Source organism: Oncorhynchus gorbuscha, linkage group LG26 (assembly GCF_021184085.1).
Source record: "Oncorhynchus gorbuscha isolate QuinsamMale2020 ecotype Even-year linkage group LG26, OgorEven_v1.0, whole genome shotgun sequence".
Taxonomy (NCBI): Eukaryota; Metazoa; Chordata; class Actinopteri; order Salmoniformes; family Salmonidae; genus Oncorhynchus; species Oncorhynchus gorbuscha.
The window spans coordinates 31,721,656-31,782,603 of record NC_060198.1 but is presented as its reverse complement, the minus strand read 5'-3'; the positions used below and the strand labels follow the sequence as shown (position 1 = coordinate 31,782,603).

The window sequence follows — 60,948 nt, the reverse complement described above, 5'->3', positions numbered from 1 at the left end:
TGACACTGTTTGTGATTTATTTTGAAATTCAAGGCACACTTAACCAGCATGGCTACCACAGCATTCTGCAGCAATACACCATCCCATATGGTTTGGGCTTAGTGGGACTAGTGGGACTATCATTTGTTTTTCAACAGGACAATGACCCAACACACCTCCAGGCTGTGTAAGGGCTATTTTACCAAGGATGAGAGTGATGGAGTGCTGCATCAGATGACCTGGCCTCCACCAAATTGAGATGGATTGGGATGAGTTGGACTGCAGAGTGAAGGAAAAGCATGTATGGGAAGTCCTTCAAGACTGTTAGAAAAGCATTCCAGGTGAAGCTGGTTGAGTGAATGCGGTAGTGGTTAGAGTGGCGAGCCAGTAACCGAAAGGTTGTTGGATCGAATCCCTGATCTGTCGTTCTGCCCCTGAACAAGGCAGTTAACCCACTGTTCCCCGGTAGACCGTTATTGTAAATAATAATTTGTTCTTAACTTACTTTCCTAGTTAAATAAAGGTTACATAAAAAATGCCAAGCCTGTGCAAAGCTGTCAAGGGTGGCTACTTTGAAGAATCTCAAATATCAAATATATAACACTTTTTTGGTTACTACATGATTCAATATGTGTTATTTCATCATTGTGATGTACAAATATAGACAAACCCTTGAATGAGTAGGTGTGTCCAAACTTTTGCCTGATACTGTATATGCAAATTGCACCTACCTGAGGCAGGTACAAGTTAACCTGGGCATCATGATAGACTACCTTCATTTTCCTACAGTAGTGTATTGGAAAACAAGGACTGTTTTGATATAATTACTGTAATAACACAATACTGATCAATATATTGGTTATTCCGTTGATAAGAATTTGTTGCTGCATGTGATATTTTACCAAATCTCTCTCTCATGACCAGAGCGTCAAAGATACGTTTCTCAATCTCACTTAGGCCAAAGGCATAAGAGTTAAAGTAGGCTTGGCTACATTTTGTAATGGTTCCTATTTTACTGCCCCATTAAACAGAATAAAGTGAAGAGCATGGATGTGTGCTTAACAATACATTATATTATCCATACAAAATGTCTTCTACAATAATATATACAGTGGGGCAAAAAAAGTATTTAGTCAAATCAAATCAAATCAAATTGTATTTGTCACACACATGGTTAGCAGATGTTAATGCGAGTGTAGTGAAATGCTTGTGCTTCTAGTTCCGACAATGCAGTGATAACCAACAAGCAATCTAACTAACAATTCCAAAACTACTGTCTTATACACAGTGTAAGGGGATAAAGAATATGTACATAAGGATATATGAATGAGTGATGGTACAGGGCAGCATACAGTAGATGGTATCGAGTACAGTATATACATATGAGATGAGTGTGAAGACAAAGTAAACAAAGTGGCATAGTTAAAGTGGCTAGTGATACATGTATTACATAAGGATGCAGTCGATGATATAGAGTACAGTATATACGTATGCATATGAGATGAATAATGTAGGGTAAGTAACATTATATAAGGTAGCATTGTGCCACCAATTGTGCAAGTTCTCCCACTTAAAAAGATGAGAGAGACCTTTTAATTTTCATCATAGATAGACTTAAACTATGACAGATGAAATGAGAAAAAAATATCTAGAAAATCACATTGTAGGATTTTTTTGCAAGTTATGGTGGAAAATAAGTATTTGGTCACCTACAAACAAGCAAGATTTCTGGCTCTCACAGACCTGTAACTTCTTCTTTAAGAGGCTCCTCTGTCCTCCACTCGTTACCTGTATTAATGGCACCTGTTTGAACTTGTTATCAGTATATAAAAGACACCTGTCCACAACCTCAAACTGTCACACTCCAAACTCCACTATGGCCAAGACCAAAGAGCTGTCAAAGGACACCAGAAACAAAATTGTAGACCTGCACCAGGCTGGGATGACTGAATCTCCAATAGGTAAGCAGCTTGGTTTGAAGAAATCAACTGTGGGAGCAATTATTAGGAAATGGAAGACATACAAGACCACTGATAATCTCCCTCGATCTGGGGCTCAACGCAAGATCTCACACCGTGAGGTCAAAATGATCACATGAACGGTGAGCAAAAATCCCAGAACCACATGGGAGGACCTAGTGAATGACCTGCAGAGAGCTGGGACCAAAGTAACAAAGCCTACCATCAGTAGCACACTACGCCACCAGGGACTCAAATCATGCAGTGCCAGATGTGTCCCCCTGCTTAATTATGCCAGTACAGTCCAGGCCCGTCTGAAGAATGCTAAAGAGCATTTGGATGATCCAGAAGAAGATTGGGAGAATGTCATATGGTCAGATGAAACCAAAATATAACTTTTTGGTAAAAACTCAACTCGTCGTGTTTGGAGGACAAAGAATGCTGAGTTGCATCCAAAGAACACCATACCTACTGTGAAGCATGGGGGTGGAAACATCATGCTTTGGGGCTGTTTTTCTGCAAAGGGACCAGGACGACTGATCCGTGTAAAGGAAAGAATGAATGGGGCCATGTATCGTGAGATTTTGAGTGAGAACCTCCCATCAGAAAGGGCATTGAAGATGAAACGTGTCTGGGTCTTTCAGCAATGATCCCAAGGAGTGGCTTAGTAATAAGCATTTCAAGGTCCTGGAGTGGCCTAGCCAGTCTCCAGATCTCAACCCCATAGAAAATCTTTGGAGGGAGTTGAAAGTCCGTGTTGCCCAGCAACAGCCCCAAAACATCACTGCTCTAGAGGAGATCTGCATGGAGGAATGGGCCAAAATACCAGCAACAGTGTGTGAAAACCTTGTGAAGACTTACAGAAAATGTTTTTTTAAGTGGGAGAACTTGCACAATTGGTGGCTGACTAAATACTTTTTTGCCCCACTGTATATATGTGTGTGTGTGTGTATTTCACTATAGAACATGTCTTTAGTAGTACTCTCTGCCTAGCGCAGAGACGAACACGGTCAGGAACTTCTGCCAGGCTGCTTGGACGTCTGGCATGAAGGCGAGCCCCATCTGGCAGGCCAGAACAATGGTGAGGCAGTTGCCCAGCAGTTGGGAAAAGGAAACAATTGAAACGTTAGTCATTTATTTGCAACAGCAGCATTCTCTTGGATGTAAATCAATGAGGAAAAACGCATTGTTAATTTGTTTTAGGCACCTCCATTAGTACTCATATTTACAGCTTAAATTGTGACACAGGCTTTGACCCTACTGACTATGCGTCCAGCTCTGAATTTTTGTGGTCTGCTGCTTTTCAATGGGAGTTCACCCATTTTCATTCAATCGCCATATCTCCAGGAGCCAGGGGTCTTCAAAATGTTCTTGCCCAGGGACCATGTGCCAGGTTAACCGGCGGCCCAAGAACCCCCACAGTAAGTTAGCGGGGGAAAATCCACATCTTGTCTTATGATCAGGTGAATGATACACTATACTGTATATGCAAAAGTACACTATGTGGACACTCCTTCAAATTAGTGGGTTTGGCTATTTCAGCCACACTCGTTGCTGACAGGTGTTTGAAATCAAGCACACAGCCATGCAATCTCCATATTCAAACATTGGCAGTAGAATGGCCTTACTGAAGAGCTCAGTGACTTTCAAAGTGGCACAGTCATAGGATGCCACCTTTTCAACAGGTCAGTTTCCCAAATTTCTGCTCTGCTAAGCTCATAGAACGGGACCACCGAGTGCTGAAGAGCAGAACGTGTAAAAAATTGTCTGTCCTTGGTTTGCAACACTCAATCTGGAATTCCAAACTGCCTCTGGAAGCAATGTCAGCACAATAACTATTCGTCAGGAGTTTCATGAAATGGGTTTCCATGGCCGAGCAGCCGCATACAAGTCTAAGATCACCATGCACAATGCCAAGCTTCGGCTGGAATGGTGTAAAGCTTGCAGACTCTGGAGCAGCGGAAACACATTCTCTGGAATGATGAATCACGCTTCACCCTCTGGCAGTCCGTCAGACTAATTTGGGTTTGGCAGATGCCAGGAGAACACTACCTTTCCCAATGCATAAACGGTAAAGTTTGGTGAAGGAGGAATAATGGTCTGGGGCTGTTTTTCATGGTTTGGGCTAGGCCCCTTAGTTCCAGTGAAGGGAAATCCTAGCACTACAACATACAATGTCCTTCTGGACAATTATGTGCTTCCAACATTGGGGAAACAGTTTGTGGAAGGCCCTTTCCTGTTTCAGTATGATATTGTCCCCATGCACAAAGTGAGGTCCACACAGAAATGATTTATCGAGATTGGTGTGGAAGAACTTGACTGGCCTGCACAGAGCCTTGACCTCAACCCCATAGTACACCTATGGGATTAATTGAAATGACAACTGCGAGCCAGGCCTTATAGCCCAAATCAGTGCCCGACCTCACTAATGCTCTTGTGTCTGAATGGAAGCAAGTCCCCACAGCAATGTTCCTTCCCAGAAGAGTGGAGGCTGTTGTAGCAGCAAAGGGGGAACCAACTCCATATTAATGCCCATGATTTGGGAATGAGGTGGAAGAAGAAGTGTAAACTCCAAACACATTTTCACTAAAAGCAGCTGTTTAGCTCAATAAACAAAGGTTGGCTAAAATGAATGTCCAAGTCAAGAAAGATTAACAGCAGCCAGCAGCACTTGCAGCACTAGCCTATTAGCGGGTCCTTTTTCAAAGCATAGGTCAGATAGACCAGTGAGTGCTGTTTGGCTTCATATTCGGAGTTGAGAAATAAAGTTGACATCGTTATTAAAAAGAAGATATGCTCATCTTTCCTACTGTCCGTATGTCATTCAAAATTAGTTTATTATGTTTTTTGGGCAGCGGTATTCATAACATTCAAAATAAAGTAAGAAGAAGAAATCTACGAAAAGAAATAAGAAAATAACGGCTGAATAACCCTGCCATGCGCCCATGACTTATTTTATCTATACTTGGCTGTGTGCCATGAGTTGTAAACAACTAAGATGACGCGCTATGATAAGATATAACCAACGGGTCTCTTTTGGAGGTGGTTTCTGTGCAGCAGCGTTGTGCTTGGGCAGATCAGACAATACATAAAAAGAGCCCTGAAACGGTGAACTCTATTGAGTTGGTTGGCAGCAAGTCAAGAAGTTGAGGCAACAATGAGTCTCTCCGCTAAGGACAAGGCAATTGTCAAGGCCTTTTTTGGCAAGGTTGCCGGCAGGGCAGAGGATGTTGGCAACGAGGCACTTTCCAGGTAGTTACAATTATTGAATTATTTACTACAAGTAATTGATCACTACAATTATTTAAGACCTTTGAATAACTTGTGAATGGTTGAAAACTCCTTACCATACACGTGTGAAAAATGGTACTCGCGCGTAAATGGAACTCTCTTTTTCCAATTCATATCAAGTTAAAAGAGTGGGGTCGTATAGTACAACGAGAAACATGCCACGCATAAACGACGTATATTTTAAACCTCCCAGGACGCTGGTGGTGTACCCCCAGACCAAGACATATTTCTCCCACTGGAAGGACCTGAGCCCCGGTTCTGCCCCGGTCAGGAAGCACGGTGGGACCGTCATGGGAGGCGTTCTGGGTGCCATTGAGAAGATTGACGACCTTAGTGCTGGTCTTCTTACCCTCAGCGAGTTGCACGCCTTCATGTTGAGAGTGGATCCTGCCAACTTCAAGGTTAGTAAATAGTTTTAAAAAATGTACTTGTTTTCTTTCTCACTGGTAGCTTTTGTTCCATTAGCACCCGTTGAAGATTGAAATCCATACATTAAGCTATTACAGTATTCAATCTTCAGAAACATATTCGTGAAATATGCTTCTAATAATGTTTCTGCTCTCCCTTCACATCCCCAGATCTTCAACCACAACATGCTGGTGACGCTGGCCATGATGTTCCCTGACGATTTCACCCCTGAGGTGCACGTGGCCACTGACAAGTTTCTGGCCCAGTTGGCCCTGGCTCTGTCTGAGAAGTACCGTTAGGCAATGAGCCAAATTTCCACTTGACAATCTTTGTAGTGTGCTAATTTAAATGAAAAGATGCAATAAATGAATCCTACCGATCGAATCTGAAACGTTGTTGTCCTTGGTGATTAAACGTAGGCTATATGTTTTTTTATGTATAGCTACTTATTTATTTAATTGATAGACCTAGATTATTGTATTGTGAAATAATTACACAAATATATCCACTATCCACAAAGTTGAAACTTCCACTACTCCACTGTGGGTCCACAATGCCATTAATAGTAATGGCAATTATTATAGTGATAGGTAACCACCACCTTCATTATCATTATTATGATCATTATTATCATTATTAGGCTACCATTATTACATCACAATCATTATGACTGTACGTTTGTTTATGTGTAACTCTGTGTTGTTGTTTTTGTCGGACTGCTTTGCTTTTCTTTATCTTGGCCAGGTCCTTGTAAATGGCCTACCTGGTTAAATAAAGGTGAATTAAATTATATGACCTTACATCCTTTTATGATATAAGTCATTACTGTTTGTCTTCTGGGTGCCTACATTACCAGTATTTAGACCAGATTATTATTTCATTAAATAATCAATAAGCCAGAAGCACTGGTCTAATAATAAGCCAGAAGCACTGGTCTAATAATCAATAAGCCAGAAGCACTGGTCTAATAATCAATAAGCCAGAAGCACTGGTCTAATAATCAATAAGCCAGAAGCACTGGTCTAATAATCAATAAGCCAGAAGCACTGGTCTAATAATCAATAAGCCAGAAGCACTGGTCTAAGCCAGAAGCACTGGTCTAATAATCAATAAGCCAGAAGCACTGGTCTAATAATCAATAAGCCAGAAGCACTGGTCTAATAATCAATAAGCCAGAAGCACTGGTCTAATAATCAATAAGCCAGAAGCACTGGTCTAATAATCAATAAGCCAGAAGCACTGGTCTAATAATCAATAAGCCAGAAGCACTGGTCTAATAATCAATAAGCCAGAAGCACTGGTCTTGGATTAGATTTCTCACCCAAACTTTACATGAGAATGGCCCAGCTCGCATAGAGATAACTACAATAGGTCATTTTTAGAAATATATAGGTTAGTTTGCACCATTTAATATTATACAACAATCATTATTTAAATAATTGCTCAAACTTGCACTTGCTTGAAAAAACATAGGCACACACATCTTGATATCGTACTTGTCATATTATTCAATAAAAGACAATAATAAATACATGTATTGTGAATGAAAACATGCTTTATCATCATAAAATGTCGATTAATGGAAGGAAAATAAATTATTACAAAAATAAATGAATAATAATAAATGTTTTATTAGGGCTGAAAGAAATGAAATAAAAGGCAGGCAACATATTTTCTTTATCTGCTTTTGGCAGAACCTTTTCTTAATTTGACTTATTGAAAACAAAAGTATGAATTACTTGTCTATACATCGGCAGTCACAGCACATTAAACTGTTCACATTTCCACCAACGCCACTTAAATCATTTCAAATATGAATTGGTAATAAATAATGATGGTTATTAATGAATGAGCATAAAAAGCATAAGAGAACTATCGTTCCTGTCTTGGTGATTTGTTCCTTTCGGTCGTTGTAATTTACAGTATGCTATGAATGGGCTGACGTGGTACTGCAAGGAATTTCTACAAAACATTGTTAACCCAGCCCACTCAAAACAGCTTAAACCAATAGTTGGCTTTTGGTGTGGAGACAAAACGCGTATATAAGCTGTCTCTTCAGTAGCATGAACAGTACATATCATCTTGAGTGATACCTACGCAAACGTCAATATGGTTCAGTGGACAGACTTCGAGCGCCAGACAATCCAGAGCATCTTCGGGAAGATGGACTACGATGACGTGGGTCCCGCGGCTCTTTCCAGGTCTTTGCTCTTTTTCATACCTCCTTGAAAATAGGCCTACATTTACATTGAACCTCGTGCATATTATATGATTAATGTAGTCACTCATAATTCCATTATTCACTTACAGGTGTCTGATCGTGTACCCCTGGACCCAGAGGTATTTTGGTAACTTCGGAAACCTCTCCAACGCCGCTGCCATCCAGGGAAACCCCAAGGTCGCCGCTCACGGAAAGACGGTCCTGCAAGGAATGGTCTTGGCTGTCAAGAACATGGATAACATCAAGGCCACCTTCACAGAGCTGAGCGTGCTGCACTCCGAGAAACTGCGCGTGGATCCAGACAACTTCCGGGTAAAGTGAAATGTTCTACTTCACACAAGGCACTTTTAGTGTGGTAAGAATGCGTTTTCTTACATGTCCATTTGCTCCTTTCTTTTGCAGCTGCTGGCTGACTGCCTTACTATTGTCGTTGCTGCGAGAATGGGTGCTGCCTTCACCGCTGACGTCCAGGGTGCTTTCCAGAAGTTCCTAGCCGTCGTGGTGAGCTCCCTGTGCAGACAGTACTACTAGAGCGTTCGTTGCCTGCGTCAACATAAACAGAGCCGCATCCGGCGCCCTTCATTGCATGTCTCAAAACAGATGTATCGATTCTGAAGGAAAAATAAAGTGCTAAATCGAAAACATATTTGTCATCGCTTTCATTATGTGTTCGTATGTCAACATGTATGGCCTACATTAACATATATTTTAAACAAATGAAAGGTCCACGTCAATAGGACTAGATCTTTTTTTGTGGTTTACACAAGTCTATAAATTGTGCAGCTTATTTCGACTGGTACGCCTCCAAAGCACCCAATTTTCTGTCCAACCTAAAGCACAAATATTGTCCTAAAACAACATTTCACACATATGAACTGTGACAACACACATGAGGGCTAAATTCCATAAATAGCGTTAGAACCCAATAAATATGTAGGCTACAGTAGCCTAGAGGTAGGTAAATGAATGTTTCTTCCCTGTCCTCTCTCTGGCTAATGATGAAGACCTGTAGGTTACATGTGTGAACTGGGGAGGCCGGTTGAAGGCATGAGAAGTTAAGAGCTTCAGATCGTATATAAAATCAAATCTAAATTAACTGTGTCTGCATTGGTGTTCATAAATCTCCATCCGACCTGCTATTGCGCATTAGAACCCAGAACGGTATGTGATCACTTGGTCACCGCAACGCCGAGGACACCCAAACCAGAGTGGCCACCACAAAGCCCAGGAGCCTGACCCTCCCTGCAAGTTGCCGTAGCCCTGCTTAAGATATTTAGCCTGTATTGGCTATCGGTTTAGACGCAGGGCATAGGGTGGCGCACAATTTGCCCAGCGTCGTCCGCGTTTGGGGAGGGTTTGGCCGGGGTAGGCCGTCATTGTAAAATAATAATTTGTTATTAACTGACTTGCCTAGTTAAAAAAAGGTTAAATGTTCTAGCTTGGTAGGCTATCTCGTATTGGGGAAATTGAAATGTATATTGGGCCAAGTTGGAAGTAATAATGCATTTAGATTATAGTTTATTGAGATGCATAAATACACTACACCAAAAGCATGATTGTATGGCTGTTTTAAAACGAATGTCCTGCAATTCTACATAGTAATTATTTATGATCACTATTTGATCAATTGATTTATTGATTAAATCTTTGCAAATAAATTATATGAATTGATTATTTACCCCTATGTTATATTTTATTCTGTAATGGGGTATATTGTAACCATGTGTTCAAGCTAATCAAATCCAAAGTTTATTTTGCTCTTTCATTTTGGAACCATGAAGGGCACTCCAATCGTGTACAATAACACTCATCAAGACCTGTCGCCTATGACTAATAGTCTTACTCATCACTTATTATTATTATTACTAATAGAAGATCATCACTTCTCACAATGGTGCTCGTTTAGTAAAGTTAGATCAAAGCTAAATCAATGTCTCGTAAGATCACATAACGATTACTTTTTATTTTAGTTTACATAACAGAACCGAATATAATAGCATAGCATAATAGGCCGATAGGCTAATGTTACTGTTCCACCAAAAACACCTCATCATCTGTATAATGAGATTTGAGGATGGTTTGTAAAAAAAATAATATTTTTTTTTGAAGTATCGTGCGCCAAAACTCAACAGGATAGATGCTTAGATTGAAACAAAATACAAAAAAGGCTAATAGTCTGTCAACACCATCTGCTCTGAACAGTCTTTCGACAAGATCGAAATGCATAGACTATTCCCATGAAACTGATAGAGATCTATCAAGTTATTTGAATGCAGATGCAGTTTCGCCGGTAAAACATGAATAACTCTCATTCACGATTGACAGTGATGATGGCCTATTTTGACATTAGGTATGCCTAACTTGGTGTTTGAGGGTATTACAAATATAAAATGTTCTTGAGACAACATGTGTGGGCAAAAGCAAACGTTGCAATTGGAAGACACATGTTATAACAGGGCTCTCCAAACCTGTTCCTTTGTGTCATGTTTAATTGATGCATAATGCCAAGCCTGGCTGTTATCGCCACACAATTAATTACATTGCAAAATCCGCTTTCCCTTTAAATAAAAACGATCAAGATAAAACAGTTGTTGATGACGGTATTTTTATTCCATGATTCATATCATACAACACGTGCACTTTTATGATCAACACAGAAAACCGAGAGGATTTATCTTCTCGCTTTTTAACGATACTTCTCGGAAAGGGCCAGGGCCAACTTGGCGAGGAACTTGTCCACAGACACGTGCACCTCAGGGGTAAAGTCAGCAGGGAACATCATGGCTAGCACCACCAGAATGTTGTGGTTGATGATCTGCAGATGTAGCGGGAATAGAGTTATTATTATCAAGCCTTCAGGCAGAGTCCATATGCGAAAGATAGTGTGGACACGGTCGCCACTCTGATATTTTGAGAAAGGGTGAATCGTTTTATTGATTCAGTAAGTTATTTAGTCACCTTGAAGTTGGCGGGATCCACACGCAGGGTGAAGGCGTGCAGCTCGCTGAGGGTCAGAAGACCACCGGTCAGGTCGTCGATCTTGGTCACGGCATCCAGGACGCCTCCCATGACAGTCAGACCGTGCTTCTTGACGGGAGCAGAGCCGGGGCTCAGGTCCGTCCAGTGGGAGAAGTAGGTCTTGGTCTGGGGGTACACCACCAGGGTCCTGAAAATAATAACATGTGATCATGTATTATGATTTAACGTGCGTAAATGCACCGCATAACTCTGTTACAAAACAATCAGTTCAATATATAATGATGTCATTACCTAGAGAGGGCCTCATTTCCGATATCCTCTGCTTTGCCAGACACCTTTCCAAAAAAGGCTCTCACGATCTGTTTGTCCTTGGCTGTGAGACTCATTCTAGCGGTTTCTATGACGTAAGATACTACTGGTGCCATAAGAGTGGACACTGGGAGTATTTATATGGTCTGTAAAGATCTCTTTGGCTTAGCTCCACCTTCAACTGGAAGTCATTGGATGTAGAGTTTGGTGATAACCATTAGTATATTGATAACCAACAATATGTGTAAGTGTTATGACGATAGTGCTGAAAAACGGAAGAATCATGCTTCAAATTGTTATGAATCTAAAGGCTACATTATGCATGATGCAACAATGTCTTTTATACTTCTTATAATATAATGAATACTGTCAGCTCGACCTTTTATGCACATGGAATTGTCCTTGGAATTTGTCTGATTAATACTTTTGGGCTATTTAGGCGTTCATTTGTTTTATTGACTCATTCATTGATTCATTCGTTGATGTAATAATTAATTAATTAATTAATTAATTAATTTTTGATAATTAATTAATGAATTCAGTAAATATTCCTTCTACAATGACCAAAGTCATGACAGACTGCATTTCTCATGAATCTCACCCTGTTTTGTCAAGGGTGGTACCAAACAAATGATGAGGGACATCTCGTTGGCAACGGTTGAGTGCCAAGATTGTTGTCTTATCTCTGCAACAGTGACACCGCACGCCTTCCGGTGAGGTGTGTTGAAGGTTGATTGATATACATTTTCTCAGTAGGTCCAATAGTTATGGATAGGCCAGGTCTATTGTTCAAGTCACATTGCTGCTGAACCTCTATAATCCTTACCACGTCGTGCGATGTCACTCAGGTTTCCCTAACAATAGGTAAATGCATATGTGTGTCCTTGGCATGAGGGTATATCCGGCATAGGCTTTGTTCACCAATATCTATCCTGATGTCGCAGTAGCAGCTTATAGAGAGGGCATGTCAACGTTTGTCAGGTGCGTGGACAAGATTGGAGTAATATGTTTTGTCAAGAAGAATATTGATTGTTTGGGTAAGCTAATACACCCTGCATGATACATGTATAAGTGAGGTATATCTCACTTGCTTTTCAAAAGGTGGCGCTGGTGAAACTACTGTGAAGGCTCCTCTAACCGTATACTCTAACCGTCTACTCTAACCGTATACTCTAACCGTCTACTCTAACCGTCTACTCTAACCTCGGCACCTCCACTTCTCTCGACCAGAGAGATAGAGGAAAGGTGAGCCAATGATTATTATGTTCATATTATTGTTGTACCCTTTTGGTTTCCTATCCCATAGCATAACGCGATTCGCCTATTTCGTCACCAATTGAAACGAGTAAAATAGCCTATATCTGCATTTTTATTGAAAACATTATAGGCCTACTTACAGGGTTTGCATGGATCCGGCACCATGCCTTATGATTAAACTACACACTTCCTAACTTGTTGCAACGATGTGTTATAATAAGGTTGAAGTCCTCTTGAGTCGTCTTGTTTAAATAGTGCCGTTGCGTAATTCAGGTGTTTTTCCGAACATTAATAAGCACGTTGCTCTTCAAACCCATTTGGAATGCAAACATTCAGCTACAGTACCAGTAAAAAGTTTGGACACACCAACTCATTCCAGGGTTTTTCTTTATTGTTTACGTTGTTATAAGGGCACAAGGCGAGACCCAGATGCAGACACAAGAGGCATATGGTTAGAGTCTTTGTAGTTTATTTATATCCAAAAGGAGTAGGCAAGAGAATGGTCGTGGACAGGCAAAATGTCAAAACCAGATTCTGAGTCCAAGAGGTACAAAGTTGCAGACAGGCTCGGTGTCAGGACAAGCAGAGGGTCAGGCAGGTGGGTACGGAGTCCAGAAAAAACAGGCAACAATGTAATAACCAAAAAAGTGTTAAACAAATCAACAGACATCTCAACTGTTCAGAAGACATTGCGTGAATCAGAGCTTCATGGTTGAATTGCTGCAAAGAAACCACTACTAAAGGAGACCAATAGGAAGAAGAGATGATTGGGCCAAGAAACACGAGCAATAGACATTAGACTGTGGAAACCTGTCCTTTGGCCATGTCTTTGTGAGACGCAGAGTAGGTGAACGCATGATCTCTACATCTGTGGTTCCCACCGTGAAGCATGGAGGAGGAGGTGTGATGGTGTGGGGATGCTTGGCTGATGACACTGTCAGTGATTTATTTAGAATTCAAGGCACGCCTAACCAGCATGGCTACTACAACATTCTGTAGCGATACTCCATCCCATCTGTTTTTTGTTTAGTGGGACTACCATTTGTTTTTCAACCAATATCTCAAATATCAAATATATTTTGATTTGGTTAACACTTTTTTGGTTACTACATGATTCAATATGTGTTATTTCATAGTTGTGATGTCCTAACTATTATTCTACAATGTAGAAAATAGTGAAAATATAGAAAAACCCTTGAATGAGTTGGTGTGTCCAAACCTTTGCCTGATACTGTATATGCAAATTGCACCTACCTGAGGCAGGTAACAGTTAACCTGGGCAACATGATAGACTACCTTAATTTTCCTACAGTAGTGTATTAGAAAACAACGACTGTTTTGACAAATAACATTTGATTTGATTGGATTTGATTTATATTGATTATTCCGTTGATAAGAATTTGTTGCTGCATTTTATATTTTACCAAATCTTTCTCTCGTGACTCCAGCGTCAAAGATAGGTGTATGGGCTATTTGACCAAGAAGGAGAGTGATGGAGTGTTGCATCAGATGACTTGGCATCCACAATCCCCCGACCTCAACCCAATTGAGATGGTTTGGGATGAGTTGGATCGCAGAGTGAAGGAAAAACAGCCAACAAGTGCTCAGCAAATGTGGGAACTCCTTCAAGACTGTTGGAAAAGCATTCCAGGTGAAGCTGGTTGAGAGAATGCCAAGAGTGTTGAAACCTGTCATCAAGGCAAACAGTGGCTCTTTGAATAATCTAAAATCTCAAATATATTTTGATTTGTTTAACACTTTTTTGTTACTACATGATTCCATGTGTGTTAATTCATAGTTTTGATGTAGAAAATAATTTCTAAAAAGTAAAACCCTTGAATGAGTAGGTGTGTCCAAACTTTTGACTGATACTGTATATGCAAATTCCGTGGTTGACAACTGTTTTATTGTCCATGATAGCCACTGCGCTGTTTAAGTCTCCTAAGGTTCCAAAGTACCTCTGAGTCCTTGGATATACAATAAGACACATGGAAAATACAAATGACATTATAACATACATAATATAAACTAATCAATTATAATTCAATGAATCCGTAGAATTGCGCACACATATAAGACAGTATAAGTATATAAGAAAGTAAAATTATAAAGGATCAATATATTTTATTTCCTTGCGATATTATAAGCCGACCATCTCAAAGCAAGGGGTCCGAACACTTTGACCTTGATTTTGCCCCAGGTCTCTATGATGAGCTTCCGCTCTTCAACAGTCCAGTCAACCATGTTGAAGGTGTTGTGTGTGTCCTCTGATCTGTGAGAAGATCCGTCAGTGTCTGGCACTGGGGCTTTTTCATTTATATTGAATCCCTCCGACCCAGTGAGCGAATTAAACTTGGAGGACTCGTGCCAAAAACGACATCAAAGGTCCGCAAAACGTTAATGGTAATCTATCATTCCTTGCCAGCCAGCTGGTCTTATCGACCAACACCATATAATCATAGTTCTGCCGACATTTCCAAACGGCAACTGAGGTCGACTTATGGAAAAGTTTCACACCGGCAATATGTGGCTGTTTTATTAGTACATTATAAAAGCACCATCAAGACGTAAACTGTAGTTAACAGTGGTTTTATATTATTCAGTGCGAGCTTCGTGAATTACTATAACAAGGATTGGAAATTACCACCAGTCACTGCAAAATGTGGTAGACAACAAGAATGTGGTAGAAAGAAAAGGGACCGAGCTAAAGGGCTGTTTATCAGTGAAGTATAAGCTCACGTTTTATCTTGCCGTTCTGAATGAGTTACACCCTCTGCGTAAAAGCTCAAATTGGTTGTCTTGTTCTGATAAGCCATTAGAAACACCCTTTTCTTGGCAACAACCATCTACTTACCTTGAATGTATTGGGCAATATGGTATTAACTGATAAGTAAATCATTTTTTTGATATGAATTAATTGCGGGGTCAGGATTATAAATCAATTTATTCACTTTAGTCAATCTAAATCAGTCTCGCTCATATTAAATAATACAACATTATTCTTCTAATTATAACCCAGTGTTCACGATAATTACGCATCAAATAAATAAGACATATACCAAACGAAACCTCTGTCATACGTTGGCCCCATAAGCCTGTCCCCCAGTATGGCCAAATAAATAACTACACCATCAGTAAAAAAATAAAATTAAAAAAAAGACAAAAAAAATAAGAAATTATTTATTTGACTAATTATACTTAATACGCCGCAAAGTATATTTTAAGTTGAATTAGGTTCTCTCCATTCATGTAATTTTACGCAAAAACCATTCTCTAGATAGTAACTGAAGAAATACGTTTGTTGAGTTTTCTTGATGTAAGTCATTCAAGATCTGCAACGTCATGAGCCTCCTATCCTCATCTCCACAACCTATGTATTACTGCATCTCCACAACCTATGTATTACTGCATCTCCACAACCTATGTATTACTGCATCTCCACAACCTATGTATTACTGCATCTCCACAACCTATGTATTACTGCATCTCCACAACCTATGTATTACTGCATCTCCACAACCTATGTATTACTTTATTTACGACCTAACGACGAGGTCAGAAAAGTCGCTTTCATCATTTTGAAAACACATGAATGGATACTGTACAGTATATTTCCAGATATCGTTTTTAGATACTCCCTTTTATATTGGTTCACTTAGGCTACTACTTTTGAGCAAAAAAAAACTGATGAACTCATATTCGACAAGTATTATGTTATCCAAGTAAATGGGTAAAATGATATCATTTTGTTTTATTTCACCCAATCTGCCAATACCTTAATAAGATATTTGACTAAGCAGGGTCTTGTTTTATAGAGCCTTCTTAGCGTTAAGATAATCGTTTGAACCTTCTTACTGTGTATATTTAATAGCCGAGATCAGTATTCTTGTGGAATAATTCTTATGATAAGGTGGGAGAAAGCTGATCCAAGACCTGTTTTTCTTTGGAATATATCAGTATCAACTCACTTAGCGAACATTCTCTCCGTGTGCTTGTTTGGGAAACAACAAACTCTTAAAGAGTTGGCTCGTAAATAACGAAGTTCCATCGCACCTGGGAAAGTTACATCTCAATGTGTTATGTGTCTTGAACATGTTAAACCTTACGTTTAAAAACGAGTCATTTGTGTTTCAAATTATTTTCTATGAAAATTGGCAGTACTGCAATTTCAACAACAAAATGGATACGTTCAAGTTGGCAAGCATCTTGGAGGTGGGTCTGGGGTCTGCCATGCGGCTTGTTTAATATAAAAACGTTCGTTTGTAACAGCTCATCGCTGAACTTTTACTTCAGCATCCTCTCTAAAGACAACAATGAGTCTCACCGCTAAGGACAAGGCAGTGGTCGGGGCCTTCTCTGCTACGGTGTCCGGCAAGGCTGAGGACGTCGGATGCGATGCTCTTTCTAGGTAATAATTAGCTAGTGTACTTTGCTTTTTAGTCGTGTACTTTGCTTTTTAGTCGTGTTGTAGCGTCTGGACTTGATATGATGAAATACGTAGCTTTTTTTAAAAGGCTGAAATAACTATTTCTCAAAATCTTGACGAAATGCTAAAAAGTATTCATAAAGAAAACGGAGGAAATGTAAAACATTGCCCCATGTCCATGAGCAGTCCTCTAAGAAGTTTGCAGTAAACGTTTCGTAGGTAGTCTAAAAATATTAAAGTGGTAACGAGGAACTCAACGTACAAATACCGGCAGTAGCCGATAGAATAATCAAATAGCCCTCTTCGAACTTGCTATTGAAAAACAAGATGGAACAAACCATTTGACATACAAATAAATCAGTCAAATGTTAATTTGTCACATACACATGTTTTGCAGATGTTATTTCGGGTGTAGCGAAATGCTTGTAAACAACATCGAAAAAGGATTTGATAGACTACCAACATATTATTTGTAAACATTATGAATAGATTATAAGCAGATAGTATCTATAATACTAAAATGTAAAACATAGCCTAATGATTTTGATTGGCTGATCATGCTACATTTGTAACGTAATATTACTTATTTTTTATTAACCAATGTGATTCAGTTTCAATAAAATGTCAACAGTAAAATGCCGAATTTTACACTATTTCAAATGAAATACACAGTATATCTTGTTTAATTTCTTAGCAATATTGGTTGATTAATTAATTGATTCGTCTGTCTATTATTAATGAGAAGTTAGCAGTAAAAGATTAAAAAGATTTTTAAAAACTAAATCAGAGAAGGGGAACAAAGTTTAAATTGTAGCCTATAGATTAATCAAACGGCTCGCTTAGAACTTGCTACTGATAAACAATATTGAACAAACTATTTGACATAGGACCACATAAACAAAAGCTATTTGACATAGGACCACATAAACAAAAGCTATTTGACATAGGACCACATAAACAAAAGCTATTTGACATAGGACCACATAAACAAAAGCTATTTGACATAGGACCACATAAACAAAAGCTATTTGACATAGGACCACATAAACAAAAGCTATTTGACATAGGACCACATAAACAAAAGCTATTTGACATAGGACCACATAAACAAAAGCTATTTGACATACAAAAATAATATATATTAGATAATTAGGTTAATTAGGCTAATCAAGGACTATATATATATATATATATATATATATATATTATGAATGGATTTATATTGTTTCTTAATTACATTTCCTATACACATAACATTTAATAATATAATATAATATATATTAGTATATATAATATATAATATATATTAGATCATTAGGTTAATTAGGCTAATTAAGGACTATATATATATATATATATATATATATATATATATATATATATATATATATATATATATATATATATATATATATTAATTATTAATGGATTTATTTATTTCTTAATTACATTTCCTATACACTTAACATTTAATAATATAATATAATATATTAGTATATATAATATATATTAGATCATTAGGTTAATTAGGCTAATTAAGGACTATATATATATATATATATATATATATATATATATATTATTAATGGATTTATATTATTTCTTAATTACATTTCCTATACACTTAACATTTCCTATACACATAAAAACGTATATAACGTGTAAAACATAACCTAGTGGTTTTGCTGATCATGCTATAATTGTAACATATTGTTAATGCATTTTTATAAACAAACGGGGTTAATTTTCATAAAATTTGAAAACTTACATGTTGCATTTATTTATACATGATGTAACATGAAATACACAGACAGTATATCTTGTTGAATTTCTTAAGATTATTGGTTGATTAATTCATTGATTTAATCATATTTTATGAATGACTTAAATAGATTCCTGTCTGAACACGTTTTTGTAAGATTATGATGGTCCCACAGCTGGCCATGACAGGAGGTGCCTCTGATAAATGTGATTTGTATTGTATAGGGTTCTATTGACCAATTGATGTTTTATTATTCATACATGAAAATGTATGTCATTTTCATCTGGTTAAACTCTCGACCATTCAACAATTCCTTGCCACACTAAGACATCAACCAAACAGTGAATAACAGATCTGTTCTGAAAAGTTATGTTGAATCTTTATAAATGACGATTGCGTGTAATTAAACAGGAATTTATCATTGCAGCTCTGCGCTTATTTGACTCAATGTATCAATGCTGCATCTCTGGACACACGTTTGTCTTCATTATATGGTTCGCTTCGCTCATGCACAGTAATGTAACATGTCAGTTTATTAATTGCCAAACATTGTTTGTCGTTATTTGCTAAATATTTGTATATATTGCACATGATCCATATGTGGTTAACAAGGTTTTTGCGATATTCACTCCCACAGCCAATCATATTACCATATTAGGCCTATTCATCTGCTATATGGATGTTCAGGCATGAAAAAAAAGGCACAGATAAAAATATTAATTCGCTGATTTTATTTGCTTTAGTAGAAGGAACAACATGTGCCTCTAAACAAATGATCAGCGCGTGTTGGTCCTCTGATGGTCGTCCGTCTCTGAGTGGAGGGGTTCTAGTGGTACTGTTTGCTCTAGTGGTACTGTTTGCTCTAGTGGTACTGTTTGCCCAGGGAGCTCACCACCACCGCCATGAACTTCTGGAAAGCACCCTGGACGTCAGCGGTGAAGGCAGCACCCATTCTCGCAGCAACGACAATAGTAAGGCAGTCAGCCAGCAGCTGCAAAAGAAAGGAGCAAATGGACATGTAAGAAAACGCATTCTAGCACACTATTTTAATAGATAGGCAAGTACCTTGTGTGAAGTAGAACATTTCACTTTACCCGGAAGTTGTCGGGATCCACGCGCAGTTTCTCGGAGTGCAGCACGCTCAGCTCTGCGTAGGTGGCCTTGATGTCATCCATGTTCTTGACAGCCCGGTCCAGTCCGTGCAGGACGGTCTTTCCGTGAGCGGCGACCATTGGGTTTCCCTGGATGGCAGCGGCGTTGTACAGGTTTCCGAAGTTACCAAAATACCTCTGGGTCCAGGGGTACACGACCAGACACCTGTAGAAATCATAAACAGTCAAGAATTGCAGAAACGTGATATCTGCATACACACATATCTTATGGAAATCAATGTGTCATTTGGAGAGGTCAATTACGCGTTAATTAATTACATGCATGTCTCAAATACGAATTCGTCTTGAAAATCATAATAACAAGCGCATACTAATATAATAACAATATAATAACTTGACTATTTCCAATAATTTGTAGACCACAGTTTTAAACGCACTACCTGGAAAGAGCCGCGGGGCCTACGTCATCGTAGTCCATCTTCTCGAAGACGCTCTGGATGGTGGCGCGCTCAAAGTCTGTCCACTGAACCATGTTGCTGGCTGTTGAAGTTTCTTTCACAGAGGCTAACGAATCATATACACTTGGTCTTAGTTTGAGCAGCGTTTTTAAAAGGATCGGGACGCTCCTCCCTAGAGACAGCTATGGGTGGGGTCAGGATAGTGGGCTGTATAAGCCAAGAATCACATTTTACTGAGATAATAATATGAAGGTTTACTGTTGGCCATATATGTTTAAAAGCAATTTGACAATAATACACGGTCCTAAAATCCATTATGAAATCATTCATTTAAGTATTAGGTTACATAACAATTGTTACATTAACATGATTAGAAATATTAACAAAATAAGCCCAAAATAGTGGGGAAATATACAATTCTCAACACACGCAAATTCATGTGTAATATGCCTATTGCACATTAATTACACTTGGTGGGGATTTAATGACGTTGTCTGAGAAACATTTTTCAACTCTCTCTGTGTATGTCTATAGTCAGATAATAGTAAGATATAACTACGATATTAATATATTACTAAGATATATTAAATAGCCTACTAAGATATTACATAATTTTTATCCTTATACATTTCTAAACAAATTAATTGATATTTCACCTCTATGTTCATTCTGCGCTAGTAAGGTCGAACCCATTTAATATTTATTTTTATAGTTGCACTATTCCAATCTATTTTGTGGTAATGCACCTCTACTGTCAACTTTTCCATATTTCTGAATACAGGCTTCTATTTCTTACTTATGATACAGGCAATTTAGCTATTGACAATACAACTAGACTTATCTCCGTAATGGGTAAATACCATAAAACCAGAGTGAGAAATAAATAAAGAAACGAATATTGAAATATTATGTATTGAAATAAAATATCGAAATGACTGACCCCCTTGTGAAAACTAGAAGCATTAAAAAAACTCTACACATCTCTAATACTAAATAACTTCGTAGACTTCAATGACTGTGATAATCATTTATTCTTTCATGTTTTTTATCCATCTCTACCCTGTGTGTTTTATGTTTGATATTGTGTGCTGCTCAGAAGGTGCTAACCATGTCTTTGTAAGTCTTGTATGGAGGATTGTACCAACTTGTGTTTTTGTCCAGTAAAATAATCAAATAAATGAAATCACCTGTGAGGGATTGTGCCTATTGAACATTAACAAAAGGCATGTTGTATCTTGTTTATCTTGGAGGTGGGTCTGCATTGGGTGGGGCTCGCGGCTAATATAAAAAGCCTTCGTTTGTAAGTGCTCATCACTGAACCTCTTCTACTCCAGCATCGTCTTTAACTACAACCATGAGTCTCACCGCTAAGGACAAGAAAATGGTCAAGGCCTTCTGGGCCAAGGTGGCCGGCAAGGCTGAGGACATCGGCTGTGATGCTCTGTCTAGGTAATGGCTGTCGTGCTGCTAATCTTGTAGCTGTTTTTGATGTAAAAATGTATACTGTTTTTGGTGTTAGCGTTCCATCTTTCTCGACATGTATTTTTCTTCCGGTGCAGGATGCTGGTTGTGTACCCCCAGACCAAGACCTACTTCTCCCACTGGAAGGACCTGAGCCCCGGCTCTGCCCCAGTCAGGAAGCACGGTGGGACCATCATGGGAGGCATCAGTTTAGCCGTGGCCAGCATCGACGACATCAACGCAGGTCTCCTCTCCCTCAGCGAGCTGCATGCCTTCCAGCTGCGTGTCGATCCTGCCAACTTCAAGGTCAGGACAGCCACAGCATTATTTATAATCATTTGTATACCGTTGACACCAAATCAAAATGTATAGTTAAAATGCATTTAAAATATATCGGGTACTCTTTACAGTAAAATGGACAACATATATTATTAAATAAAATATCCGGTTAAAACATGTAGCGTAATAATTTCCATTCCTTTCGTCCTGTAGATCCTGTCCCACAACATCTTGGTGGTGCTGGCTGTCTTGTTCCCCAATGATTTCAACCCCGAGGCTCATGTGGCCATGGACAAGTTCCTGGCCGCGGTGGGCCGGGCTCTGTCTGAGAAGTACCGATAAGATGTGGACAGAAGGCATCAGACCAGACGGATTGCAGCATTGATCAGCACTGTGCTCAGCTCTGTATTGTTCTAAAATATAATTAAATGTTCAAACGCGCAAAATTACGTTTTTTGGTCTTTACTTTGGTTTTTAATGAGTTGTGTTGTAGAGCACATGACCTGATATGATTAAATATGTTGCTTTTTGCAAGTCTGAAAGACATCGGAACGCAAAAAGGTATTCATAATGAAAATGGAGACGTTATGCAAAACATTTCCACTAAAAGCGGTCCTCAGAGAACTCAGCAGTAAAAGTTTAAAAAGTGAAAAAACTAAATCAGAGAAGGGGAACAAAGTTTAAATTGTATCCTATAGATTAATCAAACGGCTCGCTTAGAACTTGCTATTGATAAACAAGATTGAACAAACTATTTGACATAAGACCACATAAACAATTGAAAAAACGATTTGATATAACAAATAATATATATCACATAATTGGCTAATTAAGGACTATATCGTCGGCGGCAGCGTAGCCTAGTGGTTAGAGCGTTGGACTAGTAACCGGAAGGTTGCTAGTTCAAATCCCCGAGCTGACAAGGTACAAATCTGTCGTTCTGCCCCTGTACAGGCAGTTAACCCACTGTTCCTAGTCCATCATTGAAAATAAGAACGTTTTCTTAACTGACTTGCCTGGTTAAATAAAGGTAAGATAAATAAATAAAATAAAAAATATATATTATGAATGTATTGATAGTATTTATTAATACAATTTCCTAAACTCAAAATTGGCAAGGACAGGAGATTCCTCTGATAAATGTATTTTGTATTTTATAGAGTACCTTTTTTTTGTCTAATCTAATTTATTGTTATTAATTTTAAAAATGATCTCATGTTGATCTGGTTAAAGCTAGAATCCTTGAAACAATAAGAAAGCATTGTCTGTTTTGGTAAAAAGATGAGGGATGGGCCTGGAGAAATGTGACCACTCTCAAAATCCTAGACAGAGCTATGGATGCAAGGACTGACTATCCATTATATCAAAAATCATAGTTTTAATCATGTTTTGAGGCTATACGGTGTCTGTTTACATTTAATTTGTTTGCAAACAGAGTAAAAGAGTAAAACAAACTTAGGCCTATATGTTGGGTTCTGATGAGATACGACAGCTGAACTGAGCTCATGAGGCATTTACAAGTTAAATTCTTTAAGAATCAATGGGTATATATTATTAATTCCCAAAATCGATGTAGCAACTAGGAGTCTAGGTTTAAACTCTCGATCACTCAACAATTTCTTGCAACACTAATACATGAACGTGACATTGAATACCAGATCTGTTATGAAAAGTTATCTTGAACGTTTATGACTTAGATGATTGTGTGTTTAAACAGGGATTAATCATTGCAGTCCTGAAATCATTTTTGTAATTATATTTATTTATTAGGTTGTATTTATTATTTGCATTGGTTAGTTTATGCACAGCTAATGTAAAATGTCAGTGTGGTTAATTGGAAAATATTTGAGTTATTTGCTAAATATTTGTATATATTGCACATGATCAATGTCTGATTATCAAGGTAGCAATATTCACACTTAGTTCATAATGCAGTAGTCTACCATGTAGTCTACCATATAGTAGTCTACCATGTAGTCTACCATATGTGCCACCATATTGATGCAAGAAAAATAAGGCACAGATAAAAAATATTAATTTGCCGAAGATTTTATTTGCTTTAGTAGAAGGAACAACATCTGCCTCTAAACAAATAATCAGTGCTTGTTGGTCCTCTGATGGTCGGCCGTCTCTGAGTGGAGGGGTTCTAGTGGTACTGTTTGCTCTAGTGGTACTGTTTGCCCAGGGAGCTCACCACGACCGGCAGGAACTTCTGGAAAGCACCCTGGACGTCAGCGGTGAAGGCAGTACCCATTCTCGCAGCAACGACAATAGTAAGGCAGTCAACCAGCAGCTGCAAAAGAAAGGAGCAAATGGACATGTAATAAAACGCATTCTACCACACTAAAAGTGCCTTGTGTGAAGTAGAACACTTCACTTTACCCGGAAGTTGTCGGGATCCACGTGCAGTTTCTCGGAGTGCAGGACGCTCAGCTCTGCGTAGGTGGCCTTGATGTCATCCATGTTCTTGACAGCCCGGTCCAGTCCGTGCAGGACTGTCTTTCCGTGAGCGGCGACCATTGGGTTTCCCCGGATGGCAGCGGTGTTGTACAGGTTTCCGAAGTTACCAAAATACCTCTGGGTCCAGGGGTACACGACCAGACACCTGTAGAAATCATAAACGTGATATATGCATACACTGATATATGTATGTGATATATGCATACACTGATATATGTATGTGATATATGCATACATTGATATATGTATGTGATATATGCATACATTGATATATGTATGTGATATATGCATACACTGATATATGTATGTGATATATGCATACACTGATATATGTATGTGATATATGCATACACTGATATATGTATGTGATATATGCATACACTGATATATGTATGTGATATATGCATACATTGATATATGTATGTGATATATGCATACACTGATATATGTATGTGATATATGCATACACTGATATATGTATGTGATATATGCATACACTGATATATGTATGTGATATATGCATACATTGATATATGTATGTGATATATGCATACACTGATATATGTATGTGATATATGCATACATTGATATATGTATGTGATATATGCATACATTGATATATGTATGTGATATATGCATACACTGATATATGTATGTGATATATGCATACATTGATATATGTATGTGATATATGCATACACTGATATATGTATGTGATATATGCATACACTGATATATGTATGTGATATATGCATACACTGATATATGTATGTGATATATGCATACACGCAACGCACAGAAATAAATCATTTTGTCGTTTGGAGATGTCCATAACGCGTAAATTACGCGCATATGTCAAATAATAACCCGTCTTGAAAACCGTTAACAATCATTTGTAGGCAACCGTGTTTAAGACACCATAACGCTGACATCAAATAGGGTATAAAGGGTAGCCTACCTGGAAAGAGCCGCGGGGCCTACGTCATCGTAGTTCATCTTTGAGAAGATGCTTTGGATTGTGGCGCGCTCAAAGTCTGTCCACTCAACCATGTTGCTGGCTATGAGGTTGCTATGACAGTGTTCTTAATGGAGGTTAAGGAATCCTGTGCACTTAGACTTTGTTTGAGCAGCGTTTTTAAAGTACACTCCTCCCTAAAGACAGCGTTGAGTTGGGTCATGTTAGTAGGCTGTAAAGCCAAGCGTCACAGATTTTACTGAGATAATATCATGTGAATGGAAAGGTTTACATTTGACCAAATGATTGGCACACATTTCTCTTACTTACTCTGCATTGTTGGGAAAGGGCTCGTAAGTAAGCATTTCTCGGTAAAGTTAACACTTCTTATAGTCTGCGCATGTGACAAATACAATTTGCACAAAATACTGTAGACAATAAATAATAAAAAATACTGAGCGACATTGTATGCTAAATAAAAATGGGACAATTATATTATTTTATAGGCCTACTAACATTCAAAATTCGCACATCTGAGCTATCTCTAGTTCACGAAGGCTCTGAGGGCGATACGTAAAAGCTTAATACAGAGCAGTGATAGTAGCGAGAGCAGTATACAGGTTTCTTATTTTCTTCCTCATCTTAGAGGCCTACTAATATAATTGCTCGGAGAAAGAGTACACAAGTAATAAAACATATAAAAATATAGGGCTCAAAATGATTGGCATCCCTGTTTTCAGTACCCCAGCACCCTCCCCATCCGAGGATAGCGACAATTAGCCTTTTTCTCAAATGTTTAATGAGATTGAAAAACACTTTGGGATGGATATTAGACCCTTCCTCCATATAGAATATTTCCAGATCATTTGATATCCTTCATCTGCTCTTATGGACTGGACTGCCCTCTTTAATTCAAACCAGATGTTTTCAATGGGGTTCAAGTCCCGAGACTGATATTGATTTGTTTTGTTTTTTTGGTCAATTTACCATTTCTTTGTGGATTTTGATGTGTGCTTGGGGTTATTGTCTTGCTTTAAGATCCACTTGTGGCCAAATGTCAACCTCTTGGCAGAGGCAACCAGGTTTTTGGCTAAAATGTCTTAGTACTTGGTAAAGTTCATTGTACCGATGCCTTTAACAAGGGACCCAAGTACTACACTCACTTGAATACGATTTAACTCATAGCAAGATATCGTTATAGACCGCAAACTGGCAAGGAGGATTTGGAGTCAGACATATTCTCTTCCTTTATTGATTGTGCCTATTGGGCCTGTAGGGTGTAGACCTATGGATATTTAAGAAAACTCTAATTTCAGTAAAAGATGATTACAGGCTACTAAAGTAAGTTCGTGGGCAAGTGCAAACTGACAATAATGATCCTCAAAAGCCAATACGACACGTTTCATGTTTCTCATAGGCCCAATAAATTCTATATTAGTAGAGTTGTAATATGGTCAGAAATGTGTACAATACAGCCACGCATCAAGGCGAAATTAGTTCTTCCTATTACAAATCTAGTAGCGCCTTCTGCTGTTACTATCTGGAACTTTGTGCCGATTTCTTTTTATTGGAAGCGGTTCTTGGATCATTTCCCCCCTCAATCAAATCTCCAGCAGAGGGCACTCTCACACTTTCATATAAAAGATACCTAAGCATATCATGGAGTTATCAAAGAGGTACACACATATATATATAGAAAGAGGAATCTTCTTCATATCTTTGCTATTTTAGCGTCTGTGACAGCAGCGCCATTGAGGCTACAGCCCATAGGAATCCCCACCCAGTTGACGACTTTGACTAGGCCTACTTTAAAATGGCAGAAGCATGGTGGAAGCCCTCAATGGCGCTGCCCATACTTAAACGTCCTGTTGGCAACTAGAGGCCTCTATCATTATCTATGGGCACACCAGAAAACTCAGAGAACGTACAGTATGAGATCTCACGTTCATGTCGTGGAGCTTCCGTAGGCCGGATATGGAACAGAGGATCAAGCCAAACCAGTGTGGTCTATGGAGGTACTGCGGGGTCCGCAGAAATATCACCAAATCAGTATTTCTAACAACAGATTAAACTCATTTTGGCCAAGGGATCCGTGGAAAAGGTTTTAGAGTGTGCAATACAATACAATACAAACAATAGAAAACAATGTAATATTATTAATATACAGTGTTTGTTCTTAAAGGGAAACTACATAATTATGAGTGACGAGAGGGTGTGTCAGACATAATTATGGGCTATAGCTGAATTTATTTCATTTTTGCACCTGGGAGAGTTCAACCAATGATGTCATTGGTTGTTTGAGCCTGCTGCCTGATCTAAAAAATGAATGGAGTCATGTTCTGTAGCAATTATTGTGGACTTGGTGTTTAGCCGATTGCAGATCACGCAATCCCTCTAGCAGATATGGTTGTCCTTGTTCAATAGAGCCTTCGGACTTGTCTCAAAGATGTTCAAATGCACAAGTTGCAATCAAGTGAAGGATCGATTCATCACACAGGCTACCAGCAGCATGGTTACCTAGACTATTGAACAAAAACCGGCACCTCAACATTTAAAAAAGGACATGAAAAGTGTTTTGTAAATACAACTAACTAACCTCAAATTATCATATTGAAATCTATGGGATGTAATTTTCCATTAGGTTGTAGTTATTAGTTATGTGGACTTGGAATGATTAGCTCTAATATTGCTCAGAAGTTTGGACACACCTACTCATTCAAGGATTTTTGTTATGTTTTACTATTTTCTACATTGTAGGATAATAGTGAAAAAAATCTAAACTACAAAATAACACATATGTTATCATGTAGTAACCAAAAAGGTGTTAAACAAATCAAAATATATTTGATATTTGATATTCTTCAAAGTAGCCACCTTTTGCCTTGATGACAGCTTTGCACACTCTTGGCATTCTCTCAACCAGCTTCACCTGGAATGCTTTTGCAACAGTCTTGAAGGAGTTCCCACATATGCTGAGCACTCGTTAACTGCTTTACCTTCACTCTGCGGTTTGACTCATCCCAAACATCTCACTTTAGTTGAGGTCGGGTGATTGTGGAGGCCGATGGTGTGTTTCCGTTTTTTTGTTAAAAATGTGTGGCATTAAACAGGTGGGACTCTACCCCACCTGCCCTGAATGACGGGTCACTACTGCATAGGGTTCTGAGGTAAATAATGTTAAAGTTATAAAAACTAAGAAAGGATATTCAGCGTCTCATTACAACATATTTCGTAATGGGATGAAATTGTGAATCAAAGTGATTGCAAATCAAATCAAATTACATTCGTCACATGCGCCAAATACAACAGGTGTAGACATTATAGTGAAAAGCTTACCACAAGCCCTTAACCAATAATGCAGTTTTAAGAAAATACCTTAAAAAAGTGAGAAATAAAAGTAACAAGATTATTAAAGAGCAGCACTAAAATAACAACAGCGAGGTTATATACAGGGGGTGCCGGTACAGAGTCAATGTTTGGGGGCACCGGTTAGTCGAGGTAATTGAGGTAATATGTACATGTAGGTAGAGATATTAAAGTGAGTCTTATGGCTTGGGGGTAGAAGCTGTTTAGAAGCCTCTTGGAACTAAACTTGGCGCTCCGGTACCGGTTACTGTGCGGTAGCAGAGAGAACAGTCTATGACTAGGGTGTCTGGTGTCTTTGACAATTTTTAGGGCCTTCCTCTGACACTGCTTGGTATAGAGGTCCCGGATGGCATGAAGCTTGGCCCTGGTGATGTACTGGGCCATACGCACTACCCTTTGTAGTCCCTTGTGGTCGAAGGCTGAGCAGTTGCCGTACCAGGCAGTGATGCAACCCGTCAGGATGCTCTCGATGGTGCAGATGTAGAACCTTTTGAGGATCTGAGGACACATGCCAAATCTTTCCAGTCTCCTAAGGCAGAATAGGTTTTGTCATGCCTTCTTCACAACTGTCTTGGTGTGCTTGGACCACGATTGTTTGTTGGTGATGTGGACGCCAAGGAACTTGAAGTTCTCAACCTGCTCCCCTACAGAGAATGGGGGCATGCCCGGTACTCCTTTTCCTGTAGTCCACAATCATCTCCTTTGTCTTGATCATGTTGAGGGAGAGGTTGTTGTCCTTGCACCACAAGGCCAAGTCTCTGACCACCTCCCTATAGGCTGTCTCGTCGTTGTCGGTGATCAGGCCTACCACTGTTGTGTCATCTGCAAACTTAATGATGGTGTTGGAGTAGTGCCTGGCTGTGCAGTCATGAGTGAACAGGGAGTACAGGAGTATCAGTGTGGTGGATGTGTTGTTGCCTACCCTTACCACCTGGGGGCGGCCTGTCAGGAAGTCCAGGATCCAGTTGCAGAGGGAGGTGTTTAGTCCCAGGGTCCTTAGCTTAGTGATGAGCTTTGAGGGCACTATGGTGTTGAAGGATGAGCTGTAGTCAATGAATAGCATTCTCCCATAGGTGTTCCTTTTGTCCAGGTGTGAAAGGACAGTGTGGAGAGCAATAGAGATTGCATAAGCTGTGGATCTGTTGGTGCGGTATGCACCATTATCCCAGGGCTTCTGGGATAATAGTGTTGATGTGAGCCATGACCAGCCTTTCAAAGCACTTCATGGCTACAGACGTGAGGGCTATGCGTCGGTAGTCATTTAGGCTGGTTTACTTTAGTGTTCTTGGGCACAGGGACTATGGTGGTTTGCTTGAAACATGTTGGTATTACAGACTCAGACATAGAGAGGTTGGAATTGTCAGTGAAGACAGTTGCCAGTTGGTCAGTGCATGATCGGAGTACACGTCCTGGTAATCCGTCTGGCCCTGCGGCATTGTGAATGTTGACTTGTTTAAAGGTCTTACTCACATCAGCTGCAGAGAGAGTGATCACACAGTCGTCCTGAACAGCTGATGCTCTCATGCTTGTTTCAGTATTACTTGCCTCGAAGCAAGCATAGAAGTCATTTAGCTTTTCTGGAAGACTTGTGTCACTGGGCAACTTTCAACTGTGCTTCCCTTTGTTGTCTGTAATAGTTTGCAAGCCCTGCCACGTCCAACGAGCATCGGAGCCGGTGGATTACAATTCGATCTTAGTCCTGTATTGAAATTTTGCCTGTTTGATGGTTCGTCGGAGTTCAGAGTGGGATTTCTTATAAGCTTCCGGGTTAGTGTCCCGCTCCTTGAATGTGGCATCTCTACCCTTTAGCTCAGTGCGGATGTTACCTGGAATCCATGGCGTTTGGTTGGGGTATGTATGTACAGTCACTGTGGGGACAACGTCATCGATACACTTATTGATGAAGCCAGTGACTAATGTGGTGTACTTCTCAATGCCAACGGAGGAATCCCAGAACATATTCCAGTATGTGTTAGCAAAACAGTCCTGTAGTTTAGTATCTGCTTCATCTGATCACTTTTTTATTGACCGAGTCACTGGTGTTCCTGCTTCATTTTGGCTTGTAAGCAGGAATCAGGAGGATATAATTATGGTCAGGTTTGCCAAATGGAGGGCGAGGGTGTGTGGTTTTGTTTCTATCCTAACCTTTTTAGGATATTGAAATTTGGTGAGTATTGCAGTATTCCAATCCCCTATATATATATATATATATATATATATATATATATATATATATATATATATATATATATATATATATATATACTGCTCAAAAAAATAAAGGGAACACTTAAACAACACAATGTAACTCCAAGTCAATCACACTTCTGTGAAATCAAACTGTCCACTTAGGAAGCAACACTGATTGACAATAAATGTCACATGCTGTTGTGCAAATGGAATAGACAGGTGGAAATTATAGGCAATTAGCAAGACACCCCCAATAAAGGAGTGGATCTGCAGGTGTTGACCACAGACCTTCTGTAGCTCAGTTGGTAGAGCATGGCGCTTGTAACGCCAGGGTAGTGGGTTCGATCCCCGGGACCACCCATACGTAGAATGTATGCACACATGACTGTAAGTCGCTTTGGATAAAAGCATCTGCTAAATGGCATATATATATATATATATATTATATATATATACTTCTCAGTTCCTATGCTTCCTGGCTGATGTTTTGGTCACTTTTGAATGCCGGCGGTGCTTTCACTCTAGTGGTAGCATGAGACAGAGTCTACAACCCACACAAGTGGCTCAGGTAGTGCAGCTCATCCAGGATGGAACATCAATGCGAGCTGTGGCAAGAAGGTTTGCTGTGTCTGTCAGCGTAGTGTTCAGAGCATGGAGGCGCTACCAGGAGACAGGCCAGTAACTCAGGAGACGTGGAGGAGGCCGTAGGAGGGCAACAACCCAGCAGCAGGACCGCTACCTCCGCCTTTGTGCAAGAAGGGGTAGGAGGAGCACTGCCAGAGCCCTGCAAAATGACCTCCAGCAGGCCACAAATGTGCATGTGTCTGCTCAAACGGTCAGAAACAGACTCCATGAGGATGGTATGAGGGCCCGACGCCCACAGGTGGGGGTTGTGCTTACAGCCCAACACCGTACAGGATGTTTGGCATTTGCCAGAGAACAGCAAGATTGGCAAATTCGCCACTGGTGCCCTGTGCTCTTCACAGATTAAAGCAGGTTCACACTGAACACATGTGACAGACGTGACAGTCTGGAGACGCCGTGGAGAACGTTCTGCTGCCTGCAACATCCTCCAGCATGACTGGTTTGGCGGTGGGTCAGTCATGGTGTGGGGTAACCTGACTGCCATTAGGTACCAAGATGAGATCCTCAGACCCCTTGTGAGACCATATGCTGGTGCGGTTGGCCCTGGGTTCCTCCTAATGCAAGACAATGCTAGACCTCATGTGGCTGGAGTGTGTCAGCAGTTCCTACAAGAGGAAGGCATTGATGCTATGGACTGGCCCGCCGTTACTCAGACCTGAATCCAATTGAGCACATCATGTCTCGCTCCATCCACCAACGCCACGTTGCACCACAGACTGTCCAGGAGTTGGCGGATGCTTTATTCCAGGTCTGGGAGGAGATCCCTCAGGAGAACATTCCGCCACCTCATCAGGAGCATGCCCAGGCATTGTAGGGAGGTCATACAGGCACGTGGAGGCCACACACACTACTGAGCCTCATTTTGACTTGTTTTAAGGACATTACATCAAAGTTGGATCAGCCTGTAGTGTGGTTTTCCACTTTAATTTTGAGTGTAACTCCAAATCCAGACCAGATGTCTTGATAAATTTGATTTCCATTGATAATATTTTTGTGATTTTGTTGTCAGCACATTCAACTATGTAAAGAAAAAAGTATTTAATAAGAATATTTCATTCATTCAGATCTAGGATGTGTTATTTTAGTGTTCCTTTTATTTCTTTGAGCAGTGTACATATACTGTCAAACTGGGACCCTCCTCTAGGCCATTTTAATGCAGAATTTGTTTTCTTCTGGGGATTATGAAATACATAATTTCTTAACAGAAATCGATTTTCGAAATAAGATCAAATGTACAACATACATTTCCTCAAATCTGCTATCAGCTAGCTTGCTATAAAAATATAGCATAGCTGCATTTGACTTAGAAAGACATTACCTCACCAACATAAAAAAAATCCTAGCTGTATTCATATCCATAATAAAAAAATTCATTTTGCAGTATTTGACTCTGGTGACAATAAAACATTCATTGAAATTGTTAATGGGTAAGGTCTTTCTGGTTTCATTCTAGAAAATGTCCATTACAATGTATGTAGTGTTGAGAATGTTGAGCTGATAGGCCTACTTTGTCACGTATATTGACGCTGGAGAGACGAAGCAGGTACGGTGAGTTACATTTAATTAACAGCGGACATTGAACAAGACAGGAACAGCGTTAGCAAACAGAAAACAAAGACAAAAACACAATCAATGCAGCAGTGGGGAACAGAGCTGGGAATTGACAAATATAGGGGAGGAAATAAACAGGTGAGTGAGTCCAGGTGAGTCCAATATCGCTGATGCGCGTGACGAGGGAAGGCAGGTGTGCGTGATGGATGCCAGGAGTGTGTGATGCAAGGCTCTCTGGCGCCCTCAAGCGCCAGGGGGAGGGAAGAGCGGGAGCAGACGTGACATACAGTGGGGCAAAAAAGTATTTAGTCAGCCACCAATTGTGCAAGTTCTCCCACTTAAAAAGATGAGAGAGGCCTGTAATTTTCATCATAGGTACACTTCAACTATGACAGACAAAATGAGAAAAAATCCAGAAAATCACATTGTAGGATTTTTTATGAATTTATTTGCAAATTATGGTGGAAAATAAGTATTTGGTCACCTACAAACAAGCAAGATTTCTGGCTCTCACAGACCTGTAACTTCTTCGGACGGCCCCTAAGCCATAAGGGGACGGACGCATCACAAGCCAACTTCACTGGCAGTTCAGGGTCGTAATGCATCAGGACCTGTTCAGATGTGATGAGCCGTTTTGCCTCAAGAAATGCATTTTCACACTGTTCTGTCCACGGCCATGTCCTATTATTTTCCAGGAGCTGATTTAGAGGCTGGAGTACTGCTGAACGGTTTGGGAGGAATCGTCTGTAGTAATTGATCCGTCCCGTGAAAGCTCTCACTTCTGTGATATTTTGTGGTCGTGGTGCCTGTACCACTGCCTCGATTTTGTCCTGTGTTTTGTGCAATCCATTTCGGTCGATTTCATGTCCACAGAAGACAATCTGTTCTTTGAAGAACTCACACTTCTGTAAGTTTGCCTGTAGACCCTACTCTTTCAGGCTTTTCAGGACCTCTTCCAGGTTAGCCAGGTGCTCTTTGTTGGTGCGTCCTGTTATGATCATGTTATGATCATGTCATCCAGGATACACTGGGTTCCTGGAATTCCTTGTAAAATCTGGTCAATAGTTTGTTGCCAAATGGCTGGGGCCGATGCAATGCCAAAAACCAGGCGGGTATACCTGTATAGACCTTTTTGTGTGTTTATTGTCAGGTACTGTTTGGAGCTCCCTTCAACTGGTAGCTGCAGGTAAGCGTGTTTCAGATCGATTTTACTGAAGTGTTTCCCACCAGCTAGTGCAGCAAAGATGTCATCCAGGCGTGGTAGGGGGTACTGGTCCACATGCAACATTGAGTTCAGTTACCTTGAAGTCCCCACACATTCTAACAGACCCGTCTTTCTTCACAATAGGAACTAGGAACTGGGTGTGGCCCATTCGCTTCTGTCCACTTTCGTCAGGATCCCTGCAAGCGATCGATTTCCGCTTCCACCTTTGATCTCAGGGGGTATGGAACAGATCTGGCTTTGCAGAATTTGGGGGTTGCATCATCTCTCAGTACAAGTTTTGCTGTGAAGCCTTTTACTGTTCCCATCTGATCACTGAACACTGTTGTATTTCTTCCGCAAGTGTTCCAGTGTTTGGTCTGTGCCTTTCTCTTTGGTCTGGAACGTGTGGAGCATTTTCAAGTCACATCAGTTCAGCTGTATCTTTGAAAGCCATTCCCTGCCAAATAATGGGGGGGGCACTTCCAGGCACCACATACAGCTGTAACTGCTGTGTTTGCCCCCCATACCGCATTCTGACCTGCAACGCCCCCATTGAGCTCAATCTCTCTCCCGAATAGGTCTTCAGCAACACATTTGTGTTCTTCAGCTTGATAGCCTTGAAGTGCTCATTGTAGACAGTAGTGGAAATGATTGACACTGCAGATCCTGTGTCCAGTTCCATTTTGAGGGGTTTGCCTTCGATATCTGGTGTCACCCATATTATGCTACTGCTGGGAGAAGTCACTGTGTTTAACTCCATTGTACCAATGAATCGTTCATCTGAATCACTGCCACTGTTCTCTGCTAGTGCATTCACAGACCCTTTAATTTTTGCTCTGCATGCTCTTTGAATGTGCCCTCTTCTACTGCATTCGTGACAAATTTCGTCTTTAAAACGGCAGTCCTCTGCTCTGTGACCATCTGTCACACCTGTTGCATTTTTCGGGCACACGGTGGCGCTGTCGGCTGCGTGAAAACTTGTGCAGGGAAGTTTGTGATATAGTTCAGTACTTGTTTTACTTTGCAACTCAAATGCATCTTTAGTCGCGATTTCCATTGTCACAGCAATTTTAACAGCCTTTGCAAACGTGAGATCTGATTCTGTGAGCAAACGTTTTTGAATGTGTTCATGTTTCAGTCCACAAACAAATCTATCCCTTAATGTGTCATTTCGGTTCTCTCCAAACTGACAATGTTCCGACAGTTTCTTCAACTCTGCTACATATGTACTAACACCCTCCCCCTCATTCTGATCTCTCTTGTGGAAACGAAAACGTATCGCGATGAGGAGTGGTTTAGGTGATAGGTGATTTTGCAATATCACCACAATCTCTGTGAATGTTTTATTGGAGGGTTTCAGAGGGGCAGTCAGATCTCTTAGCAAACTGTACGTTTTTGGGCCAATTAAACTCAACAACGCTGGTACTCTCTTGTTATCAGCAATGTCGTTTGCAATGAAGTACTGTTCCAGTCGTTCAATATAAGTTGCCCAGTTTTCTTGCCTGTCATCGAACACATCTATTTTCCAGATGCTAGCCATTCTCTTTACCTCCGGCTCCACGTCAGTGCTTGCTAGCTGTTGTACTACAGGGCCAAAATCTTCTTCTCTTACAAGGTCAAAATCTTCCTCTCTTCCTACGAGCTCCATCTGCATTCGTGATGCACACTGCAGGTAATCCTCCTCCTCGCCATTGTAGTGTCGTAGCTCTTATTACTTATTTATATCATAAGAAAGACTATGAATACAAGAAATTGCACTGTAACGTCACATTTACTAAAACGAGTTAGTACCAGATTAACATAGAACAACACTGCGCATGACCAAGGGTGCTCCATCCTTAAAGAGGACATCAGTAATTAACAGAACATAACACCATATGTGGTTATTGTGTAGGTAGGTCTACTATTACAATTCTATTTTAAATAATCTATCAGAAAGTAGCCTCAGTAAATCAATGAAGCCAATAGTGGTTTCAGCTATATTGTTGTTGAGACGATGTAGGCCTTATGACGTGTCTAAACAGTAAAAAAATATGTCAAATGACTAGCCTATGAAAAAAAGTGTAAAAATGTGTATTCGCATCGGTAGGCTAAATAACTGAAATGCATCAGTAAGGTATTGGAAAGTTGAGGAAAACATCAGGGAAGCTCATCGGGTAGTCTGTACAGTTTGCCTTAATGCTTATAGAACATCTGCGTTGCTTTCAATTACTAGACTAATGATCATGACAACATTTCCCAGCCTAATTGTAACCAAATATCCAAACGCAGATCCAGTGAAAACAAACATCTGACTTTGATTGATTTCTTGATTTATCAAACTGACTTCCTTGTCTCAAAGCAGCTGTCCAATCAAAACGGTGTTGGAATTATCAGTAGACCACACATACCATCATGAACCCTATTGTATAAAATCATTCTAGAATGTAGGCTACATTCAACGCATCATCCAAACGGCATGATTGCCTATGCCTACACCTACTCTAAGTGGCTAAAGGATAATGTTATATTAAAAATAAAAAAAACACCAAATTAGGCCTACCTTATTATAAATTAGGCCATTATCACTGTCAATGATAATGGTCATTCTTCAAGTTGCACAGGTGAAACGTCCATGCTGCATGCATGCCAACCATTTGATCCCAATCCGTTTCATGGGAATGTGCATTTCGATTTTCTTGAATGATGTAAGTAAGGGTGGCTAACCGGACTAACTAATCACACTTTAGAACAGACGGAGTAAACACAGCCACCACATGATCATTTCAAAAGAACATTTCAGCACAATCATTCTAAATTATCATAAGAAATGACATGGTGTTTTTGGTATGACAGTCTCACAATCAATTCGTGCACATATGTACATAATGCATTTCAGCAAATGTCGTGCGTTTTTGTGCATTTTTGGCTGGCTTAATTCGTGAGAAAAGACACGAATTTGTGTGCTTCTTAATTCGTGCGAAAAGACACACATTTAACCAGAAGGCTGCACACAAGCCATTGCAACAACCATATAGACGCGATAGTTTATATTTCATTTTTGTTCTTCTTAATGACTAATTCAGCATTATGAATGTACATAAATGTTGTCTTTGTTTAACCATGTTTTAAAATGTGTCGTTGTATATGTACTGTTTTAGACTTGCTGAACATAATTTTTGAGAAAATACGTACATTTACGTGCGACTTAATTCGTGGGAAATATTGTTTTGTTAATGCCAATGCTGTTTTCTGTTCTTGATTTCGCTTAATAATTTGGATACGGGTGCACTTGTAATCAGAAGGCCTTTTTGTCATGTAGGCAACAGTACACGATTGTCTTCATAACCCATTTCATATTTCGTGGAGCCTAAATTACACAATTTTCTTCATAATGCATGTAATACATGTTAAACAGGTTCATGTAAAATAATGAATTATGTTGGCTTACACTTATGGCACTTCCAAGGCCTTTCCATTATGATCATTACGGTCATGTAATTCATGTTATATACTTAGGCTACTGTAACGCGTTCAACCAGTTTGCAGGTCAGAAATGTCAGTTGCGTGTTGCGCTCATTGCAGTCAGAAAACATATGTTGGCCGATCAAAACCCTTGCGGGTGATGTTGCTTTCTCTCCCCAAGTCGTACGAGAAAATAACGGAAAACTGACCCAAGATCAGTACTGTACATATGCAACTTCAACCCAATGTAATGCGGAGCGCGTTCCAGCTCGTCAACACAATCGGCTGCAGGGGAGGTTACCTTCTGTGTTGTTCAGTTTATATAAGAATATTAAATTAAATTAATCTAAGAAACGCTTTTGCAGACAGTTTGAATGTATATTCTTTTTCTGTGCATGATCTGTGTAATTTGACCTACAACACAAATGCGCGTCATGACTTCAACAAAGAAGGCAAGTATTTCGCAACAAAGCATCCTTCACTCATGCTGCCAAACATACCCTTGTAAAACTGACCATCCTACCAATCCTCGACTTTGGCGATGTCATTTACAAAATAGCCTCCAATACCCTACTCAACAAATTGGATGCAGTCTATCACAGTGCAATCCGTTTTGTCACCAAAGCCCCATATACTACCCACCATTGCGACCTGTACGCTCTCGTTGGCTGGCCCTCGCTTCATACTCGTCGCCAAACCCACTGGCTCCATGTCATCTACAAGACCCTGCTAGGTAAAGTCCCCCCTTATCTCAGCTCGCTGGTCACCATAGCATCTCCCACCTGTAACACATGCTCCAGCAGGTATATCTCTCTGGTCACCCCCAAAACCAATTATTTCTTTGGCCGCCTCTCCTTCCAGTTCTCTGCTGCCAGTGACTGGAACGAACTGCAAAAATCTCTGAAACTGGAAACACTTATCTCCCTCACTAGCTTTAAGCACCAACTGTCAGAGCATCTTACAGATTACTGCACCTGTACATAGCCCACCTATAATTTAGCCCACACAACTACCTCTTTCCCAACTGTATTTAATTTATTTATTTATTTTGCTCCTTTGCACCCCATTATTTTTATGTCTACTTTGCACATTCTTCCATTGCAAAACTACCATTCCAGTGTTTTACTTGCTATATTGTATTTACTTTGCCACCATGGCCTTTTTTGCCTTTACCTCCCTTCTCACCTCATTTGCTCACATTGTATATAGACTTGTTTATACTGTATTATTGACTGTATGTTTGTTTTACTCCATGTGTAACTCTGTGTCGTTGTATCTGTCGAACTGCTTTGCTTTATCTTGGCCAGGTCGCAATTGTAAATGAGAACTTGTTCTCAACTTGCCTACCTGGTTAAATAAAGGTGAAATAAAATAAAAAATAAAATGTTGGAACGTACCCGATCCTCCCATGCGACCATTCTCTTTCCCGATAAGTGAAGTATGCAAATAAACCATGTGGTTGTAGTCGCTAGTATGTAATGTTATGGAGATTGATTTATTGCTTTTTACGACATTTCTCAAACCACTATGCATTTTCACTGATCTGTCAAGGTTTTCAATCAAAATCTTAGCTATAGGCCGACTCAACAATTTCTGCTAGCGAGCTAGGCTACAGTCTATGGAGTTTCGTGGTGGGCGCAGAGTTTTGTTCTGGGCAACATCTACACACCTGATTAAACTAGTTTGAGTGGTTAATTACTTTAATCCACATGTGTCAAACTACCATGGGAGGTCCGAGTGTCTGCAGGTTTTTGCTCCACTCTTGATTGATAAATGAAGGTCACACATGACTAAGGAACTCCCCTCACCTGGTTAGGTTGTCCAGGTGTTCATTGAAATGAAAAACCAGCAGACACTCGGCCCTCTGGGGAATTAGTTTGACACCCCTGCCTAATAGAGCTAGGTCAACTTGTCTTTGCAAAGTCTTTCTAAATTAGATAGTTCTAGATCTTGTGGAGAAAACAATTCCAAACAATGGATGAGGTAAGGTAAGCTAGCAGTTAGCAGACCGGGGCAGGCAAGCTAGCAGTTAGCAGACCGGGGCAGGCAAGCTAGCAGTTAGCAGACCGGGGAAGGCAAGCTCGCAGTTAGCAGACCGGGGCAGGCAAGCTAGCAGTTAGCAGACCGGGGCAAGTAAGCTAGCAGTTAGCAGACCGGGGCAGGCAAGCTAGCAGTTAGCAGACCGGGGCAGGCAAGCTAGCAGTTAGCAGACCGGGTTAGCAAGCAAGCAGTTAGCAGGGGCTAGCAGTTAGCAGACCGCGCTGGCAAGCTAGCAGTTAGCAGACCGGGGCAGGCAAGCTGGCAGTTGGCAGACCGGGTTAGCAAGCAAGCAGTTAGCAGGGGCTAACAGTTAGCAGACCGGGCAGGCAAGCTAGCAGTTAGCAGGGGCTAGCAAGTTAGTCTTTGGGGGACGTCGCGATGGGGGTATGTGATTTGTTATGTGGGGGGTGAGTGAGCCCCAACCTGGATAACCAGGGAATGTTTTGTCTGCCTCCTACCCTTCCACCTGTCCGGCTTGATTGCACCTGCCGGTGGAAAACACCCTCTAAGGGTTAGCTCTCAGGGTCATTGGAGTACGCAAGCCTGTCCACTACATCAAGTTACATTTAGGATAATTTATTTGTTGTATTCATTTATCTGTATTAGCCCATTGCTGAACTTCCTTTGTCCAGTTATACAGAGACTCATCGCCTGAACCCAAAACACTCTTAAACTGTTCGAGAGTGTGGGTCTCCTCCTGGATTTTTGCTGTTGTCTGAGAATTATGACAAAAACAAAACAGAATAATTAATTGTTTTAAAATCAATTAAATGCATAGATATAATACTTCTAGAATAAATGTATTGATCCACACAATACACCTTCAAGTATCTTCTGGACAATACTCTGTGCAGGCTGTTCTTCTTCCTTCTGTTCCACCCCATGGCCTGGATGGTTAGCATGTCTGTTCTAGCTAGAAAAGCCAAATAGAACTCCTTATACCAGATAAGTATTAACATAACTGAATAGAACAACCTTAAACAAATTGTTTACCTCCTTTGGAAATTTGTTTGGAACAGATTGCAGCCCTCGACAAGAAGCTGCTCCCTTGTTCCACTTCCTTCCCCAGAGTTGTGCCAGCTCCTTCCTGATTCCGTCCTCCCCACTTAATCGACATTAAAAAAATATTGACTTAATATTGCAATTATGTGAACAACAAACATCTAAATGGGAAGCCTGGTCCTTCTTCATCAAGTTTGTTGTTTGTTTCCCTTGACGACTCTTAAGCTGCTGTCCACTGGGATGCTCCACATACCCCTTTTCCATAACCCTAGACAAGGAAGTAGAAGAGTATAGGTAGAAAAAAATGTTTTGGGGGAGAAATGTTAACAGGACAGTGGTTAGGTTTTTAAAATCTAGCTGAGGGCGCAGAGCTACCCCCTGTGGTCGCTACAATGGAGATCAGAAGTTCAGCGCTTGTAAAGTGTGTTGCATTTCTGAACAGAGGGAGTGGTGTAACAACCCTGGACTTGAAGAGAGAGGATTACCATCTCTCCAAAATGATGTGTTTTTATTGGAATAGTGTATAACGAGTGTGCCTTTGAGGCCAGTCCTATTTCACAGATTAGAAGATACACAGGAAACGTACATGTTTTAGTCTTTCTATGGACATAGTTCACAAAGACAGACACATCCTCATCCTTGCAGATAAATACGCCATCAAAGAATCCTTTGTCATCAGCCCTTGAAAGGATGCGTGAAAGACATATGAAATATCAATCAACCTCAGTAACTGATTGTGGGACACTTGACAATGTTGATAATTCATTTCAAGCCTCCCGGGTGGCGCAGTGGTTAAGGGCGCTGTACTACAGCCCTTGATCAATTATAAATAGTTTTACATACGCTTTTTTGAATCGATACAGCTTCTTGTTCCAGTCCACTGACACTGCAAGCATGCCGGGGGAACAGGCTGGGCAGTCAAAGTACTGTATATCGCAGACTGGATCAACTTCAGAGCGGAAGTACGTCCACTCAAAGAAGCTTTTTTGAAAAGTGTCCCCACAGATCATTCCATTCTGGTAAGGGAAAAACACATATAGAAAATATATGAAATAACTTTCAACAATAGTATAAACAAAACATACTATAATTCACTATGGCTTACTGGATTTAAGTTAACGCAGGGCCAGTACATAGTGTGGACAGCAAAGCAGGTGAAAGCCAACGCAAAAGTAGGATGAGTTCTTATGTTGTAAAGACCAGGAAATATTGGATGGAAGAGGGGCACAGATAAGGTGCATGGCAGGACAGTGGTGCAGGAGGCTAACACATACTGTAGCAAGAGACCTGAAATTTTAACATAGTTGTAGTACTGGAAATAAAGTTATGTTACACAAAGTGTTGAACAAAATGTAACATAGTTAACCGGAAGTCATACATTGGTAAAGCTGAGTATAATTGATTGTTACCCTGCCAAATAAGTCCGTTCGCTGCTCCAAAATCCACATAAACGCCAGATGGGACATTCCTGGGGCTGACACTTTCAGCTCCTCAAAAGAGCTGAACAGATCTACCTGGTATATGGTGTCACAGTTCACAGTGGCAGGCCAGTACCCATTCTTAAACAGATCTGCCAAGTTTGCTGTCCAGGTGCTAAGACAGGTTGTGTAGGTCAGTAGAGGCACTGTAACATTGTAGCGACCTTGAGGAAAAAAATGTAGTCTGAATTAATGTTGTTTTACATTGCATTGCTACATCACTGTTTGGTTCGTGAAGGTATTGCACATACCATTTATTCCTACGAGGATTATATGTTTTCATGGCCAACATGGATGGTGCTTGTCAGGCAACCACATATCACCTCTGGTACGTCCAATGGTAAGAAACAATCTAGGGACAATATTTATAAACAACAATAACCAATAAATAAAAATGAAAACACACCCTGTTTGTGAAGTGCATATTTGCCATCACTGTGGAGAGATATGGCTGTAGTTGGAGCAAGGGTCATGTAGAACCCCTCGATCATGGACGGTCTGTTGTGCAGGGGGAACTTTGCATGTGTAGAGACATCTCAGTCTTTACAGTAAAAGCTGTTTCGGCAGACGGTCTCTACATCGCAGAATAGCCCTTTTCACATTGCATGACTGACAGATCGTATGAGAAGCATGCTCTGCAACCAGCAGAGAATCTACAATCTCAGGCCTGGACTCTCTCCACCTATCCTGTGAGAGTTCCTTCCTCACACTCCAACTGTGTGATGCACCAGGCACAGCAGGATTTGAACACTCAGGGTCTTCTAAGTCAGCTAGGAGGATGTTAATTTCTCTATGAAGTATTGCTTTTTTGAAAACACAAAAATGGGAAAAGGATTAAATTAGGAAAATTACATAATAATGAATCTATTAAAGCGCATTTATGGCTGGCTTGGCTGTAAGTAGGTGACAGCAAATGTATCTCTGCAAAATCTATGATGTGACAAGCCAAAAACCTCAGCTTTAATTCTACAGTAAATTCAATTACAGGGCAGACCAACATATTGACTAAAGTCTAAAATGGAATATCAAACAATAGAACTTGATCCCATCATCGAATAGAAATTCTGAATGTTCTTAAAATAGCAAAAACACACTGAGTACAAAACATTCTCTTTCCCTGACAAACTGACCAGGTGAAAGCTATGATCCCTTATTGATGTCACCTGTTAAAACCACTTCAGTGTAGATAAAGAGGAGGAGACAGATTAAAGGAAGATGTATAAGCCTTGAGACAATTGAGACATGGATTGTGTACGTGTGCCATTCAGAGGGTGACTGGGCAAGACAAAATATTTAAGTGCTTTTGAAAGAGGTATGGTAGTAGGTGCCAGGTCCAACGTTTTGTGTCAAGAACTGCAACGCTGCTGGGTTTTTCACGATCCACATTTACCCGTGTGTATCAAGAATGGTCCACCACCCAAAGGACATCCAGCCAATTTGACACAACTGTGGGAAGCATTTGAGTCAACATGGTGTTATTGCCCTCCCCTACTGAAGTATATGGATGTTGTTATTGCCCTCCCCTACAGAAGTATATGGATGTTGTTATTGCCCTCCCCTACAGAAGTATAAGGATGTTGTTATTGCCCTCCCCTACAGAAGTATATGGATGTTGTTATTGCCCTCCCCTACAGAAGTATATGGATGTTGTTATTGCCCTCCCCTACAGAAGTATATGGATGTTGTTATTGCCCTCCCCTACAGAAGTATATGGATGTTGTTATTGCCCTCCCCCACAGAAGTATATGGATGTTGTTATTGCCCTCCCATACAGAAGTATATGGATGTTGTTATTGCCCTTCCCTACAGAAGTATATGGATGTTGTTATTGCCCTCCCCTACAGAAGTATATGGATGTTGTTATTGCCCTCCCATACAGAAGTATATGGATGTTGTTATTGCCCTCCCCTACAGAAGTATATGGATGTTGTTATTGCCCTCCCCTACAGAAGTATATGGATGTTGTTATTGCCCTCCCCTACAGAAGTATATGGATGTTGTTATTGCCCTCCCCTACAGAAGTATATGGATGTTGTTATTGCCCTCCCCTACAGAAGTATATGGATGTTGTTATTGCCCTCCCATACAGAAGTATATGGATGTTGTTATTGCCCTCCCCTACAGAAGTACTTGGACAGTGATGCTAAAATGTTGAATTTGTCTCTACACTCCAGCATTTTGAATTGCATTGTCGAGAAGCTACCTGCAAGTAAGCATTTCGTTGGATGATGTTACCATCAGTATCCTGTACATACGACTAATAAAACTTGCAACTGGCCCCCTTGAAATAAAAGGTGACATTCTGTACTGTAACCTCATATCAAACATTTGATCTCAAATATGAAATTCTGGAGACTAGATCCACATTTTAAAATGTTGCATCACTGTCAAAATAAAGATGTAGGGCAGTATAATTCAGTAACACCAAGATGACCCCAATTTTGAAAGTAAAACAATTTAAACATACCTATTTCTTCATCAATGTTGAAAACTGGAGTGGATTCCAATCCACTGGTCCTTGTCTCTAAAATAAGATATGCAAAAAAGGAAAGGGTTAGACTTAGAGGCATTCAGAAGTTGATAAAGCCATTTTTGTACTTATATTAATGATATGTACCCATTGATTCTTGAAGATTATAACTTATTAATGCCTCATGAGTTTAATTCATCTGTCGTACCCCATCAGAACCCAAACTATAAGCTTGTTTTAGTCAATGTTTGCAGACAAAGTAAATATAAAAAAACACTGTATAACCTTAAAACATGGTTAAAACTATTATTTTAATAACATTGATGGTAAGTTATTGCATCCATAACTCTGTATATAAATTGAAAGTGGTTACATTTGGCCAACCCCATCACTCAGCTTTTAACCAAAACAGGGGAGTGTGCTTTGTTATTGTTTCAACTACCGATTACAGCTTTAATAAAAATATAATTAATTAATTACAAGGCCACTGAATAACAAGGAGTTGTATAGATCAATCTATTCAAGCGCTCATCAATATCTGATTCTTCCTCCTCAGTGACTGGCCCAAAATGTTGCACTAGTCTGGCTCTTGATGTACTGGCCCTTGGAGCTGAAAGAATTAGTAACAAAAAGGTTTTTCATTCAAAGAATTTGCTGGAGTTCTGATTCTTATTTTTTAAATGTCTATTTTCATCAGAGACATACAACAGTTAGAGACAGGGAAAGGTTGGATCAGACCTGCATGTAATGTATTATGTGCTGTGGGTAGATGGTACTAGACCGGCCTATGGCACGGCAACAAACGTTTAATATGCTATGATACAGTATGTTTGAAAGGAAAAAGTCAGATCAGGGACCAATAAAATGAAACACCTCGACGGGATGAAACTTACCAACAGAAGTGGATGTAGTTGCCTTCCTGGTTTGAGGAACAATCTGTCCTCGCTCATCTTTGTCTCCATCTGAACCTAATCCCTGGAGGCTTGTTTGTCTTTTTCTTATTATTGTCCTAAAAAGTGCATTTCAGTTATCCTGACTGGCCCACTAATAAAAGTCTCCCACAAGCATGGCTTGCTTCTGTACATATGGACCACAAGCAAGACTTTTATTTTCACATAAGGTGAAGTGATTTGTCAGCTGAGGAAAGGCACCTGCAGTAGACCCATGTTCTGGCTCACTCACACAGCTAACACGTGTAGATGTTCACAAGGACGCTAACAAGTGCACCCTTGTGCCTCATGCTCAGTGGGCAATATCATTGATGCCTGTGATCAGGTTATATCACAGAGTCTACGTTTAAATGCACATTTGTGCCACGTGGGGTCTACTTTGATAAACAAAAAGCAATGATAAATCATAACGCTGTGGTGCTGGAGGTGTGTTGAGAATATATATGCACGTATGGGAGCTGTAGGGGTTACATTACCGGTAATGTACGACTTGTTACATTGTAATGTACGACTTGGGTTGAGCTCCTCAGCCAGCCTTTTGGCCTCGTTAATGGCCTCATCCAGTTGGGCTTGTGGGTTCTTCTCTTGGTTGAGGTCCTCAGCAAGCTGTTCTGCTTTTTAATAGCCTCATCCAGTTGGTCTTGGGGGTCCTCAGAGGCCATACCATCTCAAAAGAAACAAAGAGAAAACTTCCAATCCTAACACATTCCTTCACATAGTAACCTCCCCCGTTTCGTTGAAGATGCAAAGAGGAAAAGAGGAATATATAGCCTAATGTTTAGGTGGCTAAAATGATATCCAAATATACGCAAGTAATGCAACAAAAATATCCTCACATTCCATGTTGTGTATGCAACTTTCTTTATTCACCTTAGGTACATAACCTTCCTTACTGGTTTAACGTTTTTTTTTTTTTACCAAACACTTTAACAAACACAAAACACATGTGTACGCATGCTGTATTTCTGACAACAAGGGACGAAATGGCGACCGACCTGTTTTGTGTCCAGGGTCCAGACATCTGGTGTGGGAGAAAAATCTATAAACAACAATTGTCACAAGATCGGGTAAGATAACCATTGTTCTTCTTGTAACTTTCCGGTGTTTTACTGCTCGCCACAGGTCGACGCAGGTATTGCACATTATTTATCGTTCTCATAGCTATTTCACACTGACGATAATTTGAACAAAATAAAGTTTCCAGTGAAAAGATGCTTACATTCAGAGCCTTGTATTTACACTCAGCCGGCTCATAGTACAACTCCACCCTAGCCTTAGTACGGGTTAACGTTTTGGTCATTTTGGTTGGCCAAAAAAATGTAAGACTACAATGACTGCATACGTTTCCCCAAATGTTAAACGACAAAATATATGTTTTGGTATTTTCAGTTACATTCTGGTCAATAAAAATGGTTTACACGTTTAAAAAAAGAAATACATGGAACTACAACCGAATAAAACACCATTAGCCATCATGCACTGCTTACATTCATTCTATACTGAAACGTCTGTTCATAAAAATGGAAAACAGTACATATATGCATACAACCACAATGTTTTAATAGGGATTAAAAAAGACAAAATATCTATATATTCATAACGTTAAATAAATAAATAATGAAATACAGGCGATCGCGTCTATGGTTGTTGCAAAGTCTTGTGTGTCGCCTACTGGTTAAATTCGTGTCTTTTCGCACGAGTTAAGGAGCACAGAAATTCGTGTATTTTCGAACGAATTGAACCACACAAAAATGCACAAAAGCGCACGAAATCTGCTGAAATACATTTTGTACATATATGCGCGAATTGAATGTGAGGCTGGGATGGATATTATCATGCTATTATAGTCGGTATGTTACGTACAATACTGATTAATCATGACGTGATCTTGCGAGACAAAACACCATTTTAAGAAGTGGCAGAGCGTCGCTCCGCTGTGCACCCGCAGCACTACACTCCTGATTATAACTGTTGGGTGACTTCGGGGGGTTCAAGTAACCACAGATCCATGAACTAAGTTGCACATTCAGTTGACTACACTGTTTTTAAAACCATTGCAGCAGCGGAAAAGATTCAGGGCTGACCCAAAATCATAGCGGGCTAAAGCCCTGAAAGCCAGGTCCTGGTGACGTCCATGATGGACAGTAATGTCTGGCCACAACATATTGGTCTCAGGCACATTCATTTGGGACTTTTTAATGTCAAGGTGTATGCAAAGGTGGAGTAAAAATATACATTTATTGTGAAGTGCATCAATTTGATGAAATACCCTTGAAATACTGTGAAATAGGCTGTTAACTTTATTTTATACTTGACTTGACAAATCCATTCTACAAGATAATCCAAATGCAGCCTACAATATAAATCACAAGACAATGTAAGACAATTAAAATGACAAACAACAAACACCTCGGTATGAATTTCAGTTAGATTTATTGTCAGTGTGCCGATATTGGATAGACATTATTCCTCGGATGACAGCTTGACAGCTGAACTTCGGTTTAGCGGTACTTCTCCGCCAGGGCCAGAGCCAGTTGCTGCAGGAACTTGTCCACGGACAGGTGGATCTCGGGGGTAAATTCAGCAGGGAAGTAGGCGGCAATGACCACAATCAGGTTGTGTGCCAGGATCTGCAAAGCAAAAGGGAAATAGATTATTTCACATTCACACAGGTAAAATTTTGTTGTGTTATTTTATTTTTAAAATGATCTTACCTTGAAGTTGGTGGGGTCCACCCTCAGCTTGGTGGCGTGCAGTTCACTGAGTTTGGTCAAGAAACTAAAGAGATCGTCAATGTGGCCAACACAGCCATCGATCTGATTCATGATGGTGATGCCGTGCTTCTTCACTGGAGCGGAACCGGGGGCAACGGAAGCCCAGTGGGAGAAGTAGGCCTTGGTCTGGGGGTAGACGACGAGCATCCTGTCGTGGACATTAGAAATCAGGTGAGCCAAAATGAATCTTAAATAATCATTCGTTCGGGGCTCCTGCCCTTATTTTCGCCGACATACACTCTTTTTAGGTTCCAGATAGCACCTTTCTTTTCTAAGAGTGTAGGCTACGCATTTATAGCTTCCAAATTGACTGAGGAGTTGTGTTAGTAATTTGAATACATGTACCTAGTCTAGAATTGATCATACATCGTTATGTAATTACCTGGAAAGAGCCTGGTCTCCAATCTCATCGGATTTAGGAAGGATCTTGCCCCAGATGGCCTTCACGTTAGCTTTGTCCTTGGCTGAGAGACTCATAGCTGCGTCTTGTCCGTTTATCCACTTAGATGAAGATGCTGAGAAAAGAAGCGTGTGAGCGTAGACTTCTCAGAGGCTGTTTTTATCGAGGCATGAAAAAAGGCACACCCCGATATTATCTCGTCTCCGCCTCTGATTGGGAATTTGTCCAAGACATGATTCATGATTTTTTATACGTTATAATTATGCGACCAAGCCAATTCGTGTAATGCCCAACATTTGACCTTAGCACATAATACTTTCGTTTGTAAAAATGTTGCCATAACAATGCATGCATTTATTTCATATAGATTGAATAACAAATGGTTTTTGAAACACTTTATACCTCAATATTTTCTTTACAATTAAAGTTTAGTCTAATATTAAGGTGTAATATTAAGGTCTATTAAGGTCTAATATAGCACTCATTGGTGAGTGAGTATAAGCTATGTGATTCTGTAACCTACAAAAGGTTCGATGGAAAAATCGATGGAAAGGTTTCGTTCTGGTAGCAAAACGTTGCCTATGCCTATCACAAAACATGATAATAACATGTAGGCTACATGCATTTGATTTCAGAAGAATTAAACAAAAAGCTTTATAGTTTCATTGAATGAAATCGTCTCAATTCCCCGGATGAAAGCCTATAAAACGACTTGTCACCAACTGACATTTAGAAAAATCATTCAAAAAGACCAGATATATGGAACTTTCAAATGGGTGGGGCCGTCTGAATATGAAGATAAAACACATTTTGAGTCATACTTTTCTTTAATAGTTCACTCCCAATCTACGGTTTTCCCTAAATAAACACTTACATCAATAATTAGCATTCTATAAATATAATATTACAATTCAATGCCAATAGTACAATGATCAACTAAAAGAACATTTATCGCTAAAGGAACCAAAATCCTTTGACGGTCTATCTATACATTTTACTTTTTGAAATGATGTTTGATTGTATCCTTAAGTATGCATGTATTATTGAAGGCTCGTCATGACTTGTTCATTTCATCCGTATTAATTTGAATTTGGAAACGCCTAAATGACCAAGCATTATCTTTAAAAGTGGGATGAAGTTGGCTCAATGCCGATATGCGCCACACTCGAGGACCTTGCCCCCCTCAAGACATTCATCCAATCATTTTCTGTGTTCTGTTCAGGGCGGAGATACTGAACATCAATAAATTGGACGTCGCCAGAGACAAAAAGCTCAGGAGTCCCTTGTATAACATTTTGCAAGTACCAACGGAAATCAACAAACAAACGTCAACATGGTCGACTGGACAGATGCTGAGCGCAGTGCCATCGTAGGCCTGTGGGGAAAGATCAGCGTGGATGAGATCGGACCCCAGGCCCTGGCCAGGTACATTCTTATAATATTTATGTAGATATGATTAAATAATAACACGATAATAGTCTACCTAGACTATTTAGCACTAAGTGCGTAGTAGGAAATCGCGGTGTTCACCTTTGGTGCGATACAGACTATATTGATTGTGAAGTATAATTTTAATGGCAGCCTGTTTTATTTATTTTTAGACTTCTGATCGTGTCTCCATGGACTCAGAGACACTTCAGCACCTTCGGCAACCTGTCCACACCCGCTGCCATCATGGGTAACCCCGCCGTGGCCAAGCACGGAAAGATCGTGATGCACGGACTGGACAGAGCTGTGCAGAACCTGGATGACATCAAGAACACCTATGCTGCACTGAGTGTAATGCACTCCGAGAAACTGCACGTGGATCCCGACAACTTCAGGGTGAATATTGCACATTAGCAAACTGAAACAAAATAAAAAAATAATTAGGCTTATGAATTTAATAGCGTTATGAGCCGATGTAAAGCTTATTCCAATATTACATTCTCCATCTGGTTCCTTCTCCACAGCTCCTTGCCGACTGCATCACCGTGTGCGTGGCCGCCAAGCTCGGTCCCGCCGTTTTCAGTGCTGATATTCAGGAAGCCTTCCAGAAGTTCCTGGCTGTCGTTGTGTCCGCTCTTGGCAGACAGTACCACTAGAGCATCACTCGACAGCATCAATATGGAAGAGAGATGACACTCCAACTCCAGTCTGTTCGGCTGGAAGCTGTGCCATAGCTACACATATTGAAAATAATAAAATACATTGAAAGCATTTAGCGTTTTGAAGTATTGTTTTTTATGGAAAACGTTCTCCTGCAATTTTACTGATGGCACAAGGTTTCTACACTCTATGTGTGTAGAATGTGAATGTGAATGAAAAAAACTGTTTTGATTATGGTTTTCATACACATACTCTGTCCATAATCTATAGGCCTATGGGATATTAATTGATGAGGTCTGGAAAGAGGATGGCAAAACATGTAATTGAGTTAATAAAGCCGCATACAAACATGTTTTTTTGCCCCTTGGGTTCTGCCATAGAGTTATATTAGAAGTGCCTAATCCAAGAAGGCTCAAGGTCATTGGCCACAGATAGAGCGATATCAAATCACGTTATATATACAGTAGCTTTGATTGGACTGATCATCAGTCATCCGTTGTCATCAGGTTGACATTCTACTGACAAATCCTTTGTAATCATTGTCATATTAAGATAAATAATGAAGAGAAATGATAGAAAAATGCATCGGTGCTCATCGGCCATTGTACACAAAGATGACTTAACAAGTTGGAAATCGCAAATTCTACAATGAGTCGTTTGAAAGGAATCAGTGGATAACTGCAAGCCTTGCAGAGAAACCACTAACGTTAGCCTGCTATTAGATTGAGTGGCTGTGTTTCCCGAGTTCACACCTTAATCCAGAAAATACCAGACTTTGATAACAAAGTTTGATGACAACATGTGCCAACCAAGGACCGCTGCGCCACCTTCACAAGGTGAGTCCAAACATATTGTATGCTGCTGCATAAATTATATAATATGCAAGGGAGAAATGTATACTGTAGCTACGTAATACTAAGTGTGTGTTGTGTATTAAGCTGTTAGTAGCCCATGTAGCTCACCCTAATCATTTGGTCTATTTTCTCCAAAGCGGTATTGTAAACACATCGTTCGCGGCCCGATCCGTGCTTGTTTGGCAATTGTTTTTGTACAGCTTTGACAGTGCTACTAATAGTAGTTGTGGTGCTTGGCTTGCACGTGAAAATTCAGCACACACAACATTCTACAATATAATTGTATTATTTGACGTGCCAAATTAAACGCGTATTTTATGCAAATAGTGTTTTTATATGTCGCGTATGTCTTTTTTGACAGGTTAAGACCCAAACGGCTTCAATGTGCCACACCCTAATAACTTGGTCTATTTTCACCTCTTAATTTCGCCTACTGTTCAATCAATCAATCAATCAAATGTGTATAGCCCTTCCTGCATCAGCTGATGTCACAAAGTACTGTACAGAAACCCAGCCTAAAACCCCAAACAGCAAGCAATGCAGGTGTCGAAGCACCGTGGCTAGGAAAAACTCACTAGAAAGGCCGGAACCTAGGAAGAAACCAAGAGAGGAACCAGGCTATGAGGGGTGGACAGACCTCTTCTGTTCTAACTTGGTGGTGCACAAACAACCTATAACCTGTTTTAGAGAAATGTAATCATCTAATATTGTAAGAGCTTTCATTGCCTGTTTATATGCCCCGTTTATTTATCCTACGGTTCTGAGGTGTACACTGTTAGAACGGCCCATGTTCTGAATTCTGTCGCTGTGTATTTTCAAAAGTGCTGAACAAATAGTTGACAAATATATTGACTACGTCAGTCGTCGCTTGCTCATTAATGTCTTAATCGAAATGACGGATTGCCTTTTTATCCGTTTCCTTCCTTTTACGGCTTAGTTTGTACATCTCAATTGTCAGTAGAAACGACATTTGTTTTTTGTTTTTATATGTAGTGGCTTTCCTGGCATGCATCCCACTTTTGTAGTTTTTCCCCACCCAGATTTACACGCTAAAATCGCCACTAACACAATCCATCTAAAAGATGATTTGTGAGTTTTACTTAATAGGCGCATTGATTGATGCGGCATCTTTTTTTGGCAACTGATGCAGGACTATTCAAACAAATCCGATGATGGTGAGTCACATACAAAATAGTGTTCCAATAATTATTGCATCAATAGTCCCATCAAACAAAGTTTGCGGTGCAAAACTGCATATGAATTTAAATACTTTCATGTGTAATCTTTTCCCCCATATGTTAGGCTACGTCTGCGCCTAACCTGCGGGTAAAACCAAGCCTGCGCGTTAAAACGATCAGGAACAAGGTCGTGCAACAAAAACCCGAGAGACTATCCTACTAGTAGGCCTACGAGACTAAATCTCCACAAATGTATACAAAAAGACATGTTTGTACGAAATAGTAAAACCATTTAACTTACAGGCATTTAGGTTCAGAGATTCGCAAGGATACTTTATTATTACAAAATAATCCTAATAACTAATGTATCGAAATAAACTACAAAATGCCCCCGTGCCGAAAGGTGTTTTGGTTGAAAGAAAGTCGAGGCACGGAACTTCCAGAATGAGAGTGCGTGTGTGTGGTATATACAGAAAAACACGTGTTCGTTTTTCAAAGTCGATTTCACTTCCAAATTCACTGCATTGAAAATACAAAATAGCCTATTCTATGGAGTATCTTGTTTTGTTTTTAAAAGTTATTAAAATATTGTACATTCATGTAGGTCTAAAATACATATTTGTTCGTCTCTGAATAGGTTTTCATTGTGCCTCTACCAACTTCATATAGTAAATTCAGTTTACCAACCCATCTGTAACTACTCCAGATTCATCAAATATTAAATGAGGTCAGCAAAATGCATGTTACACGTATTAGATAGGCTAACCAAAGTTATGGAGAAGAACATAGTGAACTAGTGGATGATGCGCCTGAAGCACTATTTAGTACTTAATCCCTTCCTTTCTTCATGCAATGTATTCAATCTAGATGTGATAGTGATGAAATTGAAATATCACTTTGTGATGGTGAACTGTGGTGGAATAAGCACACAACAGAGGACGTAACTTCATTCATTGACTGTTTATTTTGTGATAACAGCAGAGCAGAAACAGGAGTCCAAGTTTGGACTTTCATGATGGTCTTATCTGTATTTGTCAGCCAGGGCAGCGGACAAAGCTGCAAGGAATTTATCCACAGCAATGTGCACTTCGGGAGTGAAATCCCCAGGGAAGTGAATAGCCAGGGTCACAAGGATGTTGTGGGACAGAATCTGAAAAGTATATTTTAAAAGTTAATATTGAAGGATTAAGCCATAGCAACAGACAGAGTTGATGTCGAGAGTGATCAATATACAAACAATAGGTTATCTGGGGGCCAACCTTGAAGTTTCCAGGGTCAACGCGCAGCGTGAAGGCGTGCAGATCGCTGAGAGCACTCATTCCCCCCACGAGGTTGTCCATCAGTCCGACTGCTTCACCAATTGCACCCATGATGACGCCTCCATGCTTCTTGACTGGGGCAGAGCCGGGGCTCAGGTCAGCCCATTCGGAGAAGTAGGTCTTAGTCTGGGGGTAGGCAGTCAGCATCCTACAAAGGTACATAATATTTCATATTATAGGCGTTTGTATTAGATGCTGAACTTCTAAGCTTTATGCATATCATATTTCTCCCATTGTCTGCCAACAATGTAATGAAAGTAGTTGCCTTATTGTATGACAAAATGCTTATTCGGGGTAGGCACATAGGCCGCTGTCAGCGGTTTAAACACAACCATTCTCATCATTCATTCATTAAGAAGGCTTACCTTCCCAAAGCCTCAGCGCCGACGACATCTGCCTTTCCTTTAATCGTGCCCCAGAAGGCCTTGACCGCAGATTTGTCCTTTGCTGTCAGACTCATTTTGTTCCTTTTTGATTGACGTGTATTAAATCTACGAGGAATTAACTGAAGATGACTGCCTATACAACTAGGTCCCTTTATATTACAGTAGAGCGGCAGACACGCCCAGCTACTGTTGGACACTCCCCCTACTCTGCAACCATCTTGATCAAAATCCAATAGTAAGATCCGTTAACTTGCCTTTTATCAAATATTAAGTTAGCGTTTTTATACTGAACATTTCAATAAGATGTCAGAGGTCTATGTTTCTAATAATATCCATCGGTCACTTTGTTCCTTTTTGCGCAATGCATATTAAATTATAGGCCAACCAGATGCAAAAATTGTACAGCTTGATAAAGATGTATTTTTGTTGCATAAAACGTATTATTTCAGTGTAATCAAGCGTATATTTCCAATAGGTTCATTCTAAAGTTGCAGCTGTTTTTGCCAAAATAACTATAAATTAAATATTTGGTTATTTGGCAAAATTTCATTTTATATCCTAAATAACGTTAAATAATGATTTTGGCGTTTATGAAACATTAAGTTTGAATTTCCATATTAAACCCTTCAATAAGATGTCATAGGACTATGTTTCTAATAATGTCCATCATTAGGCCTAATTAACTTTATTTTTGTAGCCTACAATTTAATCTTCCGAATGTACTGTATCTGAAAAGTACTGAATGCATTTAAATCAATTGCACCAGATGAAACAGATGTCAACAATTTGACAATTTTTTTATAAAGATTATTATTACTATTATTATTTCTTTTTTTCGTTGCATAAAAGGAAATCTTTCAGAGTAGTCTAATGAGCATATATTTCCAATAAATTAATTCAAAAGATAAAGCTTCTTTTGCCAAAATAGCCAAATGTTTCATTAATAGTTCATTAGCTATTTGAAATTCAACAGGCCTAGATTTTGACGCAAACTTTGTTCTATCCTACATTATGTCAAATAAGTAAAGGTAGGCTATATATTTGATTAGAGAGTTCTTTAATATATATTACATTTGTAAATTATATTGTAAAAATCAGATCCACCTTCAAAGACCTGCGTTCAATTGGAAAATATTTATTCAAAGTGACGTGTTTCACAATTGTATTTCTTATTTAACCTTTATTTAACTAGGCAAGTCAGTTAAAGAACAAATTCGTATTTGCAGTGACGGCCTGTATCTATGATATGACTACTCTGGGATTGGAAGTTGGATATGATTCCCAGTTGGATATGATTCCCAATGATGATTGAAAAACAAAAAGTCAGAGGAAGACAGGGGTCATGCGAGGACATGGGTACACACCTATCTCTAAATAATACAGGACATTCCTGCTTATCATTTTTAATGTCTTGAAATAAATAACTTATAAAGGCGGGTCCGTTCTGAACACCCCGATAAAAAAGGAAGGCATCATTTTGTCGTAGATAAGAAACTGTGCCAAATAGTAGGCCGGAATTGGCTGGAATTATCACATTTTCCAAATTCATATTTTTTTCTTCATTTGCATAGCCTTATACACTGCAATGAAGGACATGTCATCTTCGGAAGAGTTTTGCCATAACCTTGGTTTTATTCTTGCATCAGTTGGATAAATTAAAACTGTTTTAGATAGTGATCATGCGAATTTTGAAACGTTGGTAATCTAGATAAATAGGCCTATATATAGTTTTACATATGCTTCCAGCTTTTAGGATCTAACCTACAGACTTGATTCTTTAACAACTAATAAATTAACATTTACTGTTTAACAGATACATGATTAGAATTGATGTCATCAAGTTCGAGAGCTGAAGCGCTCACTTTGCCTATACTGATCTTTACCAGAGCCAATCATATGCGTCCCCTCCAGTGGGCGGAGTGCACTCATAAATATAAATAGCAGACACAAAGTGTCTCCCTACACAAGACATTCATTTGTTTAATCTAGTTGCAAAACCGGAGATCAAACACTGACAACATGGCTGACTGGACAGACGCCGAGAAGAGCACCATCAGTGCTGTCTGGGGCAAAGTAGATATCAATGAGGTCGGACCACTGGCTCTGGGAAGGTAGGTTATGGCTTCAGCCTCATTCAAATATATCATCTAACATTGTTTATAGTGGAGATCATGAGTAATTATAACAATATTATACTTGTCCTGTTATCTTATTAATATTGAGTTGATATTAAGTTTGAATGGAGCATGTTAGAGTATTTATTAACTAGGCATATCATTGAAATACATTTGAAATAATTCACATATTTCTGTGTTCTTGCAATGACAGAGTCCTGATCGTCTACCCCTGGACTCAGCGTTATTTCGGCTCTTTCGGAGATGTGTCCACTGCCGCAGCAATCATGGGCAACCCCAAAGTTGCTGCTCACGGCAAGGTCGTGTGTGGAGCTCTGGATAAAGCTGTGAAGAACATGGGCAACATCTTGGCCACATACAAGTCACTGAGCGAGACCCACGCCAACAAACTCTTTGTCGACCCTGACAATTTCAGGGTAGGCCTTCTCTCTTGAGAAATATGCTTATATTTTAGGCTTTACTGGTGTAAGCCTACACATAAAAATCAGAGCAACACGTATAATTACAAAAAGGTCAAACAAAACGGAGAGTCTTATTTAACATCTTCCTCCTTTGTCTTCTGTCCACAGGTGTTGGCTGACGTTCTCACAATTGTCATTGCCGCCAAATTCGGAGCCGCTTTCACTCCTGAAATCCAGGCAACCTGGCAGAAGTTCATGAAAGTGGTTGTCGCAGCCATGGGCAGTCGGTACTTCTAAATGTACCCCAGACAAGTGATTATATTCTGATATTCCTGCCTGAGTGAAAATAAAGACATCGAAACAAACTATTGTATTCATAAAAAGCTCTTTTTTTAGAGTGTGTGTGTGGGGGGTTCACGACCAAATTCTTATCAATAGAGCACTGATAGAGCAGCCAAAGTGCATGGTTAGATGCTTTTTCCCCTTCCGCGTCACTTCATTTACAGAAGATCTCTGCTAAACATAGAATCAAGATGTCTAGCACGTGGGTGACTGCGGATAACATCAGAACGAAGCTGACTACAACAAAAAAAATGTTGCCCAATATCTGCAGTGTTTACAAACAAGTGAAGGATAAAATTATAGTTCAAATCAAAACCGAGATGGCTGTATTAAAAAACAGCCTACATGCATGGGCTTTTTCAATCATATTTAACTCAATTTCATGTTCAATCAATTTAGTTATTTTGCCTCAATGTTTTCATGATGTGTGACAAGTGCGCAATGATGTGCTCGATCTGTGATTTAGTCCATTATTGCGTAAAGCAATAATCTGCCAAGCCGTCAACAGCCTATTTGCAGACATAGTCAAAGTGATTCCTACACAACCTAGGTTTACCTGTAGTCAAGTCTGTGATTTGGTCAAATAAGCAGTCAAATCTTATTCATTAAATCATTCATGAGCTCGATCATTGTCGATTAAAAATCTGGTTAATTATCACTAAATGAACAATATTGTAATAACAGTGTTGCTTTTACAGGCCGCTTCTACACAGGCCTATTGGAATACCAACAAGCTCCTGAGATCTGCCTAGCAAACGTAGCCTTCTCTCACTGATAACGAATTGCCTTCAAATCTGAAATGTAAACGTGTTGTCATCGTACATATTGAAGACATCTTACATCATATTTTCATGTTAAACAATGTTGTTTGAGTATTGATTCTTAAAAATATTCAAAACAATTATACAAAGATGTGTGCTGTAGGCTATGATCCGAGTCTGACCAAGATAGCAAATACGTTTGGTACGCTACAGTCAACTGGGTTGAAAGTTCCCAAGATGGCCCCATTTCACAATAGTTCCATAAATGGTCTTGTCATGCTCTTCTGCGTGTAGGCTATATGACAACACAGAGTAATGTCTAGCCACAACATACAGTTCATTCGGAAAGTATTCAGACCCCTTGACTTTTTCCACATTTTGTGATAGACATTCTAAAATTGAATAAATAGTTTTTCCTCAATCTACACACAGTACCACATAATGACAAAGCAAAAACAGTTTTTTTTATGTTTGCAAATGTATAAAAATAAAAACTGAAATACCTTAGTTACATAAGTATTCAGACCCTTTGCTATGAGACTCCAAATTGAGCTCAGGTGCACCCTGTTTCCATTGATCATCCTTTACCTGTGGTAAATTCAATACATAGGACATGATTTGGAAAGGCACACATCTGTCTAATTTCAGCAGCATTTAAGGTCCCCAAGGACAAAGCGGCCTCCATCATTCTTAAATGGAAGAAGTTTGGAACCACCAAGACTCTTCCTAGAGCTGGCTGCCCAGCCAAACTGAGCAATCGGCAGAAAGGTGCCTTGGTCAGGGAGCTGACCAAGAACCCAATGGTCACTTTGACAGAGCTCCAGAGTTCATCTGGGGAGATGGGAGAACCTTCCAGAAGGACAACCACCTCTGCAGCACTCCACCAATCAGGCCTTTATGGTAGAGTGGCCAGACGGAAGCCACTCCTCAGTAAAATGAACATTACAGCCCGCTTGGAGTTGCCAAGATCAAACAAGATTTTCTGGTCTGATGAAACCAAGATTGAACTCTTTGGCCTGAATGCCAAGCATCACATTGGAAGGAAACCTGGCACCATCCCTACGGTGAAGCATGGTGGTGGCAGCATCATGCTGTGTGGATGTTTTTCAGCGGGAGGGACTGGGAGACTAGTCAGGATTGAGGGAAAGATGAAAGGAGGAAAGTACAGAGAGATTCTTGATGAAACCTGCTCCAGAGCACTCATGACCTCAAACTGGGGAGAAGGTTCACCTTCCAACAGGAAAACGACCTTAAGCACACAGCCAAGACAAGCCAAGACACAGCCCGAGTGGTGCAGCAGTCTTGAAGATGCGTCACTACAGACACCCTGGTTTTAATCCAGACTGTATCCCAACCGTCCGTGATTGGGAGTCCCATAGGGCGGCACACAATTGGCCCAGTATCGTCCGGTGTAGGCCGTCATTGTTAATAATATATTGTTCTTAACTGACTTGCCTAGTCAAATAAATGTTAAATTAAACAAAATAAAAACGCAGGAGTGGCTTCGGGACAAGTCTCTGATTGTCCTTGAGTGGCCCAGCCAGAGACTTGAACCCGGTCTAATATTTCTGGAGAGACCTGAAAACAGCTGTGCCGCAGCGACGCTCCCCATCCAACCTGACAAGCGCTTGAAAGGATCTGTAGAGAATTGGAGAAACTCCCCAAATACAGGTCTGCCAAGCCTGTAGCGACATACGCAAGAAGACTCAAGGCTGTAATCACTGCCAAAGGTGCTTCAACAAAGTACAGAGTAAAGGTTCTGAATACTTATGTAATACTTTTGTTGTATTTATTAAACATACAAATAAAACATTGTACAGCATAAAAACATTGAGCATGACATTTAAGACATATCCTCAAACATAGCACATATACACAGCATAGCACATATACACAGTCAAATAGTATCTCATAGGTTACAATACAGACCTAAATGGGTTCACAAGCATAAGTAATCACATCCCAGTCTTAGAAACATGACAAAGAAAACGTGTCCAGCTTCTAGAATTGGTTCCTACCAGTGATCCTAGCAAGCATTTGTTTTTAAGATGCTACCTCCAACATTGATTCTATCCACTTTTTCAGAGTAGGAGTCGCATGACCCTTACAAACTCTAAGGATTACTCCAACTGCTGTAACCAAACCAACAGTGATCAGTGCAAATTCCTCATTTGTTACATTAGGTAACTCTGTTCTATCGCCCAAGAGACATATTCTCGGTAAAACTCGAGTTGTTAAGCCCCACCATTCCTCCAGATATTTCAAAACATCCTTCCAGAAAGGTAGCACTAATGTATATTTCCATATTGCGTGTAAAAATGTCCCAGTGTCTTTTTGGCATATCCGACACAGAGAATTGTTGGTCAGCCCCATCTTATGAAGCCTTGTTGGTGTCCAATAAAAGCTATATAGTATCTTATTTTGAGTAAGTTTCCCCCTGGCTTCCCTTATGTTCCTCCCTGAGCTGGACAACATCTTCAAACAGGTATCATCCTCTATTTCACACTTTAGGTCAATTTGCCATATTGTTCTGAGGTTTTTACAGTCTTTACTCTGCAAATGACTAAATATTGAGTAGAAAATTGTTGCTATACGTTTGGGTAATTCCAAATACTCAGCTATTGGGTTCTTTCCTGGATTTTGTTGATAGCCGGT

The 60,948-nt window shown here is 39.9% G+C and overlaps 10 protein-coding genes across 11 annotated transcripts; 5 read left to right on the top strand and 5 right to left on the bottom strand.

The window, feature by feature from the left end:
* The first annotated feature begins 3,846 nt into the window (after positions 1-3,846).
* LOC124015268 (hemoglobin embryonic subunit alpha-like) lies at positions 3,847-6,346 on the top strand. Of its 2 annotated transcripts, XM_046330382.1 has the most exons (3): positions 3,847-5,189; positions 5,422-5,629; positions 5,807-6,346. In XM_046330382.1, exons 1-3 carry the CDS (start codon positions 5,095-5,097, stop codon positions 5,933-5,935), a joined length of 432 nt encoding a protein of 143 aa, XP_046186338.1. In that variant the 5' UTR covers positions 3,847-5,094; the 3' UTR covers positions 5,936-6,346. The 2 variants fall into 2 exon arrangements, with proteins under 2 accessions (XP_046186338.1, XP_046186337.1); XM_046330381.1 differs by having other exon boundaries at positions 5,077-5,629.
* A 1,316-nt stretch (positions 6,347-7,662) lies between these two features.
* On the top strand, positions 7,663-8,492 carry LOC124015265 (hemoglobin subunit beta-like). Its single transcript, XM_046330379.1, has 3 exons — positions 7,663-7,837; positions 7,947-8,169; positions 8,260-8,492. The coding sequence occupies exons 1-3, from the start codon at positions 7,746-7,748 to the stop codon at positions 8,386-8,388; spliced, it is 444 nt and encodes a 147-aa protein (XP_046186335.1). The 5' UTR covers positions 7,663-7,745; the 3' UTR covers positions 8,389-8,492.
* Positions 8,493-10,512: 2,020 nt separating this feature from the next.
* On the bottom strand, positions 10,513-11,310 carry LOC124015264 (hemoglobin subunit alpha-1-like). Its single transcript, XM_046330378.1, has 3 exons — positions 11,128-11,310; positions 10,816-11,023; positions 10,513-10,672 (listed from the first exon to the last, which is right to left on the bottom strand). The coding sequence occupies exons 1-3, from the start codon at positions 11,259-11,261 to the stop codon at positions 10,544-10,546; spliced, it is 471 nt and encodes a 156-aa protein (XP_046186334.1). The 5' UTR covers positions 11,262-11,310; the 3' UTR covers positions 10,513-10,543.
* Positions 11,311-19,307: 7,997 nt separating this feature from the next.
* LOC124015267 (hemoglobin subunit beta-like) lies at positions 19,308-20,262 on the bottom strand. The gene is made up of 3 exons (XM_046330380.1): positions 20,143-20,262; positions 19,685-19,907; positions 19,308-19,581 (listed from the first exon to the last, which is right to left on the bottom strand). The coding sequence occupies exons 1-3, from the start codon at positions 20,232-20,234 to the stop codon at positions 19,453-19,455; spliced, it is 444 nt and encodes a 147-aa protein (XP_046186336.1). The 5' UTR covers positions 20,235-20,262; the 3' UTR covers positions 19,308-19,452.
* Positions 20,263-21,443: 1,181 nt separating this feature from the next.
* LOC124015269 (hemoglobin subunit alpha-1-like) lies at positions 21,444-22,342 on the top strand. Its single transcript, XM_046330383.1, has 3 exons — positions 21,444-21,609; positions 21,720-21,927; positions 22,114-22,342. The coding sequence occupies exons 1-3, from the start codon at positions 21,515-21,517 to the stop codon at positions 22,240-22,242; spliced, it is 432 nt and encodes a 143-aa protein (XP_046186339.1). The 5' UTR covers positions 21,444-21,514; the 3' UTR covers positions 22,243-22,342.
* Positions 22,343-24,045: 1,703 nt separating this feature from the next.
* Positions 24,046-25,837, bottom strand: LOC124015648 (hemoglobin subunit beta-like). The gene is made up of 3 exons (XM_046331022.1): positions 25,319-25,837; positions 24,283-24,505; positions 24,046-24,193 (listed from the first exon to the last, which is right to left on the bottom strand). The coding sequence occupies exons 1-3, from the start codon at positions 25,408-25,410 to the stop codon at positions 24,065-24,067; spliced, it is 444 nt and encodes a 147-aa protein (XP_046186978.1). The 5' UTR covers positions 25,411-25,837; the 3' UTR covers positions 24,046-24,064.
* A 22,234-nt stretch (positions 25,838-48,071) lies between these two features.
* LOC124016515 (hemoglobin subunit alpha-4-like) lies at positions 48,072-48,976 on the bottom strand. Its single transcript, XM_046332086.1, has 3 exons — positions 48,812-48,976; positions 48,370-48,577; positions 48,072-48,285 (listed from the first exon to the last, which is right to left on the bottom strand). Exons 1-3 carry the CDS (start codon positions 48,904-48,906, stop codon positions 48,157-48,159), a joined length of 432 nt encoding a protein of 143 aa, XP_046188042.1. The 5' UTR covers positions 48,907-48,976; the 3' UTR covers positions 48,072-48,156.
* A 1,113-nt stretch (positions 48,977-50,089) lies between these two features.
* LOC124016514 (hemoglobin subunit beta-like) lies at positions 50,090-51,028 on the top strand. Its single transcript, XM_046332085.1, has 3 exons — positions 50,090-50,254; positions 50,431-50,653; positions 50,782-51,028. Exons 1-3 carry the CDS (start codon positions 50,163-50,165, stop codon positions 50,911-50,913), a joined length of 447 nt encoding a protein of 148 aa, XP_046188041.1. The 5' UTR covers positions 50,090-50,162; the 3' UTR covers positions 50,914-51,028.
* Positions 51,029-53,894: 2,866 nt separating this feature from the next.
* On the bottom strand, positions 53,895-54,799 carry LOC124015569 (hemoglobin subunit alpha-like). The gene is made up of 3 exons (XM_046330882.1): positions 54,634-54,799; positions 54,209-54,416; positions 53,895-54,099 (listed from the first exon to the last, which is right to left on the bottom strand). Exons 1-3 carry the CDS (start codon positions 54,726-54,728, stop codon positions 53,971-53,973), a joined length of 432 nt encoding a protein of 143 aa, XP_046186838.1. The 5' UTR covers positions 54,729-54,799; the 3' UTR covers positions 53,895-53,970.
* Positions 54,800-56,604: 1,805 nt separating this feature from the next.
* Positions 56,605-57,555, top strand: LOC124015662 (hemoglobin subunit beta-1-like). Its single transcript, XM_046331044.1, has 3 exons — positions 56,605-56,765; positions 56,983-57,205; positions 57,359-57,555. Exons 1-3 carry the CDS (start codon positions 56,674-56,676, stop codon positions 57,485-57,487), a joined length of 444 nt encoding a protein of 147 aa, XP_046187000.1. The 5' UTR covers positions 56,605-56,673; the 3' UTR covers positions 57,488-57,555.
* Positions 57,556-60,948: the final 3,393 nt, after the last annotated feature.

Excerpts from the sequence above, each read along its gene's own strand:
- LOC124015268 (XM_046330381.1), top strand. The coding sequence starts at position 5,318 with ATGGAACTCTCTTTTTCCAATTCATATCAAGTTAAAAGAGTGGGGTCG. Across the intron at positions 5,630-5,806 it reads TGGATCCTGCCAACTTCAAG|ATCTTCAACCACAACATGCT; the intron begins GTTAGTAAATAG and ends TCACATCCCCAG.
- LOC124015265 (XM_046330379.1), top strand. The coding sequence starts at position 7,746 with ATGGTTCAGTGGACAGACTTCGAGCGCCAGACAATCCAGAGCATCTTC. Across the intron at positions 7,838-7,946 it reads GGTCCCGCGGCTCTTTCCAG|GTGTCTGATCGTGTACCCCT; the intron begins GTCTTTGCTCTT and ends ATTCACTTACAG. Across the intron at positions 8,170-8,259 it reads TGGATCCAGACAACTTCCGG|CTGCTGGCTGACTGCCTTAC; the intron begins GTAAAGTGAAAT and ends TTTCTTTTGCAG.
- LOC124015264 (XM_046330378.1), bottom strand. The coding sequence starts at position 11,261 with ATGGCACCAGTAGTATCTTACGTCATAGAAACCGCTAGAATGAGTCTC. Across the intron at positions 11,024-11,127 it reads GGAAATGAGGCCCTCTCTAG|GACCCTGGTGGTGTACCCCC; the intron begins GTAATGACATCA and ends TATTATTTTCAG. Across the intron at positions 10,673-10,815 it reads TGGATCCCGCCAACTTCAAG|ATCATCAACCACAACATTCT; the intron begins GTGACTAAATAA and ends CTACATCTGCAG.
- LOC124015267 (XM_046330380.1), bottom strand. The coding sequence starts at position 20,234 with ATGGTTCAGTGGACAGACTTTGAGCGCGCCACCATCCAGAGCGTCTTC. Across the intron at positions 19,908-20,142 it reads GGCCCCGCGGCTCTTTCCAG|GTGTCTGGTCGTGTACCCCT; the intron begins GTAGTGCGTTTA and ends TGATTTCTACAG. Across the intron at positions 19,582-19,684 it reads TGGATCCCGACAACTTCCGG|CTGCTGGCTGACTGCCTTAC; the intron begins GTAAAGTGAAAT and ends TTTCTTTTGCAG.
- LOC124015269 (XM_046330383.1), top strand. The coding sequence starts at position 21,515 with ATGAGTCTCACCGCTAAGGACAAGAAAATGGTCAAGGCCTTCTGGGCC. Across the intron at positions 21,610-21,719 it reads GGCTGTGATGCTCTGTCTAG|GATGCTGGTTGTGTACCCCC; the intron begins GTAATGGCTGTC and ends CTTCCGGTGCAG. Across the intron at positions 21,928-22,113 it reads TCGATCCTGCCAACTTCAAG|ATCCTGTCCCACAACATCTT; the intron begins GTCAGGACAGCC and ends TTCGTCCTGTAG.
- LOC124015648 (XM_046331022.1), bottom strand. The coding sequence starts at position 25,410 with ATGGTTGAGTGGACAGACTTTGAGCGCGCCACAATCCAAAGCATCTTC. Across the intron at positions 24,506-25,318 it reads GGCCCCGCGGCTCTTTCCAG|GTGTCTGGTCGTGTACCCCT; the intron begins GTAGGCTACCCT and ends TGATTTCTACAG. Across the intron at positions 24,194-24,282 it reads TGGATCCCGACAACTTCCGG|CTGCTGGTTGACTGCCTTAC; the intron begins GTAAAGTGAAGT and ends TTTCTTTTGCAG.
- LOC124016515 (XM_046332086.1), bottom strand. The coding sequence starts at position 48,906 with ATGAGTCTCTCAGCCAAGGACAAAGCTAACGTGAAGGCCATCTGGGGC. Across the intron at positions 48,578-48,811 it reads GGAGACCAGGCTCTTTCCAG|GATGCTCGTCGTCTACCCCC; the intron begins GTAATTACATAA and ends TGTCCACGACAG. Across the intron at positions 48,286-48,369 it reads TGGACCCCACCAACTTCAAG|ATCCTGGCACACAACCTGAT; the intron begins GTAAGATCATTT and ends TTTGCTTTGCAG.
- LOC124016514 (XM_046332085.1), top strand. The coding sequence starts at position 50,163 with ATGGTCGACTGGACAGATGCTGAGCGCAGTGCCATCGTAGGCCTGTGG. Across the intron at positions 50,255-50,430 it reads GGACCCCAGGCCCTGGCCAG|ACTTCTGATCGTGTCTCCAT; the intron begins GTACATTCTTAT and ends ATTTATTTTTAG. Across the intron at positions 50,654-50,781 it reads TGGATCCCGACAACTTCAGG|CTCCTTGCCGACTGCATCAC; the intron begins GTGAATATTGCA and ends CCTTCTCCACAG.
- LOC124015569 (XM_046330882.1), bottom strand. The coding sequence starts at position 54,728 with ATGAGTCTGACAGCAAAGGACAAATCTGCGGTCAAGGCCTTCTGGGGC. Across the intron at positions 54,417-54,633 it reads GGCGCTGAGGCTTTGGGAAG|GATGCTGACTGCCTACCCCC; the intron begins GTAAGCCTTCTT and ends GTACCTTTGTAG. Across the intron at positions 54,100-54,208 it reads TTGACCCTGGAAACTTCAAG|ATTCTGTCCCACAACATCCT; the intron begins GTTGGCCCCCAG and ends TATACTTTTCAG.
- LOC124015662 (XM_046331044.1), top strand. The coding sequence starts at position 56,674 with ATGGCTGACTGGACAGACGCCGAGAAGAGCACCATCAGTGCTGTCTGG. Across the intron at positions 56,766-56,982 it reads GGACCACTGGCTCTGGGAAG|AGTCCTGATCGTCTACCCCT; the intron begins GTAGGTTATGGC and ends TTGCAATGACAG. Across the intron at positions 57,206-57,358 it reads TCGACCCTGACAATTTCAGG|GTGTTGGCTGACGTTCTCAC; the intron begins GTAGGCCTTCTC and ends TTCTGTCCACAG.